The following is a 69,397-nucleotide window of genomic DNA, read 5'->3' as shown; positions in this document are numbered from 1 at the left end:
TTTTAGCGGAGCGTCGTCGTAGGAATGTTATGTCCGTTATTAAGGTGAATGGGGTTAATATAGAGGGTGTGATCCCTATCAGACAGGCCGTGTTTTCACACTTTGAGTCGCACTTCAAGACACCTAATGTGGAGAGGCCTAGGGTTGATGACCTTCAGTTTAAAAGGTTGACCCAGACGGAGAGTGCTGGTTTAACCAAACCTTTCACTGAAGCTGAGGTGAAGTCAGCTGTATGGGATTGCGACAGTTATAAAAGTCCTGGCCCTGACGGGATTAATTTTGGGTTTATTAAAGATTTCTGGGCTGAACTTCGGGGTGACATTATGCGATTTCTTGCTGATTTTCATCGTAATGGCAAGCTGACTAAGGGTGTAAATTCTACTTTCGTTGCTTTGATCCCTAAAATTGATAGTCCCCAAGGGTTAAACGACTTTCGACCTATTTCGCTTGTCGGAAGCTTGTATAAAATTCTGGCGAAGGTTTTAGCGAATAGGTTGCGCATAGTGATAGGTAGTGTCATTTCCGAATCTCAGTCGGCGTTTGTGAAGGATAGACAAATCCTCGATGGTATTCTTATTGCAAATGAGGTGGTGGATGAGGCGCGGAAGTTTAAGAAGGATCTAATGTTGTTTAAGGTAGATTTTGAGAAGGCTTATGATTCCGTGGACTTGGGCTATTTGGATGATGTAATGGGGAGAATGTCTTTTCCAGTCCTGTGGAGGAAGTGGATTCGAGAGTGTGTTTGTACGGCTTCGGCGTCTGTGTTAGTCAATGGTAGCCCGACTGATGAATTCCCTCTTCAGCGTGGGCTTAGGCAAGGTGATCCGCTATCCCCTTTTCTATTTTTACTGGCTGCTGAGGGACTGAATGTGCTTATGGAGGCGATGATAGCGAATAATTTGTTTACGGGATACAGTGTTGGTGAGCAGGGTTCGATGACGGTTTCACACCTTCAGTTTGCAGATGACACTCTTTTGCTGGGGGTTAAAAGTTGGGCTAATGTTAGGGCTTTGCGAGCTGTCCTTGTGCTTTTTGAGACTATGTCGGGCTTGAAAGTTAACTTTCATAAAAGCATGTTGGTTGGGGTTAATATTCCTGATTCCTGGTTAGGCGAAGCTGCGTCTGTTCTGTGTTGTAGAGTGGGAAAGATTCCTTTCCTTTATCTGGGTCTTCAGATTGGGGGTGATCCGAGACGTTTGAGTTTCTGGGAACCGATGTTGTTTCGTATAAAGAATAGATTATCTGGGTGGAAGAGTCGTTTCTTGTCTTTTGGTGGTCGTCTGGTTCTGCTAAAGTCTGTTTTGACCTCTCTACCTGTCTACACTCTTTCCTTCTTCAAAGCTCCCTCAGGTACTATTTCCTCTATTGAATCTATTTTTATTAAATTCTTTTGGGGGGGGTTGTGAGGATTCTAGGAAAATTTCTTGGGTTGATTGGAAATCTATTTGCTTAAGTAAGGAGAGTGGAGGTTTGGGGGTTAGGCGGTTGAGGGAGTTTAACCAGTCTCTTTTAGGGAAATGGTGTTGGAGGATGTTAGTGGACAGAGAGGGGTTGTGGTTTAGAGTGTTGGCAGCTCGTTATGGGATTGAGGGAGGTAGACTTCGAGATGGAGGCAGGAGAGGGTCGTCGTGGTGGAGGGAGATATCGCGTATTAGGGATGGAGGGAGTGAGATAGGGGGCAGGTGGTTTCAGGAGCAGGTTGTGAAGAGGGTGGGGGACGGGTCAGACACTTTTTTCTGGACCGATCCCTGGGTGGATGAGATTCCTTTGTGTCAGCGGTTTGGGCGCCTGTTTGAGTTGGCTGAGACCAAACTGCGTACGGTGGCAGAGATGTTTGCTTTAGGGTGGGGTGAGGGAGGCGAGGCGTGGGTGTGGCGGAGGCAGCTGAGGGCATGGGAGGAGGAGATGCTGAGGGAGTGTCAGTCTTTACTTCTTAACATTTTATTGCAGGCTCATTCTACTGATAGGTGGCAGTGGCGTCCTGATCCGGACACGGGTTACTCTGTTAGAGGAGCATATCAGCTTCTCACCTCACATATTTCGGTTACTATGGATGACGCGGATAACCTCATTTGGCATCCTCAGGTTCCTTTGAAGGTTTCCATCTTAGCTTGGCGTTTATTGCGTGACAGGTTGCCTACGAAAGTAAACCTGGTTACTCGAGGTGTTTTATCTTCTACAGCTCACTCATGCATTTTTGGATGTGGAGAGACCGAGTCAGCCCATCACTTATTCATCTCTTGCAGTACTGTTGGTTCTCTCTGGGATTTAGTGCGTTCGTGGATTGGTATTCCTTTGGTGGGTTTTACTACTTTGCGTGACCATTTTGTTCAGTTTGTATCTTCAGCAGGTGGCTCTCGCGCGCGTCGTTCATTTTTACAGCTCATTTGGCTTGCTTGCGTTTGGGTTGTATGGACGGAGCGAAACCATCGATTGTTCACAGGATAGGATCAGCAGATACACCCCATATTTTGTTGGACAAGATCAAGCTTTTCTCTTTTAGGTGGTTGAAGACGACGAGTGTTACGTTATCTTATAACTACCATAGCTGGTGGTCTAGTCCTATGATTTGTTTGGGCTTTGTATGATTGGTTTATGATTCTGTTTCTATGACTCTTTGTAAACTTTTGTAGTCTATCTTGGCACGTCTTGTGCTGGGAAGGCTGATGTGGTCATATATCTCATTTTAGCTTTTTCAAAAAAAATTTTATAAAGAAATAAAGACATTTTTTTTAAGGAATAAAGAAATAAAGACATGTTTTATCAAAAAATAAATATCTTTCTTGACATTTTGACTAAGATCAAGTATATATGTTCTTATCGGTTTAAATAGTTTTTAAAAAAAGAAGTTTCCAAAAAAAGTAGGCTTAAATGCAGTTTTACCCCTCCTATTTTGAAAAATGCGGAATTTTACCCCCCTATTTTAAAATGCGGAATTTTACCCCCCTCTATTTTATAATTTGTTGGATTTTGCCCCCCACCAAAATTTTGCACAAAATCTGCTTCTGAGCCTCAAGTTCAAAGCTACGCACAGAACTCAATTTGGATCAATAATTCACCAAACTGGTACCTAAACGACCGCAATCGAGTTAGTTTTCCACAGAATCAAACTCCACTAAATTTGGAGTTACAAAGAGAGATTAATTACTGTTTTAGTGAAGGTCTGTTCAAATTAATTATCGTATGAAACTACTACTGGTATTCTCGTCATTCCTCTCACCTTGTAGCTCATTTTTTAATACTATTTACATGTATGGAAATCTAACGAAATTACCCTTGTTGGCATTTCAATTTCGTCGAATTTGGAGTTACGATGTGTTCGGTAGACGATGTTGAATTTGAAGATCACAAGTAGATTTCTGCAGAATTAGTAATTGGACAGACCTTCACGAAAACGGTAATTAATCTCTCTCTGTAACTCCAAATTTATTGGGGTTTGATTCTGTGGAAAGCTAACTCGATTACGGTCATTTCGGTAGCCATTTGGTGAATTATGGATCCAAATTGAGTTGTATGAAAAGCTTTGAAGTTGTGACTCGAAAGCAGATTTTTTGCAGAATTTTGGGGACATACCTTCACTAAAACGGTAATTAATCTCTCTTTGTAACTCCAAATTCAGTGGGGTTTGATTATGTGGAAAGATAACTCGATTACGGTCATTTCGGTATCCTTTTGGTAAATTATTGATCAAAATTGAGTTGTGTGCGAAGCTTTAAAGTTGTGACTGGAAAGCAGAATTTTAGGGGGGGCAAAAACCAACAAATTATAAAACAGGGGGTAAAAGTCCGCGTTTTAAAACAGGGGGGGTAAAATTCCGATTTAATCAAAACAGGGGGGGCAAAACTGCATTTAAGCAAAAAAAAGTAAAATAATTATTAAATATAATCTCGTAATACTATTTTTATTTTATTTTTGCAGATTTAATAATTAATTTTTAAATAACTCAAATATTTATCGGAGTATAATGTTTTTTCTAAAATAGGTAGTGATTAACAATTATGGCATGTTTGTATTTAATTATTTTTGAACTTATGTGAAATAGCTTATGCAGATAAATAAATTTTAATGTAATTTTATAAAGTTTTCAAGGTAATTTATGATAAAAATATCTTATAAAGATACAATTTTTGTCGGCAAAAACTTATGAATTAACACAAAGTTTATTTATTTGCATAAATTATTTTCAAAAGCTCAAAAATAAGTCAAATTCAAATGGACGTTTAGTATTATTAGTTTTTGCTGTTGGTGAAAATTGAACCTCTAGCCTCTTTATCACTTTATTCTTTTATATCATCCACTCCAACTTCCAAGTGATCATAGAATAGTGACCCCCCTCTGGATTCCGTAGAAATTTCATGCAGTTTCACGGGATATTAGATCACATGTACAACCTTCCATTTCAGATCGGACGGTTCTGATCTTACACACAATTTTATGCATAAAAACAATCTCAGCCTTCGATTCAAGATCGTACGGCCCAGATTCATTTACATGAAAACAATGTGTAACTTTACAGCATCAAATCTGATTTTGTGATCCTTATGACTCACAAAATTGAGTATAATGTTTTTCGAGTAATCAGTCATTTAGTTCCTAAACTATCATTCTCTCACCAACTTAGTCCTTGAACTATTAAAATCAACTAAAAGATCCCCAAACTATATTCACAGCCATCAATTTAGTCCCTTAGTTAACTTTTCCATTAAGTGACCGTTAATACTCCCTAAACTATTAAAATACTTCAATTTAGTCCCTAAACTATCTTGAAAAATAACAAAATAGTCCCTAAATTATCATCATAAAAAACTACAAAATCATCCTTAAATGTTTAAAAAACAAACAAAAGCTTATGTAGAAGAAACAGAGCAACAACCGAAGCATGTTGAAAAAACGCAAAACAGCATAAACTTCAAAGGGATAAAACAAAATCATAAACCCTTACAAGTTTATAAAAATGAGAACATAAACCAGATCAGTTTTTAGCGGTGGCTAGAGATTTTCGTTGCGAGAAACACATTTTTGCCGGAGAGAAGAATGGTTGGCAGCGAACACGGTGGTTGGCGGCAATGTTTTAAGAACCGGACCGGAGGTCGAACCGTTGTGACCTCCGGTTCAAGGTTCAACCGGTCGGATCGGTTCAACCGTTATTAAACCGTTTACATTAAACCGTTCATATAATTTTGAAGTTTGAACTTATTTTACCATAAAAAAATAAAAATAAAAAATCTTGTACTTGTTTTATATATGGAAATCTAAAGATTTTTTTCTTAAAAAAAATAAATCACATTGGGCTTTTTTAAAAAACTTCTAACTTTCTATGGCCCAAATTTACTTCTATATATATATATTATAATAACACACTAGTAACACAAACCCTAAAAAACTAAAATAGATGCACAGCACAGCTGCCTCCCCCCTTTTCTCTCTTCATGTGTTTTTTTTTTTCTTTTCAAGGAGAATGGATTACTAGTTTTTGATTTATTCATGTTATGCCATTGTTATTGTTTTGTTGTTTCTTGTGTACCTCTCATTTCTTCTTCTTCTTCTTCTTCTTCTTCTTCTTCTTCTTCTTCTTCTTCTTCTTCTTCTTCTTCTTCTTCTTCTTCTTCTTCTTCATTCCTTGTGTTCCATAAATAAACTTCCCTCTTTGTTCATGAAAAATTTGGAAGAAAATGGAAAAATTAAGGGTACATTTTTTTTACACAGGAAAAGTTAATACTTACTAACGATGAAAAAAATGAAAAAAGTGAGCATTTGTTTGAAACTGAAATTAAAAAAAAAATAGAAAATGTTTCAATTCCATGTTTAGCGTTTCCGGTGAAAAGAAAAATGAAAACTGAAAGGAAAAAAAAATGAAAAATTCGTTTTTTTAAAATTGAGTGAGAACCGGCCGGTTTTCTAGAACCGTGACCGGTTCACCGGTTTGGACGGTTCCCACCGGTTCATAACGGTTTTTTACCGGTTTCACTGACTACCGGTTTTGGCCTTTCTTTCGGACCGGTGTTGTGTCCGGTTCACGGTCGAACCGGTCGAACCGGCCGGTCCGGTCCGGTTCTTAAAACATTGGTTGGCGGTGAGGATTTAGAAGTTTCTGTCGAAGCATGTGGCAGAAGAAAATATAATAATATTTTAGGGTTTTATAGAATAGTTAACAGAAAAGTTAACCGATGACTAAATTGATGGATGAAAAATAGTTTATGGACCTTTTAGTTGGTTTTAATAGTTTAGGGACTAAGTTGGTGAGAGAGTGGTAGTTTAGGGATTAAATTGACTGATTACTCAATGTTTTTTCTTATGACAAAATTGAGTATAATGTTAATACATCATATTCATGTTGTTGAATAATTAATCTTCAAAGTTGTATAGAGAGAATAAACACTTACACTTTCTACCAAAAAAAATAAAAAATAAAAAATAAACACTTACACTATGTTTGTTTCAAGAGAAAGAAGAATAAAAGATTGTGAGGGGAGGGAAAGATGGTGGAATGATTAGCTTTCCATCGTTTGAAACAGCCACAAAAAGCAAAGGAAAGAAAGATGGAGTTGGGTCCCACATAAAAATTGATCCTCACGGATGGAAAGTGGAAGGGACATGTAATCTATTACTAATATATTAAAATCGATTATCACTAAAGTTACTAATTTATTCTTGTTATTTTTAACCACATTGTAAGTTTTATACCGTTCATTGTAATTTTACTAACAAAATATAAAAACAACATAAGATAAATACAAAAAATATAGAAAGAATAAAATAAATACAAAAAAAATATTATATAGGAATGTATAAATAAAAATAGGAAAGAAAAAATATAGAGAGTTTAGTCGATAAAAATAAATTATTGAAAGAATATAGAAAAATAAGTTGAATAGGACAAAATTTAGATATTGTTCTTTAGGTGTTGTTAGAACTGTTCCCAATAAAATTGTGACACCTGGATTACTTAATATAATAGATTATCTTCCGTTAACGCACTCTTCAACATCCGTTAACTTAGAAAAATCTGAAATTTCCGCATGACCACATCCTTCATCATCATCCACCGACGCTTGTCGAATTACAATGAATCAGCCACCGGAATCGCTGCCGCACAAAACCACCGCATTAGAGTCACATATTTGATTGAGTGGAGGATATATCTTCTTTCACATCGCAGTTTAACGTAACCTTGTCATTTATGCGTTTGACCTTGGATTTTCCAATCCTTCCAAATCAAGTGGCAGTAGTCTCATGTTATTTCATCTTACAATGGTCCATTTTCAAAGAGAAACATCAATGACCCAAATCAAGATCTGAAGTTGAAAAGTGAGTCAGAGCATTTTCATCTAAAGGTTAACTCAAAACAAATCTAATTGCAGTTCTAAAATGTTGCAAATCTAATTGCTTATATATATATATATATATATATATATATATATATATATATATATATATATAAGCAATGTTAGTTGTTAGTATTACAATATTGTGTTAGTTTTTTATCCTTTATCAGGACTTGAACCCTGTACCTCATACTCCTTAACTTTTACCTCAACTAACTTAACCAGTTGAGCTACTCATCTCACCCCATAAGGTGGTATATATTGTTTGTTTGCATAATATGTCCATATGACATAACTTGCGACATTCCAATTTGTCGCTTAAGGTGGTGGTTAAAAGTATTATTTGTCGGTGGTTGCTCCTAGGGTTAGTCGTGAAAAAAGTACTAGGTTGAGAATTAACATAGACAAAAGACAATTGTTATATAGAATTCAGCAAGACATGACCTTGTTGTTGCGTCCGTCGGTTGATTGTGGTGAATTTTATACTCATTGACTTAATGAGGTTGTAATTTGTATATTACCTGATACGAATATAAGGTGGACACTTGTATTATATTTAACTACCGAAGAGGACACGAATATCATACTATTTGTATCCGTAGATACTCATTTGTATCCCTAGTTCAAGAAACACTGATACACATCGGATCCAGAATAATATGCTATTCCACTTTCTTTTTTTGACAAATACGCTTGTCCACATTTAAAATGTGTTGTAAGTCTAGCCACATCTAGCTAATAGACAAAAACAAATATAATTTATTTATTGATTGATAAAAAATAAATAATTTTATTGAAACGACAACTCAAACTCAAATGACGTTTAAACAGGAAAATAGTATGAAAATTCTGCACAATATTATGATAACAAAGAAAACATTTAAATTGTAAAACAAAATAATTTAGTTAGCTGTGCTCTCCTACCTTAATTCTCTTTCTCTCCCTCTGCCGCCGGCGCCAACTTTTTTGGTTGATTTTCTTGGTTTATCAATCAGAGAGGGGTGGTTTAGGATCATTTTTGATTCGGAATCACCCCTCTTGATTGTTTTTTATGTCTTTTATTTAAATAAGTGATATTCACATACTTTTTAGGTTTTATTCTAGTTTTCTCTTTTGTGATTTTTTCATCTGGTTTGTTTTAATCCCGCCTTAGTGCGGAGTCTTTGTTTTGTTTATCCCGTCTTAGTACGGTGTTTGTCCCGTCTTGGTACGGTGTTTATTTTTGTTCGGATTTACAGGTTTGTTTCGATCTCAATTCGGTGCGGATTCAATGACTTTAGCATCATCAACGTTGCAGATCCGGATGCATGATTATTCCGAACATTTGAAGTTTGTCATATCAATTGTAGGCTTTGTCTTAGACATTTGGCCGTTTTATGCTATTAATTCGGATGCTGTGAGCATGTTTGCAGATTCATCCTTATTAGTTTTTAGCGAAATTGAATTTGTGATGATTTCGATCGATGTATTTCCTATGAATTTGAATGAATGAATATATTGTTTTTGAGTAAAAAAAATTGTAAAACAAAATAATCTCTATTTAGAAAAAATACAAAGGGTCCGTTTGGATTTGACTTATTTTTGAGTTTATGATAATAGTTTATGCAAATAAATAAACTTTTATGTTAATTCTAAGTTTTCATTAACAAAAATTATATTTTTATAAGTTGTTTTATCATAAACTATCTTGAAAAAGTTATGATCATGCATAAAAATTTATTTATTTGTATGAGTTATTTCACATAAGCTCAAAAATAACTCAATCCAAATAAGACAAAAATAAGTTTTTGAGTATTGTGTTGCAAAACAAATATAAATATGTTAAAAGTAGCTTACGCCCATTTGAAGAAAAGTTTTGCACGTGAAAGGTGTAGTTTTATTTCTGAATCTCAGAAACTTTTTTAGTATTGATCGATCCAAACTTTTCTTTATCCTTAGTTTTTACTACAATTAGTGTCTCAAAGTTATAAAACTCTATTCCTTTCATAGGGTTATCTTTTTAAGTTTCATGTTCTTTGTCTGCTCTATTTGCAGACTCTTCTTTGTAATTGTTTCAACAACTTAGGCATGACTTGTGCCTCAAGTTTTTTTTTTTCAACAGAAATATGCTTAGAGCATTTCATTACTAACAATATACGGCTAATAGTGGTCCACCGTGGACAAGTGATCTACCGAATATGAATTTTACAAAATTTACTATTGGATTGAAAGTTTATATCGTATAAATCATCCATAAATTTTTAAAATTTTTTTGAAAATCATTTGATATGTTATTGAGACCCATCAAGATTTACGTTATTTAATAAACCGTTAATCTTGACGTGTCTCGATAACATATCAAATGATTTTCAATTTTCCTAAATTTTTCTAATGGATGAACTATATGATCTAAACTTTCAATCCAACGGTAAATTTTGTAAAATTCGTATTCGTTATAATGTTATTCGTGACTGGTTCACCATGGACCACTTGATGAAGTGGTCCATATTAAAATTTACCTACAAATACGCCATAAAATCTCTGTTTGATAAGCTCGCATCATTGATACTAGGTGACTCAGATAAATGGACACATATTGTTGTCCTGTCTATAATTTAGCCTTCTACAAGACATACCGTTAATGCTTTTGGTATCATTTTAACGTGTTAACAAATCATCAGCTGAGATATCAATATCATTCACTATTTGCATTTGGAATCAGAATCATTTTGATTTTGATGTTTTATTCTACTTCTAGATATTCAACCCTTGGGTTGGGTCCCTTTAGCAATGTGTCTTAATTACATCCAAAGCAAACAAGGGCCAATGGGCCATGCATGTCTTCAATCATGAGAGATTTTCTTTTCTCATCCTACCGATTTTCTCGCGCGCCATTCAAATTTACCAAAATACCCCAATCCGCTACTTAGGTAGTGGATACCCCCAAAACACCTTACCTTTATAAAGTCCGCTACTTAAGTAACGGAAGGGTAAAATGAAAAAGACATAGAGCGCACGAGAAACTGGTAGGTTGTTAAAAGAAAATCTCCGATCATGATAATTCACCCACACCAATTAACGATGGTCGTCAATGTTGTCAAATAGCGACTATAGTAGTAACATGGTAAAATTTGAAAAAAAATTATTGTTTCGCAACACACTATTTAGTACAAAGCTTCGTCAAATAGCAACTATAGCATTGCAGCATAGCATAATTTGAACAAATAGTTATTTTCCACGATCTGTTATTCACAATCTTAGGGTTAGGTAAGGTTGCATCTACTTTCTAACAGTATATAATTTTTCAATTTCCTTCAAAGCATATTTTTATGTACTATTTGGTTTGGTTTGATGGGGATTTCTTAAGATAACAAATGTTGATTCCTATACTGGTGGGCATGTTTAGACATTGATGATGAATCTTGATTTTGCATTTTACTAAAATATACTTCTCTTTCTTGATCATCATCGGAAACCAACATGTCGCCCTCTTCAGAATCTGATTCACTCATTGACAAGTTCCCGTTTTCAAGGTTATCTTCAGATTCTGATAGCTCCGACTGCGAGGAATCAGCTTCTGTTTCTGAAAGATAATAGCTACTCGAATCATGGTTCTTTTCGCCGTAATTCCTCTTTTCCATGGAGCTTCTACTTGGACCGTCGAGTATAGACAAGGGATTGCGGTTGCTAGGGTCGCCATAAAGTGCAACGTGTCTGTGATATAGCTCCAATTCTTTCTCCGCGATAGCAATGAAACGCCTTACTGACTCGAGTGATTGCTCATACTTGGATTTTTCAAGTGCCTGTAGGAAAAAAAAAGAAGTTATTTGACTAATCTCAATGTTATGCCAACAAATTCACATATCATTGAAAAAACACGCCCTCCAAAAAACCATGTTCTCAATCACAGATCGCAGAAAATAAAGGTTTATTCAAATTACGCTACACAAAATTGCTATATATCTCCGTTACAGTTGCGATTTGACAATATTTTGTATTATGGAACAATAGCGACGATTTGTTCAAATTCTGCTTCACATAATGCTGCTATAGTTGCTATTTAACAACACTGCTAAAAATCGAGTTGTATTTCCAATTTATTTTAAATGATTTGATAAAATAAACTAAACCAATGATAACTTTTAGATTAAAAAAAACACAGAAACACACCTTTTTCTTGGACAATGTATCTACCGGTGACATAACCTCAGGCCGTATATAGTTCTTTCCACGATAAAATATTATAGTGTCATCACCTATGATGTGAATTGGAATACCACCACTCAATCTGGCAAGTTCTTGCGCATACTCGTGTACTTGACCAGGTTTACAAGGCTTGCAAATGCACTTAACAGTCTCATGTTTCTTCCAATGCAAATGCATATTGAGAATAACCCCTCCGAATAATCCTCTTCTTCCAACTTGTAGATAATTAGAACTCTTCTGAGCCATTTTCTTCAGATAAAACCGTTCCTCCCCCGTCAAGCCATCTGGTTTTACTTCGGGACCCTGAGCTTTAGCAACTTCGTATCGTTTGAGCCTTTCAATGAGTAACGCTTCTTTGACTCTCGCCTGGGGTTAAAATCAGAGTGATCAAAATTTGAGTACAATGTCTAGGCAAATAAAGTTCCTCAACAAAGCTTCTACTGCCAAGCTTTATAATAACTGAGCCAATATAGATAATTTTCTCAACAAGCAGTTATGGGGAAGTTTTTTGAAGAAATTTACAATGACCAAGTTATTTAAAATTGAGCTTCTAGTATAAGCTGAAACTAACTTCTGCATCTTAAATTTTCAAAAACACTCATTTAACTTCTCTATAAATATCTGTAAGCTTATAAGGATTTCTATGTAAATGAAGAATCATAAATTTATTTCAACTGAGAAGCTCCTATAAGTCCAAAACAAATTCATGGTGGAATGTCAGTATTGATTTTACCTCTTATCAAACGCGATTTAAAAATATATGAGGATTGATTACTTTGAGTAAAAAAAGTTTTTAACAAACGAAGAAGCGGTATGCTGCAAAAGGTTTGGCACCTATGTAGCACCGACCGACACTCTCCAGATTAAAAGCGGTGTCCGACACGCATCAGTTTCTAATACCACCACATGTGGTTATATTCAATCACTTTCATTTTCCTAAATTATATCTGGTGTCTACGTGTGAGTATCAATGTCGTGTCAGTTGTCTGTGTCAGTGCTCCATAGGTTGCCATGAAATGAAAACAAAACAAAAGAAAATCAAATCAAATGATAGCGCTTACATTATCAATCTTGAACTTAATTCTCTCTTCAGGAGTAGCAAACTTATGCTTCTTTTTCTTCCCTTTAACACCAAGTCGACTAGGATTTCTCCTATCCGCCGCTTTCCTCTTCTCCTTCTCTCTCTTCCTTTGCATCTTCAACTTCTTCTTAGTCTTCCACTTATCTTTCCTTGGAGGCTCAATCTCATGAGCCTCAAACTTAGTCTTCCCATCCCTTATCACAAGATTAACCTTCCCATAACTCAACTCTCTCAAACCCCACCAAAAACCTTGCTTCTCAAAATGCATACAATGCCTCAATGGAGAACATATAGAATATAATTGACCGCTCCCAACTAACCTAAAACACATAAACACATAAAATTTCACATGTCAATTCAATTTCAAAGTCTTCAACTTTCAATAACCCAAAATCACCACCAAGGAAAACAAAGCCAACCCAATTTAGTTAATTGAATATATTATTCATAACAATCATAAAAATTTGATATTTATGTAACCAAAAAAATTAAAAATTTGATTTTTGACTTATAAGTTTCTATACCAAAAAAAACAACAAAACATGTTTCAGTGAGAGAAGTGAGAAAGAACCTGGGAGAGACCGAAAACGAGGATTTGATAATAGATGAAGCTCTATGAATAGTGCGGAACAACGATGTAACTGCCATAGTTAGAGATGAAGAAAAACATGAAACAATGTATGACTGTGTTTGTGTTGTTGTGGTACACCACCCGTATTGGATCGGGTGGGTTATATTTCGGGTACAAATCTTACCGGCTAGGATCCATTTGATGGAACACGTGGCAAGATATTAGTGGGTCGATAAGAATGTTGACTTTTTCAGAGGATGATAACCATTAGGATTTTGACACGTAATAAGACACTTGGGAATTATATGTGCTTTACCTTACCTAAATATCTTCTTTTGTATTCTGGTGTTTCTCTCTGAAGAAGCGCTTATCATAGAATCAGACAATAATCAGAGAGTTTCTAGTTTCAGCTTTCTACAACCATCGATTTTCTGAGTAAGTGTTTTTTTTTGTTGTTGTTTCGTTTGTGTTCTTTTTTATTTTTGTCTGTTGTGGAAAATTCTATTGATGATTTTGATTCAGATGGTATTTTAGGGTTTTTCTTTTCTTGTGATTTTGAATCTTCTTTCTTTTATGTTTCTACAATTAAGTTCAAAGGGTATGAAGAAATTAACTCAAAATTGAAGCTTGATGTTGGTATTGTTGTTACTTTTATTTTATGTTTGTGGTGCTTTTTTTTTTCCTATGATTGAAATATGCATGTCTTGTTTTTCATTTGAGAATAACACACTATACATTATCCAAGTTATATGTTTTGTTTTGTTAGTGAAGAAGGATATATTGGACTTGTTAATATTGTCATGATCTGAGCTTAAGCTTTTCTTGATTGATACATACATTCATTGCACAAACCTTTTAAATGCATACTAGTAGTATCCTTTTGAACTTTTAGAGAAGCTACAAACTGTAGCTTTGACCTTGACGGGTGTCCGACACTGATGCACCGCAAAAACAAACAGACACTTAGTTGATGTTCTACCAAAGATATTTGATTTTGGTGTTGTTTATGATTTGATTGACAACAAGCTACAAGTCATGTAGAAACTTAACATAGAATAAAATTTGGAATGCTTGATTTAGTAGATAAGTAAACATATTGTGTTCCATAATTGTGGAGCTGTTTCGTTTTTCCTTCGTTGTTTAAGGTGAGACAAATTAGTTACGATCGTATTTGGGACAATATAATTCAGAAACAAATGCTTTTGCATTGCAGTGAGGCCATCTAATGCATGCCACAGATTGTCTGCATTTTGGGATTGATTGAGTTAGTACACCGAATGTGGAGTTGTTATTCACTCATTTTACTTGTTTAGGGGGAACGAGGAAGGATTTTTTATTTTTTTTATAAATAGGGAGCATATGGATAAACTGCTTAATTCAATGTTTATACAGTAAGTGTTCTTTGCGCTTGAATATACACATTGAAAAGCATTTTGTGTTCTCAACTTTTGTTTTCATCGTAAAAATAGAATTTGGGATGAATGGAAACTGAAAAGATCAAAAGGGGAAAAGTATAAACTCAGCATAAATGGTTTCCACTTTCCATAAGCTATATTTATAAGCCATTTCACGAGATAAGCCCAGATAAGCTCTAATTAAGTTCTTCCAAATGTGCTCATAGTAGATTGTTTGTTTCTTGTATTATACACTTCCTGAATTCGGGTTATTTTTTATTTAGTGTGGTAATGTATTTTGGTTGTTGGGAGGAATGTATTTGACAAATAATAGGTGATTCCAATGCTTTGTTTTGTTTATTATTGGGAGTGTATTTTATTTTTTGCTGTTGTGTTGTGAATTCTATTGTCATTGTTTTATTTTCGAAACTTTTTTTGTAAATCATGTTGTACACATTATAGTTCCCTCTGGAAGTAAGGTTTTTGCTTATAAAAAAATTGTGATTAGGACTATATTTATTGACATGTTCTCACGTTATTTTGATTTCATTCTATGAAGTCAATAGTGAACCCTGGGCTCTATGCAAAACTCCATTGCATTGCCAGCGGCTGTAGCGTCGCCACCTATTGCGGCCCAACTGGGGTTGTAAGTCCGCCACATTCACGTTATTTTGCCTTCAACGTTTAGCTACGCCATACCATTTTTCAACTTTTTTTTATCATTTCACCCTAAAATTTTGAATGACAACAAAATAGGGCCTACTATCTTCCATCCCCATCTTTTGCAGCTTCTGAGTTCTGAAAGTCATCCTCACCTTGAAGATAGTGATTCCATTAATGGAATCACTTGTATTTATTTTAGATGAGTCATTTTAAACCTTGGAGGCTCTTAAACTTGTGTGATTTTTATTGGTTTTGAAATTGATAGCAATGAACTTTGATTATTAGTTACGAATATCTCTTTAATGTTGCGTATTCTTCTATTTTTTTTAGCATTTAGTGTATGATGAGTTTCATGTATTGTTTCCCTAAACTTGTGAAGCAGCGGCAATACTCCTTTTCGCTATCCCATCATTGACTTCATAGGTTTCGATAAAAAGAGTTATGGAATTGGAAGCTATGATACTCCAAAAATGGAAAAGTATCGGTGTCCAACACACACCCGATACTTCTCAATATATTCCCAAAAAGCATCTAATAATTTGTTTTATTCTTTTTAAAAATATTTCTCCAATGCATCTTCGATATGTCTTATAGCAGATCTTTTGTTGTTGCAGTGGAGTTAGGGATTGATGGCTCTGTTAATTGCGATGCAGTAAGAGATGCTATCGATGCAGTAAGAGATGCTGTCATGGTTGAAGTCGGTAGCATACCTGATGAAAACATAGAAGAAGAAAGTTCTGCTGAACCAACTTACAAACAAGACCAAGATGATAACGTGACTCAAGATTCTTCTGCAGGAGCATTAACAATTCCCTCAGCAGTTCCCACACTACCGGACGGTTCTGCTGATGAGCCCTATGTGGGTCAGGAGTTCGAGTCGGAAGCAGCAGCACATGCCTTTTATAATGCATACGCAGCCGAGGTTGGATTCATCATACGCGTAAGCAAACTCTCACGATCAAGGCGTGACGGAACTGCTATTGGACGCGCTCTTGTTTGCAACAAAGAGGGTTACAGAATGCCTGATAAGCGCGAAAAGATCGTAAGACAAAGGGCAGAGACAAGGGTTGGTTGTAGGGCAATGATTATGATGAGGAAAATTAATTCTGGTAAATGGGTTATTACAAAGTTTGTAAAGGAGCACACACATCCCTTGAATCCCGGAAGTAATAGAAGGGATTGCATGTTTGAACAATATCCGGTCAGTTCTTGTGCTTTTTCACTACTAAAGGATTATATACTAAACTAGTTTATTCATTCTTATATATATTATAATAGTTTATTCTGTTAATTAGATCATGATTCTACTTTTCTGTTAACTATTAGATAATTTCACACCACATTAGAATGAAGTTTTCAGGATAATATTTGTTCTTTTATACATTCATAGCTAAATTTGTCTTTTTCACCTTATATAATAGGTCAAATGCATCCATGAGCCCTTTAAGTTTCGCATTTGTAACAATTAGGTCCTTTAAGTTTTTTAGGCAACAAATAGGTCCTTTAAGTTTTTTAGCTAACAAATCGGTCCTTTAAGTTTCTAACGCGTTGCACCGTTACCTTTCTTTTAGTTATCCTCTCTTCCAATTGGACCTCATGGCTCACATCAGATTGAGTCTCAAATTCATCATGGTTAACATCAAAATTAATGGTCACGTCATTGTTTTTGTAAGTGTGGGATAACTGGAAGGTTGACGGTGCCACAAGTTAGAAACTTAAAGGATCTATTTGTTACCAGAAAAACTTAAAGGACATAACTATTAACATGAAACTTAAAGGATCCCTGAATGCATTTACTTTTCCCCCTTTTTATAAGTACCGCTTACAATTTTCACATATTTTGAGAAAAGTTGTTAATGAATTTAAAGTGTCCATTTTGTGTATAGATGTTCCTACTTCCTAAAATACCCTTTTGTATATGAATGTGTTCAACTTTGAAGTTTCATCTTGCAAGACAAATAGTAGTAATAATTAAGAGTATATTTAAAAAATAATAATTAATGTATATAGTAATTTGAAACGGTGTTCATATTTTGGGACATTTTTTTCTTAAAAGGTGCTTATAATTTAGGTCTGAGGAAGTATACAATTTTGAAGGTTTTTCTCCTCTTTCTTAACTCCTACGTATTGTCTCTTATCTTTCGAAAATAGAGCATTCATCTGTATTGGCCACCTTATCCTTCCCATTAAAGAAATTTCAACTTAGAAATTGCGATTATGACGCTTTCTTCACACATATATGTAAATAACTTGTGTGATGTATAAATATTCTATTTTGCACCCTTTTCAGTTTAAATTTTCCACCATACTTACCTCTTTTGTTTGTTTTTATCAGTCTCAGAACGAACATGATAAAATCCGCGAATTATCTCAGCAGTTGGCAATAGAGAAGAAGCGATCAGTAACTTATAAAAGACAACTTGAAGTGATATTTGATTATATCGAGGAGCATAATGTGACCCTTTCACACAAAATACAGCACATAGTAGACAGTGTGAAGCAGATGGAAACCTAAAGAAGAAGAAGAAGATAATCATTGATAGCTTCAGCTTTCAATTATCTAGTTTTTTTTTTAATCATTACTATTATTCAATCTACTGTCAGTGTCCAAAAATGCCCCAAAATGAGGTGTGCAATAATATCGGAATTGGATTCTGTGCAGTCACACTGCATTCAGTTAGGACATCTGGACCGTCCGATCAATATCAGGCGGTTCAGATTTTAATATCAGATTTTAACTGTTTTATAAGTATAAAATTCAAGCTAAAAATTTGGACTGTCTGATCTTAATCAAAAGGTCCAGATATGACCGAGTGGAATGCAGTCACCTCTCTCCGACTGCATAGAATCCGGATTCTATAATATCCAATAATAACTGCTGTCATAGGTATCTACTTATAGTATTTGGTTAAATAGTTCAGTGTGATGCAATGGTATTCATAGAATTGCTTTTTATTTATGCTGTCAAATTTAGTTTAGTAGAAGAAACTAGTTTCAATCAAATGTATAGGCACTTTGAGTCCATTCATATGAAGTTGCTGCTAACAGCTATGATAACTCATAAAAGGCATTCATATGTACTGATAGAGCTTAATTAATCCGTTGCTGATTTTGTAAAATTTGATCTAAGCTTGTCCCCTTTGTATAGATCGGTCTACATGGACCAGGCGCGTATTGTAACATTGACCCGAAACAATATGTATTTCTCTAACTAATGGTGTTTGAACTTGTAGTTGTGAGTTTCTATTCTTTATAGATTTGGATTTTTTTGCATATAAGAAATAGCGTAGCCGTGGATCTGAACCTTTTGATTAAGATCAGATGGTTCATATTTTGACTTTGTAATTTGAACTCGGCGTGCAACAGTTCGAACTTAGAACGTTTGTTTTTTGTTTGCCAGGTCAAATCATATACAACTTTGTCAAATGTGGGAACCCCTAATGGAAGAGACTTCATATCTCACCGTGTTAGAAGCTTTGCGAAGAACCTATATTTCACATCACTTTGGCTTCATCTTTTTACTTTTGTTTTCGAATGAATTCTACCACAAATTATAATTATCTTTTCGCCTAATTAGTTCGTCAATTTTGTGCGCATCACAGTTTTAATTTTTTGTTTTTCAGCAAGTGGTAGAGTCATTTCATCAAACCAAAAGACAATAAGAACATTTTACATTGTAACAAAAAAAAAGAACATTTTACATTGGCTGTCAAAAATTAAATCCAAAACAAACAATCAACAAAAAAAATTCAAATAAAATACAACAAAACAATTCAAATAAAATACAACAAAATATGGAGACACCAAAGTTGAAATGAAATAATTAACCAAGCCTAACAAAGTGATGAAATTACAAAACAAGAACAAAAACACCCATCTCTCTATCTTGTCCCAAAAGAAGAAAAACAAAAAAGATGGGAATTAGATGAATTGAATTACCATTAAATATTGGTCATGGCATGCAACAATGCATGCATTGGTTACAATACATTACATTACATATAACATAAATACATATATAAATAGCTAGGCTAGGCTAAAATTGTCAATGAATTTTAGAATTAACCAAGAGCACTGAATCCACCTCCTTTCATCATTTGCTTAAACTCTTTATAATTAACCATACCATCACCATCAACATCAACCTTCATAATCATCTTCTTACATTCCTCAACGGTTCGACCTTGTTTAAGACCAAGAGATGACAAAACAACTCTTAGTTCCTCAACGGTTATAAAACCGTCGCCATTTTGATCAAAGACATTGAAAGCTTCCCTCATGTCTTCCTCTTCGTCTTTTTCTTCCATGATGGATTGATACAATTCACCAAACTCGTCTAAATCCACGCAGCCATCTCCATTGACATCAATCTTCTCGATCATTTGTGATAACTCTTTGTCGGGTATGAAGATACCTAAATTCTCCAATGAATCTGTTAGTTCCTTCTTTGTTATTCTACCATCTCCGTTCCTATCGAACATTTGGAATACGCGTTTTAGCTCGTTCGGATCCATGTGATTGGTATTGGATTATTTTGGTTTATTGAATTGAGGAAGAATGTGAAAGAAGAGAGAGTTGTGGTGATTTGGTTGGGTTGAAGGAGAAGGAGGGGGTTTCAGCTTGTTTGGGACAAGACCATACAAGACAAAACAAATGAGAAATGAAAACTACAAGGTTGTAATGTAAACAAAGCAATGAATATTATTGATCCTAAAAATAAAATAGCTGGCATTTGTGGTGTTTATTGCCTTATGTTTTTTCTTGCTATGCCTTGGACTTTGGGGAGAGATTTTTGGGATGAGATCTAAATAAAGGAAATACTACAAAGATAAGATGAGATAAATATATAAGGTAGTAAATCCAAAAGTAGTGCATATAATTGGAACAAAAGGGTAATTAAGGGAGTATTTGGTCCAAACTAAGCAAGCAACTATATCATATGTTAATGTCCAAAATCATAGCTAACATGTTGATTTTTTTTTTTTTTTTTTTTAATCAAAGGTATCCTTCACGTATAACTACATTGATTAATCCTTTCGAGTTAACCGAGATTCATTTAAGGGGCTTCTCCCAACATGTTGACTTTAGAACAATATATCCTACCGAAAATACTTATAGTGGCGCAAGTATTTGATCACTATATTTGCACATACTCACATTTGAGAAAATAAAGGGGTTAATTTGATTTGCAACATATAAATACCGAATAAAATAGTATAGGATATGACAAATTTTGTCTTGTACGATGTTTGGTGAAAAAAAAATGTTATTTTGGTATTTTAAATTTAGATAATTTATGCAAAGGATAAAAAGTTGTCTCGTGATTCGGTGAAAAAAATTTCCAGTTTATGTTCAGTCTCTTGACATCCAATTTGTCCACAATCTAATAAATAAATTTAAAATCAAACACAATCCTGTCCAATTTCCTATTTTTTTTACTCCATCCGTAATATTTTATAAGCAAATTTTATATTTTTAGATTTATTATATAATTAATGTATCCGTAAATCATGTGCCAAAATACTTCCATACTTCTTTCCTTCCGTCTTTTTTTTAATCCAACGGTTGGTCGGTTGTCCTATAAATTATAAAAAAAATTAGAAAGAAAAGGAAAAAATAAATAAATGGTCCAAATTAAAGCATAGTTAGTGGCACGAAAGGACTAAATCTCAATTCTACTTGTGTACGTGAATGTGACTGTTGACGGACGGATATAAAACGGTAAGGTTTGGCATCATTTTCATTTAGATAATGTTTATTTGATTGATTTGATTTTTTTTGACGTAAAGGCACTTAAAACATTTCATTAATAATAATGTTATGAATATAAATAGGTGTATCAGTGAAAACACGGAAACTAGCTAGGGATGGGGCTGTCCGTGCTAAAACATGGGCGACCACATTGGCTTGTCTTCTGATAAACTCGACCTTTGAGTTTTTTGAAAAAAGTGTTGTGCAAACATTGACAGTCTTTGATGACTTCCCCGAATTCAGATACATCATCCTTTTTACTATGAAACTTAGTAACAACAGTTTGCGCATCAAGTTCAAAATCAACATCTTCCAACTGTAAATCTCGAACCCATTTGAAAGCTTGCATAAGCCCTTGGGCTTCACCCATCTCCACGTCACAAACAGGTGAAAACCACTCTGTTTTAGCGACGACAAATCTGTCTTGATCATCTCTGATACACGTTCCTATGCCAACTCTGTTAAGGCCTGAGGAGAAGGAGGCGTCAATATTGCATTTATAGCGACCCAAACTCGGTCTTGCCCATTTTGCTGCGGCTGGTTGTTGTTGCCCGTTGTGCTTTTCTTTGGTGCTATTTGGGCCATTTGCCAATCCGTAAGGACCGTACAAGCTCTGTCAAACACTGCTGAAGTTGTCTCTACTTGACTTCGCCACAGTTTGTTGTTACGAGATTGCCACAAACTCCAAAGCACCGTGGAGAAAAGGGAGCATTGTTCCGCTGTCAGTACCTGTAAAATAGAAAACACTAGTTCTGCAATGTTATTATTAACTGTGAGGTGCTGCTGAATAGTGTTCAAGAAACCGGATTTTTGCCAAACTTGTCGAGCAACTTCACAAGAGAGAATAATGTGTATGCTATCTTCTAGCTCGGTGGCACACAGAACACACTCACCGGGACAATTGACACCTTTCTGAAGAAGACGGGTCCTGGTTGGGATGCAATTTCGACATAAACGCCACATAAAATTCTTAACTTTTGGAGGTGCTTGAATTTGCCAAACCAGATTCCAATTACCTTGAACCTTAAGGTGGGATAAATCAAGAGTATCCTCTATACAATAACGGTATGCACTTTTAACCGAGTATTTTCCATTCTTTTCAAATCTCCAAATAATCTTATCATGAGAAACCGAATCAAAGAGAGGAGTTTGGAGGATTCTTGAGCCTAACTGCGTACCTAGCATACTTGTAACTAAAGTGGGGTTCCATTGCTTTACATTGGGTTCTAGGATATCAGACACCCGCATATCATCTAAATTCACATGCATATTGGTTGGTTTTAGTAAGATGGAACCATCATGGAGTCATCTGCTATCCCAAATAGGGAGCCATCTGCTATCCCATCTACTATCCCAAATAGGAATATTATGGCATATTGATTGATTTGATAATGATATAAAATAAACTAAAATATTGTATAAACATTTTGACAATAGTATTTTCTTTTATTCATTTGGTGAACATTTCGGTGGGTTTCAGAGAATCTTCGAGTGAGCGATCGTATAGGGCACTAAAATTTTAGGTACTGTTTTTGTTTATATACTTAGTGTGTGTATGTGCATGTATGCACTCGCGTGTGCGTGCATGCGTGCGTCCATGTGTTATAATAAATAAACTAAATAATTATTATAATTAAATTTTAAAATAGACTCATTGTTCACATTGAAAAAGTAGGTTTCAAACTAGCTTATTTTATTCAATTTTTCACATTGAAAAATAACTTTTTTTTTATAATTAAGAATTTTAGGGGTACCATTTTTTTATATACTTAGTGTGTGTATGTGCATGCATGCACTCACATGTGCGTGTATGCGTGCGTCCGTGTGTCAAAATAAATAAATTAAATAATAATAAATTTTAAAATAGACTCTTATGAAATTAAAAGTTATCAAAAGGATTCTAAAAAAATTATAACTTGCCCAGGGTACCAAAAATCTGACGGACGACCCTGATAAATAGTATTTAATATAGAAAAATCAATAAATATTATTTGTAAACTCATAAAAATCATCCACTTCGACAAATGTACATGTATTCTTCATATAATATGTGTATCAAAGAATTCACCTCGATATAATATAAAGTTTGGATGCACCTTGTTGTCAAACGGAACAAAATTTGAATCCAAACGTCTATTAATACGTGTTTGGTGGACGGCCTAATTATCAACGACACTATTGTGTTGAGAACACATTGTTCTTGCCATCACGGAAGAGACAATAATCCTTAATATTACAAGATTATAAGCTTATTACATTAAATTAACCATAAATAATATAAAAAAAAAAAGTTACCTTCCATTTTTTTTACATTAATTTTTGAATTTTATTCCAACCATATGTTATCAATGGATGACCGAAACTGATATTTTTCCATCATATTTTTTTCTTATATTTTTTTCTTATTCACTTCATTTAATAATTGTTTTCTTTATAGTATAATAGGTTCATTGGATTCAAATCTCATAACTGATCAAGAAAAATACATTAATAAAATAACGAAATAAAAATCGAACTTATTTTTGTTTTATGGCTGTGTTTAATTTATCAAATACATCGATGTTAATTTTGTAAATAATTAATGTATTTGTTTTGATCAGTTATATGATTTGAATCTAATGGACCTACTACACTATAAAGAAAATAATTATTAAATAAAGTGAATAAGACAAAAAATAAGAAAACAAAATATGACGGAAAATATTGTTTTGATTTTGAAAACTTATATTTTATTTGTATATGTAATTGGATTACCAATTTTGATTTTGAATTTTATTTTTTTTTTACGAAAGATTTTAAAAATATTGTTGTCTTGATTCATGATAAATATATTTGGCTATGTGCTGCAATAATATTTTCATTTTTTTTTTACAATAAATTGAGGATCGAACACAGGATCTATAAAATACTACTCAAATATCTCATACTAGACCAAAATTAGTGGCTTAACAATATTTAAAAATATTATATTTTCAAATTTTATTCCAACCGTATGCCATGTGTGGCTTACTAATGACTGAAATCTCCATTGAACTTAACTTTATGTTTGTTACCTTTTCCATCTACCAATTGCCATGTGTTGTTGAATTCAGTGAAATTTGTATAAAAACTGCCTATCTATTTCCCCGTAATCTTGTATTTTAACTGAAAAAAATTAATAAAATTGAATTAGAAATTTAGAATAACAATATGAACATTCAATTTTTTTATTATGATATGAAATGATAGAAAAAAAAATTGTATTTAGTAATGAACTAAACTTGATACCACATTAGGAACATGAACCGTTTAATATGATGATTAAGTTTTTTTTTATTTTTTTTATTCAATATGATGATTAAGTTAGAATACAAAAATATATAGTGATTAGTGATTTGCTTCTCGAATTGAACGAGACTCGTTTTGTAATTCTCATAAAAAGAATGATATTACCTACATTAACTGTTAAACATGATTTTACGAGCTCAAAATAAAGTGATTAGTTATATTACACATTTTCTATAATCTTTCTCAATCATACAATGATTTGAATCATCAACTACTTGAATACAATTTTTTTTTGTCAAGTAGTATAGTGACTAGAATTCTACTCGAATAATTCGGAGTACCACATGAGTACACATTCCTTTTTGGATTGGGTTTGCTCATTCAATTCACTCACTCACTCACTCAGTGGGTTTTCAAAAAGTTTCAACTCCGAGTGGGAGGGAACTCACTCACTCACTCACTCACTCTTAGCTGCATCTTCTTCTTCTCACCAACATTCTCCATTACTATTATAATCAGGTATCTCTCTCTCTCTCTCTCTCTCTGCATCGCATCTACAGCATTTGCACAACTCTTTCTTAGGTTTTACTTGTAAATCGCCAATTTTGTCCCTAATTAGTAACTGATTATTTAGATGATGCTTCATTTCTCTACATACAAAACCTAGTTCTTATATAAGTGATTATTATTATTGATGTCAAATTATTGTAGAAGGAATATACTGTAAGTGCACAATAACCATAATGACCTAACTCAACACAACACATTTCTAGTTCTAGATATAGAGAAACCCAATGCAGTGCTATTATTAAATTAATTTTAAGTGATTTATTTTTATTTGCAGTATATCATAAAATGAGAGATAAAACAGTGCACAAAAAGAAAGCTAGAGCTGTTGAAACAAATGAACCTTTGGCGGATGATGATTTTGTGAATTCGATAAAAGCAGTTACCGAATTTCCTCGATCCTCTTTTGAGTTCTACGTTTGGTCAGATGAGGGACTTAATCTTCAAATTGATTTAACTTCGTCCCCGTCAGATTGGACTAAGATGTTTAAAAAGGAGGTTCGTGTAAGTGAGAATATGAATGGAAACAAATCTTGGAGTCTTCGGCAAGATCTAAGTGGCTTACGAGAGAAATCTAAGTTATTGTGGAATACAAGTTATTTCGAAGTTGTTGATCGTGATGGACAGGGAAAATCTTCTTCCTCGGGGTTGAAATTGACTAAAGATAGTGATGCAGAGTTAGGTCAACTAAATAATGGTAAAAGACCTGTAAAAGTGGCCGAGAATGAATGCTCCAAGGATTGTCGTCTTCCAAATGGTTCTTGCAATGTGAAGCCTGGTGTGGTGTTAGCTGGAGCTTCATTAAGTAGTTCTGTGGAATTACAAAATTCGGAAGTTGCAAGTTGTCATAAATATGCATCTGTTTCACCTCGTGACAATGAGGGATCTCTGGATTTAAGTGATAGAAAGAACATGTCTGAATTGAAACAAGGCGTCCCACTCAACTCAAGTGAGATTACTTTTGTTACTGATGGGAACAATTTCCCTTCACAGACTGAAGAATGGGTATGGTGCTTTTCTCTAGCCTTTGTCATCTATGTAACAGCATTTCAATTTTTCCCTGTCATTCAGAAGAAATTTCATATTTCCATGAATTTTCCTTCTTTTTCTGAGCATAAAAATGTACATTAGATTTGATGTGGCCACATTATTCCACTTTTAACTTATGATATGGTGCTTGGTGTCATATTGTGTTTTATAGATGGAAACTTTGGTGTTGTAAATTGAAGAAATTTATCTGTCATATGTGGTGGTGCTAATGTAATAAGCTTTGCACGTGAACAACGCTGCTAAAATACATATGCTATCTACTAGTATGGGAAAAGAAGTACTAATGATTCTCATCATCACACGATTGATATTATTACTAAATAATGTTGCATAAATGGTTTTGCTTTCTCAAATAATTCAGATTTCAAAATCTTTCATTTGATTTAGGTTCTTATTAACTGAATTGGTATATTTTTGTAGTTTGATCAGTATTTGTGTGCTATTGTATTATGTTGTTCTTAATTGGTTGTTTACATAAGTAGCTCTTCATACTTAGAGTTGTAGATTGTTTTAACCTACTGTAACACTCCCATGAAAACAATTTGTACTTATCATGTTTGTGATGTGTTGAAGAAGATGGTAAGAGAATATTGATTATTATCTAAATATAAGTTTGGGTGATCCTTTTCAACTTCTTGTGTTGTTGTTCTAATGGACATAATGTATATATGTTTTTTTCTTATGAATCACTTAACTATAATATAAAAGCATTCAATTGTTTTGCAGGGGACAGCCAAGATTGTTTCTGGAAGGAAGCGTTCACGGTAATTACTGTTGTTAGTACCATTTCCAGTGTTTGTCTAGCTTTATGCAACTGATTTGAACATATTTATACTTTACTTTCAGATGCTCCCAATTAGATGACCCACTTAAGAAGTCTATCCTAGATTCTGATGATCAGATTTCCAAAACAGAACTTTGCAAAAAGCGGAAAAATAGTCACTCTGAGAATCAACGTTCAATTTCACCTGCTAGAAGAATTTTAAGAAGCGTGACGAAAACTACTGTTATGATCCTGCCTAGAAGATCCCCAAGGCTAATATCCAAGGTGCTTTTACTTTTTTGATTTTTGGCATTAAAGTGAAATTATGATATTAAACCTGAAAAGCAAACAAATTTTTTCAATTTGATTGCATCATTTGATGTCTTAAATTACACAATGAAAACAGATTAACATCTGCAAATTTGTACCAGATATTTTAATAGGATGTAGATTTGAATTTCCCTTCATTTTACTTTTTATACTTCAAAATGTTAAAACCTTTACTCAATAGCTTTCTAATTGTTGTAATGTTGTTACTACTCAAGATCTTCTAGTGCTCCCAAATGAAGTGGAACAATTGTTGTTTTTTAAGACAAAATTACAATTTTATTGGCATATTGATTAAGACTTCAATTTTCTCTGAAAACCTGCAAAAGCTACTTCATTCACCCGGCTTTTGTGCTGTATGCTTTACTTTAGATGCTATTGTTTTGTTAAAAGATAATAACTTCGATTGATTTTGTGTTTGATTCTTCATTTTTTTTACTGTTTGTTTTGTCCAGTGAGTTCATGAAGTGTTTTGTGCGCCATTTGAAAGCATAGTTCCAGATTTTTCAATGAAAATATCTCCCACTGTTCCAAAATGGAATCATGACATTTAGTAAGTATGAATAACTCTCTCATTCTATTTTCTTTAAACATGTAAGGAATTGTGAGATAGCCAGATAGATCATGAAATTAAAGTTGTAAGTTTATGACAGATAGGATAAATCAAATATATGTTTGCATGACTTGCAATTATTATTATTATTATTATTATTATTATTATTATTATTATTTTTTTTTATATGTATTTATTAATGAAAACATATCAATTGAAGATAAAAACAAAAACCAAACCTCAGGGGTATCTTTTATTTGGGAAAGCATTTCCAGTCCAAAAAATTTCACCTTGTTTTATTTGCTGGTTCCAAATGCGTATAGAAAATGGTGAAAACATAAAAAACTATGTGAGACTAAAGTGACAATTTTTAGCCTGAGAAAACATTTTATTTTCTCTTTTCATTGCTAATTACAAAAATTTCATTTTGTTTTCACTTTTCTCAAATGAAAGAAACTTTAAGATTGCTGCATCTGACTTTATGCTGAGGCCATCTAGCCTCAATAGCGTACATCAGTGATTCTGCCAATCATGTTGATTAGGTTAATATTATGATTCTTGCGAACAGTTAGCGTGTTGTCACTGTTAGTAAAATGATTATGTAATCACTTATGAGAAAAATTGCTTTCATTATTGTTGCTCTGCTTCTAATCATGTTAATTGGTTGCAGGTCGCATTATTCATTTCGAAAAGTTATAACTTACACCCACAGTAATTAAAAAGCAAGGTGATCTTTCAGGTAGATTTCAGTTAAACAGTTAAAAAAATGAGCTATAGTTTTGATATTTAGAAATTATAAAATTATTATTGTTTGTATTTTCATGTAACCTTCGAGACACTTTCTGATTGTATATTTATATGGATCGGCTACATATCATTGAATTTACTTAGCTTGATGTCGGCATATTTGGGACAGAATAGAATTTGAGTATTGAAACAAGCATTAGTTGAATTCAAATACAATATAGCTTGCCATTGTTTTTAAGTATGCTTTGGTTTAGCTGTCAAGTTTCCTGAGTGGTTTATGTAGTTAACTTGTTCTGTAACGAGGCATAGACGATAGAACCATCAAGCATCTTATCCTTTTTTATATCAGGTGTTTAATCTTTGCAGTTTTTGTGTGTGTACTGTGTAGACAATAGAAGCAATGAGTTTTGAACATAGTTCTTCAATTCAAATTGTGAAAAAGAAAATATCTCATGCATACTATTCAAACTTAGGGATATCGATTTGTATCTGTAAATGTGGATGTCTATAGGGACTGTCCCATTTGGAGACATCAGACATGTGGGAATGGAGATGGAAATCATACCCCCCCGTCCCTGAGCATCTTACCAAAATATTCTATATATGGTCATATTATATACGAAATATTTTGTATATTTTGGGTGGCGGGGAGCGGGTGAGTACTCCTCCTCGACATCTGCCCTCTTCACCGCAAGACCAATACAAGTGACATCTAATATTATTTCATGAGTTATTTTGGTTGTTCAAAAAAAATATTATTTCATGAGTTTTTTACTTCTATAATATCCTTATAAAAAAAAAAAAAAAATCTTTAATCTGAAGTTCTTGGGAAAATTGTTATTTTTTGGTAATTAATTGTGTTATAACTTGTGTATAAATTAATAATAATAATAATAATAATAATAATAATAATAATAATAATAATAATAATAATAATGATGAGAAACAATCCATTCATTCATTCATTATCTAATATTCAATATCTAATTCTTGTTGGAAAGAGTTACATCTGTAATTCCTACCAAAAAAAAAAAAAAGAGTTACATCTGTAATTGAAGATATATTATCTAACTGTTTTTCATCTTCTTATTTTGTTTTGACAGAAATTACTATTATGAATCTACCAAAAAAAAAAAAAGAAATTACTATTATGATAATTATTCATTTAAAGCTCTACCAAACTTACATGGTACAATTTTGTTAAAAAAATAACGTACAATATTAATATTAATTTTCCGCAAATATCAACCTGATACGTTTCATCAAGCTCGAAGATTAGTTACTTCAATTCTAAAGATTCCCACCAAATTTGTGAGTTTTCTTTTTCAACTTAAGATTATGAAATGTGTCAAAAAAAATCTTAAGATTATGCAAATGAATTACTAGTATTTTATTTTCTTGCTATTAATGTTTCCACATACATGAGGAGAGGAAGCAAGCACAAGACTAAATTAATCAATAAACTCAAGATGTTTTTTTTTTTTTTGACAAATAAACTCAAGATGTTATAGCAAGTGGCAACACAATGGATTATCTATTCTACATGCTACGTGAAAACTTTATTACTGCCGTTTTATGACAAAATAAACTTCATCACTTATAAAGCAGCAAGGATATTATATAACACTCGATATTAACGATTCAAAAACAATTCAAAAACAGAAATTACATTAAAACTATAGTAAAATGATTTTATTGCATTAACTTTTTCATTTAATGCCTTCACCAACAATTTTTCCATAGTTATACAGAGAAAGTAACAGTTTCTGTATCATTTTAATTTAATGCACCATCTATCTTCCAATCTCATGTTCTTGTCTCCAACCACCCTTCAACACTCTTTCCATGTATCCCTTTGAGTTTGAGAGTTCCTCTTCCAACATCACCACCACCATAGCAAAATGCACTGCAATGTGCATGAATCCTGTGAAATGTGGACACAATATTAATATTATTTATGATTGGTGAATATTCTGTTGTTGAATCCATATGCTATTTTGGTTGTTTTTGTATCATCAAGTTCTCAGCAACAACTGTGGTCTAGCGCAAGTGATTGGTGCATAGTGTGTGTGACTGTCGTAAATCCTAAGGTACCGAGTTCGATTCCTAATTATAATCATAAAATAATGGGGTTCTCAGCAAGACATTTTTCAATCTATGGTTTGAATATTCTATTTGAACTTGTGGTTTTAATATCATATTTTTGTTGTCAAGTTTATAGTCTTGGTTCAATGTCATCCATTGCAGTTTCATATGGTGAAAAAGGTTCAGTTTTTTGTGGTTTGAAATCAGATGGATCTCATACTGTAACATGTTATGGATCTAACTCAGCCATAATCTATGAAACACCAACACATTTCTCATTTCTTGGTTTAACAGCTGGTGATGGATTTGTCTGTGGTCTTCTAATGGATTCAAATCAACCTTACTGTTGGGGTAACAGTGGCTACATTGAAATGGGTGTGCCTCAACCTATGATTAAAAAAGCTCAGTACTTAGAAATTAGTGCTGGTGATTATCATGTATGTGGATTAAGAAAACCTTGGAAAAAAAATGTTTCTTTAGTTGATTGTTGGGGCTATAACATGACAAAAAGTTACATGTTTGATGGAATGATTCAATCGATCTCAGCTGGTTCTGTGTTTCACTGTGGATTGTTTTCTAACAATAGAAGTGTTTTCTGTTGGGGTGATGAGACTAGTAGCAAGGTTATTAGTTTGACGCCTTTGAAAATGAAGTTCAAAATGATTTCTGCTGGTGGATATCATGTTTGTGGAATCTTAGAAGGGGTAAATTCTAGAACTTTTTGTTGGGGGAGAAGTTTGGACATTGAGGAACAAATTTCAGTAACACATGCAGGTCAAGGAAATGTAGATTTAGCTCCAAATGATCCTATGATTTCTATAGTAGGAGGAAGGTTTCATGCTTGTGGCATAAAAAGCTCTGATAACGGAGTTATTTGTTGGGGGTTTATGATCAAATCAAGCACTTCAGCTCCTAGTGAGGTTAAGGTTTATGGGATTGCAGCTGGTGATTATTTTACTTGTGGGGTACTTGCTGGGAAAAAATCCCTTGTGCCTTTTTGTTGGGGTGTTGATTTCCCTACTTCTCTTCCTTTAGCCGTCTTGCCGGGAATATGCAAGCCTTTTCCATGTCCTCATGGTTTCTATGAATTTGATCAAAAGGGTCTTTGCAAGTTTCCAAATTCTGGTGTTTGCATGCCATGCAGTGGTGATTGTCCTATTGAAATGTATCAGAAAAGTGTATGCAATTTGGCTTCTGATAGAGTGTGTGAATATAACTGCTCTGCTTGTTCTTCACATGAATGTTTCTTACACTGCTCCTATTCATATTCTAATGTTGGCAATGAGAAGAAAAATGAGAAGTTTTGGGCTTTGCAGTTACCAGTGGTTATTGCAGAGATTGGTTTTGTACTTTTTATAGTTAGTATTGCATCATTAACCTCGGTTTTGTATGTTCGCCACAGGCTAAGAGATTGTGAGTGTTCAGCAAGATTAAAAAAGGCAAAGAAACTTAACCGAAGTTCTTCCCTTCAAAATGAGAATCAGCGCAAGATCCGTCCAGAAATGGAGGAGTTGCAGCTTAGGAAGGCTCAAAGATTCACCTATGAAGAACTTGAAACTGCAACAAGTGGATTCAAAGAAGAATCAATAGTAGGAAAAGGAAGTTTTTCTTGTGTATTCAAAGGAGTTTTAAAAGATGGAACAGTAGTAGCTGTTAAAAGGGCTATAGTATCTCTTTCTCCTCCCAACAACATGCACAAGAATAACAAAGAATTTCACACTGAACTTGACTTACTCTCAAGATTAAATCATGCTCATTTGCTCAATTTGCTAGGCTATTGCCAAGAAGGTGGCGAAAGACTTCTTGTTTATGAGTTCATGGCTCATGGATCTTTGTATCAACACCTTCATGGACCAAATCAAGTGTTGAAACAGGAATTAAACTGGATAAGAAGGGTAACAATAGCAGTTCAAGCTGCTCGTGGGATCGAATATTTACACGGCTACGCTTGTCCACCGGTGATTCATAGAGACATTAAGTCATCAAACATACTCATTGATGAAGAACACAATGCAAGAGTTTCGGATTTTGGTTTATCATTGTTAGGTCCTTTAGATAGTAATTCTCCACTTGCCGAGCTACCGGCCGGAACTCTCGGTTACCTTGATCCTGAATACTATAGACTCCATTACCTCACAACAAAATCCGATGTCTATAGTTTTGGTGTTCTACTCTTGGAAATTCTAAGTGGTAGAAAAGCCATTGACATGATGCAATATGAAGAAGGAAATAACATAGTTGAATGGGCAGTGCCTTTGATCAAATCAGGTGATATATCTGCAATATTGGATCCAATTCTTAAACCACCTCGTGAAATGGAAGCGTTGAAAAAGATAGCTAATGTAGCTTGTAAATGTGTGAGAATGAGAGGAAAAGAGAGACCTTCAATGGACAAAGTAACAACTTCATTAGAAAGATCTCTTGCTGTGTTAATGGGTAGTCCATGCATTGATCAACCAATTTTACCTACTGAGGTTGTTTTAGGAAGTAATAGAATGCATAGAAAATCATCTCAAATGTCTTCAAATAGATCAGTTTCTGAAATTGAGGATCAAAGATTTGAGCTTAGAGCACCTTCATGGATAACATTTCCTAGTGTTGCATCTTCTCTAAGAAGAAAATCATCAATGTCAGAAGCAGATGTTGATGGAAAAATTGCAGAAATGAAGATTAATATTGGCAATGTTGGAGGGAGTAGTGATATGTTGAGAAGTTTAGAGGAAGAGATTGTACCTGCTTCACCACAAGAGAGGTTGTTTTTGGAACATAACTTTTAACTATGTTGTGATGTTTGATGCAAACTAAGGTTTTTTTTAGTTCTCATATGATTGTAGTGTTTGATGATGAAATTTGATATAAAACAACAAAAAATGTGTCAATTTGTGGATGTAATTCTGAGTTTCTGACTATTAATATTTTATTTTCAATCTTCAAAGAGTTGTGTTTAAGAATATTACTAGAGATCTTATTCTTTCATGCAAAAGTTTTGGTTGCTACACATATATGTCACTTGGTTTGGTCTTAGCCTTCATTTTTTTTATAGATAATAAATTGGGTTGGATTGGAGAAACTCACCATGCCAATTACCATGTACTACAAAAACTTAGGTTTATGGTACTTTTCATATGATGTTCTCAAATACCTATCTTTGTAAAAATTTGTTGTAACCATAACAAACACACTTAAGAAAATACAACTAACTTGATCCTTTGCCAATTGAATCATATTCGATCCATTTAAAACCCTCATCACTACTCTCTAAACCACTTCTTCCAGTTTCAACGTCAAAACTAATTCATCCATTCTCAACAACATGACGGGTATCTCTCCTTTATTATGAAACAAACTAGAGAAGATTAATGATAGCATTCAGAATTATTGGTTTTCTAGTGGTATGAAGCATGTTTTATAAAAGTAAAATAAAAAATGAAGCAATACAATGGCACATAACAAAAATTAGAAAAAATAAACTAAATGCCCTCACGCAGGATCGAACTACGGACCTCCAGTTTACAAGACTGGCGCTCTACCACTGAGCTATAAGGGCAACTTGTTGTCATAATTTGTACACATTAGTATATATAACATCCAAAACAAAATGTTCCGAAGGCTACAATTGGAATAATTTTGTGGTTGAGACACCTGGGGAGTGATGATTATTAAAATGTTTTGAAACAAGTGGTATGTCACATGCTTAATATAGTTTTTTTTTTTTTTTTTTACTAAACAAACTCACAAAATAGCCTAAAACTATACTCCCTCCGTCCCAAAAAGAATGACCCATTTTGAATATATGCACTATTCATATATATTGTTTTGACCATATTTTTCTACTAATAAATAAAAATAAATATTAACATATAAGATGTTGTTAGATTCGTCTCGATGAGTATTTTCAAAATATCAATTTTTTATAATTTTTACTATTATACAATTAAAGATATTAGTCGCCAAAGTTATGCATTGGCATGCGTGTTTCGGTCAACTGGGTCATTCTTTTTGGGACGGAGGGAGTAAATTACACAAACCTATAGTATTTGACCGGCTATGAGGTATAAAGACCCCAACTAAGACTACCCACAATGGTTTCAACACCATTTTATATTCAACACCCACTTTTTCACTCCACATCATTTTCTCTTTCTTCCACCTAATCATTCAACACACATTCAACTTTTACCCTCTCCAATGGTTTTTATATTCAACACCATACCCCACCACTTTCTCTACCCCACCACTTTCTATTTCATATTCTTATTTAAATTTTAATTTTTGTTTTTATGATTAAATAACATTATAATTATCGATTAAAATTAAATTAAAATAATACACTTAACAAAATTTATTTAAATATTTTTTTTTTATTTTCTTAATTTAAAATGCAATACATCACACAAATAACGTAATTAGTACGATACAAATTAACTTAAAATGCAATACAACACACAAGTTACGTAATTAATACGATGCAAACTAACTTAAAATACGAAACAACACACAAATACGAAACAAATCATCTTTAATCCTGAAACATTCCAAATTTGGTCCATATGTGCTTCACTAGATCTGCTTGCAATTCGTGATGAGCTTTTTGATCACGGAACTCAGATCTAGCACGCACATGATTTGCAAAGCGGGTAATACCTCGGTTGAATATGGTCGCGGTGCACTAGATCCACTTTCCTCAGACTGCTCAAAATCGGTCCAACGTTGAGCATATGAATCTCGCTCATCCTCAACAATCATATTATGTAATATGATGCAAAACCTCATGATGATACTCAGATCGGCTATGTCCCACAAGCGAGCTGGTTCACGGATGATTTTAAATCGAGCTTGAAGCACTCCAAATGCACGTTCGATGTCCTTCCGACATCCCTCCTGATATTTTGCAAATAACTTATCGGGTTCACTTTGAGGAAGTCTAATAGATTTGACGAAAGTTGGATAAGAAGGGTAGATACCATCGGCTAGATAGTATGTCATATCATAGGGACGTTGATTCACATAGAAATTCACACTTGGAGTCTTTCCCTGTTCCACGTCATCAAAAACAGGTGAACGGTCTAGAACGTTTATGTCGTTCAACGTTCCCGGACATCCAAAAAAGGCATGCCAGATCCATAGATCATGAGATGCAACTGCTTCAAGAATAACTGTGGTGGTTCCCTTATCCCCCCTAGTAAATTGACCTTCCCATGCTTTAGGACACTTTTTCCACTCCCAGTGCATGCAGTCAATACTCCCAATCATCCCTGGGAACCCCCGTAGTTCACTTACATGTAGTATTTTTTGCAGGTCATCTTGGGTTGGTGCTCTGAGATACTCTTGCTCATACAATCGTATGATTCCTTTACAAAATCTACGTAAGCACTCTAATGCAGTAGTACCTCCTATTTTGATGTACTCATCGACCGCATCTGCTGCCATACCGTATGCTAACATTCGCATTGCTGTGGTACATTTTGCTAAAGGTGATATACCTTCTTTCTTGGCAGCATCAGCTCGCTGGGTGAAGTAGTTATCACTACTTGAAAGGTCCCCAACGATTCGAAGGAAAAGATGTTTTTGCATGCGGTACCGACGACGAAACATTGCATCGTCATATGTAGGCTCATCGGCAAAGTAGTCGTCAATTAGTCTTTGGTTTGCAGCTGGATGATCTCTATTAACATATTTTCTACTACGAGGTGCACCATCTTCCAATATTTTTTTCCGACGCTCTCTAAATCGGTTGAGTACATAAGTGTCTTCAACTTCACGATTTTGCAAGTAGGCTGCGACATCAAAATCATCGCTTGATGGATCCATTGTTTGATGGATCCATTGTTTGGTATAAAAATTAAAAAATTAATTTTCAACGAAATAATTGAGTTCAAAGGATAAAAATCATAAAAATCCACCGGACCAATCACAAGCAGCCACGTGGCCTGCTTTATCCAAAGGAGCTTTCTCTCTCTGCGTCCACTGACGGCCACTCTCCTTTGTCTGCGCGTGTGCCACACGCGCCTGGATTGGCAAATGAAATCGCGCCAGCTGGCCCCCCGCGTCAGTTTCAACTGAGTTGAAAATTTTCAACACCTCTTTCATCCACCTAGGATTCAACATAGAGCTCCAATGGTTTCAACTTGTATATTGCTGTTGAATATACATTCAACACTACCATTGTGGGTAGTCTAAGTCATTGATTATGGTGATAACTTTAATATTTACTTTTTGAACGAAAATAAAATTGTATGCAATTTTTAATTATATTTTTAAAATAAAATTTACTCTTAAAAAAATGTTTAAATTTCAATGACAACACACATGTTGTTTTGAAGTATAAGTTAATGGTCATCCTTATATTTACGATTGAAATAATAATTTAGTTGATCCGGTTTGATTAAAACAAAAAAAAATATAAAAATGTAACTCGTATTTAACTGAAATCAACCATGACATTATTTGGTTGTAAATACTAAAAAATTGTAATATTTTACTTATAAAAAGCATTGTCGACCATCATTAAAATTTCTAATAATTTTAAGCATCTTCATAGTTATCCTTGTATTATCGTTTTTGTTTTTTTTTTATATATTTGTTTATTGCTTGGTTTGGGTCAACAGTTGGCATTGTTTATTTCTCGGTTCTTTTAAAAATGTGATGTTCTTTTGCCACGCTATCTATTTTCTTGCGCGTCCTATGAATTTACAAAAATAATCTCGTCCGCTATGTAGGTAGCAGACACCCCCCAAAAACACCCTACATTTATAACGTCCTCTACTTAAGTAGCGGACAACATTTAAATTTTTTTCTCATTTTTATCACGTTCACTATTAAGTAGCGGAAGAATAAAATGAAAAAGATATAGACTGGTAAAAGAAAAATCTTTAACATGCTTGATGTTGCGATAAGGATTTGATTTTCCTGCAAGTGAGGAATGCATTTTAGATGCAAGTAAATGAATTGATTAATTAACCGTTAAAATATTAATTATATAGTTTGTTTTATATGTGCATGATTTATTAACTGTAACATAACCAACCATCGATTGAAACATCAACTATTATCCTCTAAAGTATACCCCTAATTTTAGATGTAACTGTAGCACACTTGTCCATTTCCTTCTCACTTTATTATACTCTTCAGTCTTCAGTACCATTCTGTCTCATAACAAATGGCAAAGCACAGTTTTACCCCTTGCATTTCATCTAAACAAAGGTTAAAATGTAAATACTCCAATTCGACGCGGAAAAATGAGTGGTAAAAAATCTCATCAACAGCCACTTTATCTGGTTAAATGAATCAAAACAATTCATAAGCTCTATACATATTTACATCAATCATCATCATCATCATCATCACAACTATGTACAACAAAATCCTAAAAAACAGAGAGGGGGTGGGGAATCAAATAAAGCTGCAAAATTGATGTACATAATTCTGTTCTATAATTTGGAATGGAAGCATTTCTGTTCTATCAGAACCTATTGTCCAACTGTTGAACAAACAAAACCAGTCATATTCAATTTGAATCATGACCCAAGAACGACTTAGTCCGTGTATATTTGAAGGAAAACAACTAAAGCTTTAAGGAACATCCAATCAGATCCATATGTAGGGGTTTCTAAATTGTGTTGCCATAGCATCCGATAGAAACTTGACGAGGTTATCTCTCTCAACATTTTTCTCCTTCTTAAGCTCAAGATGCCGAACCTGGAGGCAATTTAAATAAGTTAATGTAAATTGTCTTAGGATCAGATTGAATAAGATTCTGTTAATGTTATTACAAAAAAAGGGACTCTAACGAACACACAAATAAACAACCAATCTTCAAATAGAATTATTAGATCATTTATATGAGCATTGATAAGTTTACCATCTTAGTTAGAAATTCAACAAAAATACCACAACTCTAATAACCAGATTGACATTGATAAAGTTTTGCATGTGAAGCATAATGACAGGAGATAATTCTAGGATTATGAAGAAAAAGTTAAAAGGGGTGATGAAGCCAGTTACATTATGTAGTTAAAAGGGGTTAAAATTATGATAATTTCTCAGGGAAGTTTATCGTCCATAGTAGGTATTTTGCATCAGATTAGAGAACAAATAGCATTAATAATGATTTGCATGAAAAAGTCTTAGCGCGTGTTCGGTATTTATATGATATTGATTACACCCCTTCTCAAACATGATTTTAGTGAAAATACATGTTTGATTAATGTTAGTAGAATTGACTTTGCCTCGAAACCTTCGATTGAGTAAAAGTAACAACAAGTAGTTTTCTCTTTAGGTTGAAAATTTTAACTAGGTTTTATATCGGGCTTGCTTTTAGTGTATAACATTGAAACATAAACAACTTCACTTCAAACTCAATAATATGTCTCAACCAGACAGTGGAACTATAGAGAACATATCTCACCTTAACCGAATCTGCCAGGGAGAAACTTGCATCTGTAATAATAACGAGACATTTGATATCATGTTCATTAGCGTACTCATACTGCTCTGTAAGACTTGGATCAGGGACGGGAACAAATTCGGCCTGATGACAAGAAAGATGAATGAGCACAACCTTCGGTAATAATAATCCACAATCACAAAGATCAAAATTGTTTAGAAATCTCAACCTTAAAGTTCTCCTGCCACAATTCAGCAACTAGTTCCATGCGCTCCACCAACAGACCACCTCCTCCTCTCGAGCACACAAGAATACTGGTGCTGGCTTCATTTCTGAAACAGTTGAGAAAGTCAATTGTGTATGCTTGTTCCCATCAGCCACCAAGCCTACTCTTATTAAGTGTTTGTGTTATTTGTGCACATGTACGCAGGCACAACACGTATAGTGTATAATTGAAAAGACAGTAACCTAAATGCCAAGGAGTTTATAGAATGTAAAAATAACAAAACCAACAAAAAAATGTATGAGTTTAAGGACACTAACCGACTGGGCTTAAAATCTACAGGACAATTCTGAATTATTGTCTCTAGTGCAAGGCTAGTCCCCATACCAGTGGGAGGATTTCCTTTCTGCATAACAGAAAAGACAGGCTATTAGAAACAATATAAAAGAAGCTTTAGGTTGCCCAAGAATGCTACAGGCAGGAAGAAAACACCATGAACAACTGAAGCATATGCAAAATAAACATGCAGACATCATCAGTTAAGATAACTGACACTAATATGTTGAGGGAAAAGGTAACAAAAAGTGTTTAGAGCACGAAGGACAAACCAGCACAACAATCGGTACGTACTTAATCATATCCAGGCCAATGAGTTTAGGAATTATTAGTTGATAACGCAATTAGGGACCAAAGCAAAAAACAATCAAATTATATAATGGTTAAAACTACATAGAAATACGTGATTTTGAACATTCTGAAAGAATGCTCAACTTTCAGAGAATTGGAGAGAGAAAAATTAATATAGAAGATACAAGCCATGTTAATGGCAATCAGAAGAAATTAAATTTGAATGCATAACCTACATAGTCGCTACTCCTCAATTGATGAAGCAAATTGTCATATCGACCACCAACAGCTAACAAGACACCTTCAGAGAGTGATCCAGAACTGTTCTCCTTCCTTAAGTATACCTTCCAAGCAAAGTTCAACTTCATCAGAATCATCAAAATATTCAAAACATACATATTTCTAGCCCTTCTGCTTTCTTGATGCATTATGAATATTCCAAATATTAAAATGTGCCTAGTTCATTATCTATAAAAAATGTACAACAGTTTATTGAATAAGGATAATTCTATTTTAGAAGTATGCACGATTTACCTAGTTATAAAAACAATTTTAAAATGTAGTAAAAGCACATAAAAATAAAAAGATGAATTTCAGAAATTCAGTGCATTTTCTATATCATATATTGCATCATATATTGCATCATACTAGAGGGAATGCAGAGTGTTTCTTACAAAGTGCAAGCATGGAATCCATACCACAAGGATGTAATAATTTTTGAAAATAAATGGCAAATTTATGGTACCTGAAAAAACAAATCTCTATGATAACTTTCGTTTGGTGCCATTAATGCATCTATATATACATTTTTGTCAATCCTCCAAATTCTCAAGAGATTGGCAAGCTCAGACAATTCATCAAGTGCCTTGAAGGTACGCTTATCTGCATTAGTTTACTATTTTCTGATGAATATGAACTTCCTTCTATAATATGTAAATGTACATTTCAATCTTAACCACAGAAAGGTACCAGATGGTAGAGCTCCTCTTAGTCTGGGAAGTGCCTGATCTGCAGATCCACAGAATCTCAGACCTACAGTCTGCAACCTATTTACCATAGCTTCATCTAAACCCAGTTCCTGGAAAAAAATTAAAATTGCAAATAAATTAATTTTGACCAAGAATCGATTTCTTTGAATATGGTAATTACCAAAAGAAAGTATGAAAACTTCAGCAACACCAATAGTTATTGCAGCCAAACATACAAGGTTCCTTAATTCTCACCTGCAAAAGCTGCCGTCTTATCACTACCCATTTTGACTTCCTTTCGGAGGATTGAGGACGCAAAGAACCCATCATTGAAAGAAGCTTCAAAAAATCAAAGATCAGTCATACTATATTCTTACAAAATTAATGATATGGGTTTCTTGATTACACGGTTAACATACCTCAGCTACTTTAACTCTGTGTTCTACCTTGATTCCAGTCCATGACCAAATTGCACCCAGGAGGTCAGCATGGTTTAGATGAATGTCACAAGAGTCTTCATGGAAAAAACAAGTGACTATGTCCTTCGTGACCTGTTATAAAATTGTGAAATATGCTATCTTTAGTATCACCAAATGATCAACATTATTATATGACACAATCTGAAAGATTTCAGAGACACAAAATGAACAAAATACAGGTTTAGTAGTAAATAGAGTTTAATTGTTGTGCACCGTCGGTGTAAAAGTTTTTTACACATGCATCCAATAACACGTTGCCACATCATTTAATGAATGTGACACATCATGTGTTTTTAATTACCATACATGATGTGTCGGTATATTATTGGACGCATGTGTAAAATAACTTTACACCGACGGTGTATATAAATTAAATTCTAGTAAATACTCCATCTGTCACCTGTATTTTATTTTTGAAAAATATAAAATAAAATAAAAATATATAGATTAATTGACCATGCCAATGAAATATATTTATATACTGTTTTTTCCTTTTAATGTCATTAGTTTCACGACTACCATGAAGCATAATACTATTTATAACATGAAGAACTTAATAAAAAAAGAAAAAAATAAAGCGAAAGGAAATTATAAAATCTACAAGGATACAGTAGAAAATATCACCTTGATGACTTCTGCCTCTGCCAATGCTGAAGTACCACCAATTATGTCAAAATCTCCCTGTGGAAAAATATTGCTGTATTAATGGGTTTGATAATCAATAAATTTTGTTTGAAAGTTTCACACAAAGCACCATAAACCATTACAGAATCCCCAAAGTCCAAACGGATTATTCATCACAAACCATATGGGAGATATTTTATATTCTTCTTTCACCAAAAACCAAAAAATGGAGAAATATTGGTTATTTATTTTGTTCCTTCAGATTGAGTCAAAAAAGAGAGCCACAGAAAAATTCGTAAGAAATAATATGTAGAATGGTACCTGAAGGTAGCGGTTTGGTGATGAATGCCCAACTGCTCTTCTGTAAACATATGATATCTCATATCGTTTGAATGAAGATTTCTACATGATTTATATTTTGTCTTAGATTTTTCATGCCTATCTGAAAGCCAGCTAAAATAATAGAGAAGCAATGCAAAAACTGCCAAGGACAATTTCTTTCCTATCAGTTACAGTTCAAAATTAAGATATAAAACACCTCTTTCCTCCTCTACATTTTATAGTTAAGCAGGCTAAAGATCTTATTGTCAAGACTACTGATAAAAGTAAAAAAATATTCTTTCTAGAAAATTTAGGTTTTAATTTCACTCTTTTCTTTAACACTAGTGTAGGCTGTGTTTGTAAAAGTTTATAGGTTAAATCATTAAGAGATATTTTGAGTTAAATCATCTATCTGATTTATGAGCAAGACAATAGGTCGTCGTTTAGCCTAAACCATTAAGTCTTAAATTCTAATACATGAGCAAGACAATATTTCGTTGTAAAATCAAAATATTCAAAAACAGTGCAGAAGATTTGCCAGGTATAACTTAGGTTCTCTTCCGAAGCCACCCTTCAGTGCTGAAGATGCTTTGAACCTCACCAATCGTGTAAAATCAAGGTTGGGGGATCTTGAGAAGGATCTTGACGATAAAAAGGTGACCCTTCTGTTCTCCATTTTGATTTCATATTCACTTTTAGGGCCTTTGATTGGACAGATATTGAGAAATGGCAGATTTTCAAGGATGATTTCTTCCTGTTATTCAAATTTTGGGATTTGGGAATCTTTCTTCATGGTACTTAAATAGGATAGGATTTCTTTGCTGGATGTACAGAGATTGGCATTCTTTGCTCAATTCATGGATCTTTGATTAGGTGAGAGAGAGAGAGAGAGAGAATGAGTTGTTATCTCATGGATTTCTGCTACAAATGATAAGCAGCTTGTATTAGTGTCTTGATCTGTTAGTTAGAGTGTGCCACGTCAGCTCTGGCACTTATAACTTCCAAGCTTGCAGCCAAAATTTGTTAGTGTTCGGTGCAGGTTTAGCCGCAGCCAAGTGTAGGATAAGCACTCTAAATCTTGTAAATCTCTAAAATTCATCATTAGAAAGAATATTCAAAAGAAACTCACGAAATTTCAAATTATTTTGAACCTAAGTTATACCTGGCAAAAACAGTTTGATTTATAACTCGAATCACATTTTTTTTACATTCTAAACACCCTCGTAATAAGAACAATTAATTTGTTTTGTTAACTCTTAAGTCTTAAATGATTTCCATTTAAGTAAGAAATCACTCAGTTTTTGGAGGACCAACCCCAAACACAGTTTTGTCAACAAAAAAAAAAAACCCAAACACAGTTATTGTCACGAGCAAAGGCACATTATATCCGATAGTATTACAATATCCTTCAAGATTTACTATGAGGTTATTTTGCATCATAATATTGTTTGTCGAAAATTCATAGTAGATTAGAGGGCATCACTTGGTCATCCAGAATTATTGAAACTAATTGTGTGTTGTTATCCAAACACAAGATTTGATTTATAAATCAACTGAAGTTAAGTCGCGTGTTTTTACATTCCAAAAACCCTCTTAAGAACAACAAAATTGTTTTGTTAACTCTATATCTTAACTGATTTCCATTTAAGTGAGAAGTCACATAGTCATTATCATTTATCATCAGAGGACCAACACCAACACAGTCATCATCACTATACAAGAACAAAGGCACATTAACCAAGCATGATTTTGTAGGTATTGTGTTTTCTAATAGTCCAACGGACCGAGTAATGCCATATAATCTACTATGAGTAGTTCTGTTAAGAATCCCGCATTAGATGTGATATGGCTTGAAAAAGTGTTTATAAGCGGGAGGCATCCCTCACCATACAAACCGGTTTCGAAAATTGAATTAGACCGAAACCAAATTTTAAGACGGTGTCAGAGTGCTGATTTTGTAGGATTGAGTGAAACCCAAATGCATTAAAAAATGTTCAAAAAACTATTTTAAAATGCAAAATAATTTTATACTGAATCTTGAGGGATGTTGTAAATTGCAATTCAATTTGTTTTCCAAATACATGTTGCTTGGTTTGAAAATCATTATTTATATCCATAAATTGAATATTACAAAGCACACCTTTCTGTTCTCTATTTATTAAAAACAGTATTGTAAAACTCATACAACAAGCCATACTGCTAAAAAGACTTTATAATCACACATCTTACATCGATAGTATATCAATTATTGCAATATATTATATTCCAATTTTAACGTAATGGAATATATTTGAAGAAAAAATGGAAAGAAATTAAATCAAGCTAATATGCCTGGTACCTGGTTAGATATAATCCAGTTCACAAAAGGCAAACGCAGCTCATGGGAAAGTTCAAGCATGTTTCCTCCTTGAGTCAACAGTTTTACTGCATTTCTACTCGATGAAAATCAAAACCAACAATCTTTTATCTAGGTTGTCAAGTCCACCAAGAACTAAATCGCAAACTTGTAAAGAACTTAAATGAAAATTTAAATGAAGATAATACCTATTAAACTGTGGACAATCATCCAATAATCGCAGTGGTGATATTTCTAGGTGTTTAGCACAATGCTGCCTGAAAATTTCCTTGTTGACATCTACAACATAATCTCGGACTTCAGTTACAAAATCTGTGTGCTGAATTGATGAACTGTTATCTCCAACTGACCCCAATCTACCAACCTGATGAATGTGTTTTGTGCTTAACATCTCTTCATCAAAGATAGCATTTAAGACTTTATCATATATGCTAGTATCCTCTGATTTCTGCATTGTTCGTAGGATATCTGAACATAGAGAATTGATACTAACTCAGGGTAATGCAAGAAACTTAAAGAAAAAACAATAAATAATCTAAAAAAAGACTTAAGATGCATATTTCATGATGAAATTTCAGTTTGCATTATTAACTTTACTTATCAAGATCATCTGATCGTTCTTATTTTTATATCCTCCTTAGGAGTGGCCACTCATTAAAAAAGTTTCATATGCATAGAAAGTAAGCATTCAAGAGAGAAAAATATATGCATTATTGATATATTATTTTTATATAAAAAAAAAATATATAGTCAATAGTAACTGTAACAAATTACACAGTTCTTTAGCAGGAAAAGAACAAACTATCAATATCATGAACCAACTATGAAAAACTTAATGTGTTGGAAGTATATGAATGTTTTTATATATATAGTACGTACTCCCACACCCAAGAACCCTTTGGCCTTATCAAATGTTGACCACTTGATCAGAGGCTTTATTATAATGTCATGAACTAACTCGCCTAAAATATTAAGTAGTTGGGTGGAGATTTATGAATGATTTTTATATCTAATATAGCATGGACATAAATTGGGTACAGCTGAACACATGCAACAAAGAATATAGTTAGAAACATATGCAATTCTCACCATATCAGAAACCAAAACCTCGTAAATAAATTAATCATATTCTTTGTATGTGCATAATGATATTAATCATATTCTTTGTATGTGCATAATGATGATTTTATAAATTTCCAGACTACCTTTCAACACAAATTGATGGGAATCATTGAGTCAAAACGTTGCAAAATGGGGGGAAAAACAATTATGATTTGCACAAGACTCGAGAGTCGTGATTAATATATAATTTTCCATTTCTTTTCGTTGATAGTCCAATGCATTGATAATATTTGGCCCATGTAACTAACCCCACTCAATGAGATAACATATTGAATTTTTTTGGTGGATAACAACTTGTATTATGTAGGTTCATTACAATAATAATATGTAGCAGAATAAACAACAAAGGTCATAGTCACTTGCCGTCCAACAATTCAGACTCCATTCGTGGAGGAAATGCATTATTCTGCAGAAGTTCAGTGGCCGATGGTCGATCTGAGGGACCTAGAGACATCAACTGCCGCAGCAAGGATTCCTGTTCTGGAAACATAGCAACCCAAGCAGGTGGAAGTTCCCCTTTTTGTTTCAGATCGGATAAAACAACATGTCTCTCCATTGCTGTCCCAAATGGATGCCAAAGCTCAAAGAAAACCACTCCTAAGCTGTACATGTCAGCCTACATATCAAGTAAACCCAAGAATTACATAATTGTGCTTGAAGCAAAATATAATATAGCTAAAAAAGAATAATGTTGAATGTTTTATACCTTTTCATCAATCTTAGGCCATCCTTGCTCAATTTCAGGAGCTGTATAAAAATATGTCCCAACTTGTCCAGTGCCATCAATGGAAACTCCAGTTGTATCAGCAGGATGGGCTAAATCTTGATCGAGCTGCTCCAACTTCAAGAACTTGGCTGAAAGAAAAGAAGAAGAAAAATTGATAAGTAATTCACAAACAACCACTACTCCCTCTAGTGTAGAAAACTCAAACATTAATATGGCACTGTTTTATATAAGTTTTTAGACCAAATCAAAAACAGGGAAACACTGCACCAAGAGGTACATAATGTTACTGCACACACAAGAAACTGTGTATATGTGCAGGCATTTGTCAATGACCGTGACTTTTATTATAAAGATACATTATATTGAAATGAAAATTGCACATGTAAATCAGAATGTCATTGGAAACCTTGCTAGCCTACAGATTACTAGGCTATCACATATTCTAATAATTTCATGAGCACCATTCACGGATATTGAAGTTGTCCATTGTTGCAATAACCTAGATAGAGAAAATATTGGCAACATGCACGAAGAAAAAGAAAATAAACAACCGATGGATTCAAGATCTTACCAAGACCAAAGTCACCGATTTTAATATCATTACGGGCATCAAAGAATATGTTACTTGGTGTTAAGTCTCGATGAATTATTCCTTGCCCATGTATGTGTGCCAAGCCTTCTACTATTTGGCGAAACAAATGCCATGCCAGTTCTTTGTCAAAATGATTATATGATTCAAACATCTGGCGAAGAGTCCTTTGACCCAACAACAATGATATTTAGTGAATACAACATAATGAACAATAATGAGTGTACTTGTGAAATTTTGTTTACATGAGTCAAGAATAAAAAGAAATAAAATACATTACATGGGACAGTACTCCATTTGTATATAAAGATATGTTGATTCAAGCTGATTCTCACGCCCAACAACATCATTGGAGCTTGCAACATTGTAGCTGAAAGTAGAGCTCGCTGGAGTCCTTGAATCCCCACCACTATCACCATAAGAATCTGTAACTCCAGTTTCAAACCATGCCTGAAAGTTTTACAGCTATTAAAAATTGAAAACCATCATTTGAACACAGAACATTGTGATAAACTAAAACATTTTATTCGCATTTCTATTCATAGACTCTTTCGAAAACTGTTCCCCTCACTCCCTCTTAGAATATAATCAAAGCAGTATCCACTACAAGTTACATATCCAAAAGATCATAAAGGATGGTCAATGCAATAGAGCATACAGCTAATGCAGAAACTTAGGAAATAAGAATCTGAAACAAGAAACTAAAGTTTCCATAATACGAAAATTTGTGCAAATAATAAACCTTCATACCTGATAATACCGAACAACATGTTGATGTTGTAAACGAGAAAGTGTAGCAACCTCCCTGATTTTCTCGCCATAGATAGATGGATAAACAAGTAAGTTATTGACTTTAAAAGATGAGGATACAATTACATGTAAATAGTAAGAAAAGATAAGAAATGGACACAGCTGGAAGTAATCAAATAACGACATTACTCTCTTATAATTCCCAAAACATGAAGAAAAAAAAGACAAACAACATAAAGGAAAATGAATTATATCAAAACATGAAATGAGACAATAAATAAGATATGTCATAATACTTATACCATGAAATCTAATTGACCAAGAAAAAGGGTCATGTATGATGCAAAGAGAAGCTATACTCATACTGATTTAAAAGCCATACTTGCTCTCCCCTTGGTTCTAATTTGAACTCTCCTCTGGTTGTCATTTCAATTTTATGCGACAGAACATTAGCACCAATTAAGTAAATTCGACCATGATATCTTTTCACAACTTTTTTTTTTAAATCTCTTTTAAACCTGAATTCATCTTCCATCACAAATTATATCTTCTAGATTTATGATCTAGTCTACATCAAGATATCAGCTCTAAATTATATCCTGATTCCTTTAATATAATTTAACATACAGCTACAAGGCATACTAGTTGATGCAAGGATTTCAATAAGTTTGAGAGCACCGAGATACAAGATTTTTAAGAAATTTAGTTTAAGCATCAGTAAAACTGAAAGAAGGAAAAACATTGTATCAACAGATGAGATAACTAATGCAACTATTCTCAGTATCTTGGATCTATAAATTAAAGTAACAATGAGATCGAAGAAGATCAACCTCAGAATCTGATACAGGTAGATGAAATGAAAAATTATGTGTAGTTGTCTCATTGAAATCCTACAATAAATTATGGTGACCAAAAAATGGTGGGCGGTAAAGAAATTAATGGATGTAATTGTTGACAAATTGACATGATTAGTAACGGATACATCTTCAAACACCACAACAATTAAGACTTTTATCAGAATAGCAAGTTTTTAAACATGCAATCATACTTCCCTTAGGATCAATAAAACGTAAAATATTAAATAACAAAATCAACCCTTGGATTCTGATGAAGGTTTAGTTTCAACAGCAGTTATGATTACTGCTTAAAAATGTTTCATTATCCCAAAATTAATCATAAATTGCAGCATGCAGGAGTTGGATCAGAAAGTGCCGATGAACAATATTTATGCAACCCATGTTGTAAAACGAAATTGAAGATTTGCAAAAACTGGATCAGGTAAATTTTCCAATATTAATCAATATATGTGACTGTAAATGTAATGCATTGGCTATAACCACTTAATCATGCACTGAATTATGTACATTAGTGAAAAAACTACACATTAAAAAGTAACAGTCAATGTTGCCAACGCTATAGCAAGTTCCTTTCTAGATCATTTAAATTCACCTTAATATTCGGTCAGGCATGCTTTTGTCCTTAAGGCGGATTTTCTTCATTGCATACTGCCTTCCATCGAGTTTATTTTTGCACAGCACAACGTGACCAAAACCACCATGACCTATTACATTGCCAAGGAAAATCTTTCAGTAAATGATTAGACATATAACCTATTACATTGCCAAGCAAAATCTTTCAGTAAATGATTAGACATATAAGAAAATCTACTTACTTAATCAACTTAAATAAAAAATCTCATTGAAATGCTTCATTCAATAGCCAATAAAAATACAGCAAAAGCAGGAGCTAAACTATAATAAATTGAAACTTTCACCTTATACATGGGGGTAAACAAAAATAGTGTATTATTTGCTATAAAAACAAACAGCAAATTGCAACTCAAACTGTCGACTACCCAAAGAAAAAGAAATCTGCAAACATTTGATAAGTGGTGAGATAATACAAAATTGGGCCATTCTCTGAATTAAAAAATTCCTTCAATAAACTTATGGCCAATTTGATGACCAATTTAATTTCTAGCTAAAAAGGTGAATTGAGATGACAATTTAGGATAGACTTGGGATTGAGTTGGGCCTAAGACCAGATTTTAAGGTGGTATCCAAGTCTATCCTAGATTTGTTATTGGACCAGGATCACCCGTATTTGTCAACGCTTCATATGGACCAGGATCACCCATATTTGTCAACGCTTCATATGTCTAGTCTTGGATGTGAGGTTGTGTTAAGCTATCTGTTATCGGGCAAAACTACTTTTGCCCATGCTCCTTTAGATGTGCATCCCTGAGCATGACGGGGTTAGTTGAGATCTCACATCAGCCCAAATTCTAAGATGTTAGGGTCTTGTCTGTTAATGGTTGAAAACCAAATATAGATTTTTCTGAGAGATTTGGAAATGACTTCACCTAACAGAGATTTTTCAAGGGATATAGGATTTGCTAAACCATAACGCAGAATCCAGGAACAACAAGCATAATAAGAATTTAACCTGCTTTGATGCCAACTTGAGAATAAATATCAACTGAGGTAGTTCTGAAATTATCAAATGTTTTGCACTCAACAGCACATTGACATTAATATACATGAAAAATCAATACAGCATATATATTGACAAGAATGATAATAATGGAACTGTTTTCTAAGATCCTAAAGTTCAAATGTTACGTACACTCCTATTATTTCCAAAGCTATAATAACAATAATTCATGTTATCTTTTGCAACAAACACAGAGGCCATGCAATCAAGACCATCGGCAAAAAGAAATTATAGTACTCTACCATCATGATGGTATACATCTAGGAGTAAATGACATCAAAGAATTACATAATATATATAACTCAAAACACAAGTTCATAAAGTTCCTTTACCAAGAGGTCGTAGCTCCTCAAAATCATTTAAATATCGAGAACTATGGTGAACTGTATTAGAGTCTCCAAGATCAGAAGAAGGTGTCCAAAATTGAGATATTCTGGATGATGCCTAGACAAAACAAATAAATAAATGAATAAACAAATAAATATTTAGGGGTAAGAAAGAGAATATATATCCTCGTAGATTTGCCAACCAGCTGTTTCTTGAAGATATGATCAAAGGTTTTGTTGAAAAGGGAAGGCGGTTTTGATGCCATATCACGTGCCGAGTCAGAAAAGATCTGGGAATACAACTCAAAGGATCAAGATCATTGTAGAACTAGAAATTATTTGAAAATGGAAGAAAAAATATTTTAGTTTAGGTAAAATAGCATTCTTTTTCATACCCCTAAGTTGTACAGCTCTGTTGCTAATTGCGGCAAAGAGTCGGCCAAGGTACCTTTAGAGGCGCAAACAAGGCGAAGCATGTGAACCTAATGCAAAAGGAGGAAGAACCAAATTAATGTTGAGCATAACTCTATTGTGACAAGATGATAGCAGTAAATTTGAGTTTTTTACCATCATTAGATCCTTCTCTGTTGTTTGAGATGCTTCTTGGTGATGAGGTGAGGATGCAGAAGAAAGAGACTCTGTAGACTCGCTTCCAGACATGCCTTTGTTATCTTCTGTTGTATACTCGTCTGTTAGAGTATATAGTGTTAGAGTATATAGTTTAGGAAGCTTCTAGCTTATTATTGTAATAGGGCAGTTAGCTTTCTGTTATTCTAAACAGAGTCAGTAACATTGTCAACAATAAAATACTGCTTGTCAAGTGATAGAAAATAAAGGAATTGGCATAAACAGGTGTCTCAATCAGCTGCAAACCAATTAAAATGGTGCCAAAAAAAAGTATGACAGAGTTTCTAAATTTCAATGAAGTGTGAATGATTTCCCATCCATCATAAGAACGGAGGCATGTTGCATCAAACCATATTCTATTTTCATTCTGCTATAACTCATTGATTGTGCAATTATTTCAAATTTCAAACATCAGACGTACAAACCCACACAAAAAAAATAGGTTACTAACTTCGAAATTACATGATCTGCATTGTTCATCTTCATGTGCTTAATTAAAAATCAACAATCTAATGTATTAAACCTTTCAGGAGTCTTAACATTATGCACAAACCACTCAAATTGCTCAACTTTTTTTCCTTAAAAATCAATGAACATTATTTATCATTACCATTTTTTCGTTCAGGTGGAAAACAAGATATCAAAAGTCCAAAAATCATTGAAAGACTCATCAATTTCGACGGTTAGGAACATAATACTGGCCTATTATAAATAAAAAAATTTAACAAGGGTAATTCTTAACATTGGATATATAGGAACAAAAGAAAAAGGAAAAAAAAATGATGCCGGCATTTTCTTATAAGCATAGACTGATGTCAGTGATGTCAAACATAGAGTACACAGACCCTTACAATAAGCAAATCATGTCATTTAAATTACCTCTTTCTCACCTTCATTGCCGTCCCCTATAAAATTATCCATCAGAGATCTACTTGAACTACTTGAACTACTTGAACGAGTCAAAGATAAACAATTGTTACTGTCTTCACTAACTTCTCCAACAGTATCTAATTTGGCAGGAAGTTCTTGCAATATGGACGGGTTTTCCTTGCTATCAGATTTCTTTTCCCAGGCTTCTATTCGTGGCTTGGAGGCATCTAACTTAGAAGAAGGAAGAGAAGAACTTTTTACAGCAGTTTCATCAATTCCAAAACTCCAATTCCAGGACTCCCCATAGCCACTGAAAAGGTCGATGAAACCATAAACAAAAGATCTATTCTTATTTGAAGATGTCATATCCTTGAGACACAATTCTTCAATGCCTTCTGTAGTTGAGTGCAAAAACTTCTACAATCAGAGGATAGAAACATATCACCATCAGTTTAGGTAGCCAACTAAACTAACTTGTTCTTAGAAATAAATGATCCATCAAATATCAATCAATAATTATATAAGAAATTAAAGAACATCATCACTGACTTCTACAATCTTCTTTTTTATTAAAAACAAAATACTAACTAATATTGATTTTATGATAACAAGCTTAAGTAAATAATAATAGTTACAATAGCTTAACAGAAAATTAGTATATAAGTAATAGTAAGCTCACGGATTCAGTTGGTTTGGCAATAGGCTCAATTCTAGACAGAAATTCTTGAGCAGCCTCAACTAAATTGAAGATCATTACTCGTCCTTCCCTAGCGTTTAAACTAGCCTGAAAAATGGAAAGAACAAAATATCACACTACATTTTACACACAACAAAGAACATATCACCCTTGCCACACTCATACAAATAATACATCACCAACTAACAACGAAACAATAGTTAATTTGAAAGAACAGGCAAGCACCTGATCAAGGAGGAGAGACAAAAGTTTATTAGCATCAGTTTCTGATAAACCCATCTCAGGAGTAATCTGCAACTTGGGACACTTGAAGGGATACCCAGGCAAGCACCTAGCCAAAATAATAGAGCCAAAAACAATGATTGACTTTGTAGCAACAAACATCCCCTTCTTCACAAACAAAAATAGAAACGAAACCTATGTACCACCGATACTTTACATCAAAGGTGTGTCCTGGTGTCTAGTCTCAAACACATGTAGTTTATTTTGGATAGGCAAATATTAGTAATTAGTTGTTATATTAGTATTTTTCTCTTTCACCAGTGTTTGAACCAGAACCAGGTCCTCCAACTCCTTTAACCAATTGAATTGCGCCCGACACATGTAGTTATATTCAATCATTTTCATTTTCTTAAACTATTATCGATGTCTACGTGTCAGTGTCAACGTCATTGCTTCATGCAAAAGGACTAAATGAATGAATTAACATACCTAACAACAAGAACAGCAGAAACATCCACGTCCTCATAACCCATGTCATTCGAGTAAGGCCTGCTCAATCAATTTCAAACATAAATAATACATTGATAATAATAACCTATGAAGCACGGAAATAATACATTGATAATAATAACCTATGAAGCACGGACACTCCACGGATTAGGCATGTCCCGGTGTTGGACAAGCACCGACACGACACCGACACTTATAATTACAATGAATTGTGTCATTTTCTCAAATTATTATCGGTGTCGACCTGTCAGTGCCGGTGTCGTGTCCGGTGTCCGTGCTTCACAGATAGTAATAATAACAATAACAATACAGTATATCATTGATTAATCATGATTATGAATAGAAACAAACAAACCTTAGCTTAATAACTACTTGAGGAGGCGAACCAGGAACAAATTCACAATCCTCTTGGAAAATCGCACACCTAATCAAAAGGTTATGAAACAAGTCAAAATGAATTGAATTGAATGCATTGAATGAATGAATGAATGAATGAATGTGTTGAAGATAGTTAGTTACAGTGCAGTAATCTCTTCGGAGAGTTGTTCGTTATGATCATCGTGACTGAATGGAGAAGTGTGGTCTTTGGAAGGTGTTCTTGCTTTGTTTCTTCTTCCTCCACCACCACCTCCACCACGCTTCTTCTTGTGCCCCATTGATTTCGAAACTTCAATCAAAACGATAATTGGAGAATGGAGCTCGCGAGATTTTGACGAGAAATTGGAGAATGAAAAAATGTGTGCGTTAGAGAGAGATAGGAGTGAGTCAGAGAAGGTGGCGCTTACATCCGCATCAGGATGTTACAAAGCAAATGAGAAATTGTGTAACTTCAATCAGGGTTTCACTTTCAGGTTACATTTTTTTTTTTTACCGAGTAAATAAGTAAATATTCTTGAATTTTTTACTTGTCAAACAAATTGGTTTTTTTAATTTTGGGTAAATTTCATTTACCCCTACAAAATAAGCGAATTTTTATTTATTTTAAATGTAAATTTTTTTCTGTTTACTCCGGTAAAAAATAGATTTTTTCGTTTTGCCTCCTAAATATAAAGCAAGACATGTGACTGTGCAAATATGATGACGTGACTTGTACACATGGAAAAAAAATTATATTTATTTTTTAAATTTCAGGTTAGATAATAATAATTTTAAAAAAATAAAAAATCAAGTTTTTTTTTCCTACAAACTTTACTCCTAAAACAAAAAAGCGAATTTTCGTATTTTGCTCCCAAAATAAAGATTTACTCCTACATAAAATTTATTTCCAAAATAAATATTTAATTTCAAATCTTTTTTAATTAAAAAAAACATAATTTTTTTTTAAAAAAAAATAAACTTTTTTTAAAAACATAATCTTTACTCCCAAACTTTTTTTTATTCGACAAACTTTGTTAGTATTAAACATTTGTTATTAATCTTTTTGGATTAGGATCCCAAATTATTTTTTTTAAAAAAAATCCCAATTGTTTTTCTAAAAAAAAAAAGTTTTGTTTTTAGAAAATACTAAAGATTCTTTTTTCACAAAGTTTTTACTATATTTTAATTAGATTTGTTGTATTTTTTTTTTTTTTGACAAAGATTTGTTGTATTTTTATTTTAGCTAGATGTGTTATTTTATTTTACTATCTTTTAAGTAGATTTGTTATATTTTTATTTTAGCTAGATGTACTAGTTTCCTTTACTATTTTTAGGAGATTTGTTATTTTTATTTTTTCATTCTATATAAGTAAACCAAGTTTCATTCAATAAAAATTATAGAGATAGGTGGATTCCAAACCTATATTCTTGGGTTAGCGCTTGTTATTCCTTCCGGCCTCCAATCTCATCGTTTTGCTTCATACTCACGGTAACTATATATACACAATCACATCGATCGTCTCACTTCATCGCTTCGGTTAGGCTACAATGGAACGAAAAACTATTGACCTAGATCAAGGCTGGGCCCATATGCAGAGCGGGATTGCTAAGTTGAAGAGAATTCTCGAAGGATTACAAGAACCTCAGTTCAGTTCCGAGGAGTACATGATGATGTACACAACCATTTATAACTTGTGTACTCAGAAGCCACCATCTGACTATTCACAACAGCTATATGACAAATATAACGATTGTTTTGATGAATACATTAGAACTAAGGTAGGGAAACCTTCACTGTTTATGTTTTATTTTCTCACTTCACTGTTTTAAATTTTGTTTTGTAGTTATGCTTTTCCCGGCATCTGTTTGTTATTAATAATAATATATTTGTCGTTCAAAAAAAAAAAAGAAATTTGTTTGAATTCCTTTTGTCGTATATGATTTGATTTGCTGTGTCTGATACTCTTTACAACATTCTTTTTTAGGTTTTGTCTGCTGTAAGAGATAAGCATGATGAATTCATGCTGAGGGAGCTTGTCCAGAGGTGGTCAAACCACAAGGTTTTTGTTAGGTGGCTTTCACGCTTCTTCCATTATCTGGACCGGTACTATGTTCCACGAGCCTCCGTTCCTTCGCTCAATGCAGTTGGGCTTTCGGCCTTCCGTGATTTGGCTTATACGGAGGTGCGGGCTAATGCTAGGAAAGCTGTGATTGATCTTATCTACAAAGAGCGTGAGGGCGAACAAATTGATAGATCATTGTTGAAAAATGTTCTTGACATATTTGTTGCGATAGGTATGGGTGAAATAGTGCAATATGAAAAGGATTTTGAGGTGCAGATGCTTGAGGATACAACCAATTACTACAAAAGTAAGGCTACAATCTGGATCGAGTCTGACTCCTGCCCAGATTACATGATAAAGGCCGAGGATTGCTTGAAACGAGAGAGAGAAAGAGTGTCTCATTACTTGCATGCTAGCACTGAGCAGAAACTGGTGGAAACGGTGCAACATGAGTTGCTAGTAAACCATGCAAATCAACTACTCGAGAAGGAGCACTCAGGATGTCGTGCCTTGCTTAGAGATGATAAGGTGGATGATCTCTCTAGGATGTATAGACTCTACCATAAAATACCTAAAGGGCTGGATCCTGTTGCCAATTTATTCAAGCAGCATATTACCGATGAGGGTACAGCTTTGGTTCAACTGGCAGAAGAAAGTGCTAGCAATCAGAAGACTACAAGTGGTTCTGGCTCTCAGGATCATGTTCTTGTCAGAAAATTCATAGAGCTCCATGACAAGTATATGACATACGTTAATAACTGCTTTATGAATCACACACTGTTCCACAAGGCATTAAAGGATGCATTTGAGGTATTCTGCAACAAAACTGTTGCTGGTAGTTCAAGTGCAGAACTATTATCTTCATTCTGTGATAATATCCTTAAAAAGGGTGGAAGTGAGAAGATGAGTGATGAAGCCATTGAAGACACACTTGAGAAGGTAGTCAAGCTGCTTGCATATATCAGTGACAAGGATCTCTTTGCAGAATTTTACAGGAAGAAGCTTGGCCGAAGATTACTTTTTGACAGGAGTGGGAATGATGACCATGAGAAGTGTATTTTGACCAGGTTAAAGCAGCAATGTGGTGGCCAGTTCACATCGAAAATGGAGGGAATGGTAGTAGACTTGACATTGGCTAGGGACAATCAATTGAAATTTCAGGAATATCTTAATGAGAACTCATATGTAAATCCTGGAATTGACTTGACAGTCACTGTTCTTACCACTGGATTTTGGCCAAGTTATAAGTCTGGTGATCTCAACCTCCCTTCAGAGATGGTCAAGTGCGTCGAAGTTTTTAAGGGATTTTATGAAACAATGACAAAGCATAGAAAACTCACATGGATTTACTCACTGGGATCTTGCAACATCATTGGCAAGTTTAATCCAAAAACCATTGAGTTAATTGTCTCAACCTATCAGGCTGCTGCCCTGTTACTATTCAACAATGCGGATAAGTTAAGTTATTCAGAGATTATGACTCAGCTGAATTTGAATAATGAGGATCTAGTTAGGTTGCTTCATTCACTTTCCTGCGCAAAATACAAGATCCTTCTTAAGGAGCCTAACACTAAAACAATATCCCCAAAAGACAGCTTTGAGTTCAATTCCAAATTTACTGATAAAATGAGAAGGATAAAGATCCCTCTACCACCCGTTGATGAAAGGAAGAAGGTTATTGAAGATGTTTATCAAGACCGGCGATATGCTATTGATGCAGCTATTGTGCGCATTATGAAGAGTAGGAAAGTTTTGGGTCATCAACAATTAGTTTCGGAGTGCGTTGAGCAGTTGGGACGCATGTTCAAGCCTGATATCAAAGCAATCAAGAAGCGGATTGAAGATCTCATCAGTCGGGACTACTTGGAGAGGGACCAAGATAACCCCAACACCTTCAAGTATCTGGCTTAGGGGAAGGTACTAATGTACAACATGGTGCGGGTTGAGAAAGCTACTAAGATAACTGAATTGATTCTTACGTAAATGGATGTAGTCGGTTGCTTAAACCAGTGATTGGAGAATTAGTACTTCGTGAAATTTTTTGCATAAATGAGGATTAGTTATAGTTACAAATGAAATAAAATAATTGAAACTTGAGAAAGGAGATGTAACTATTTATATTTCTTATCTAACCATTGTTTAGTTTTTAGATCGTCTCATTTGCGAAAGTTTCTCAATTGGTAAAATTTTCAACATGAACTTTAATCTTGCTTGGTGCTTTTGGTTGATATTTGGTATTTGTCATTCATTAATTTGAATATGTTTGGTGCTATTTTAATCCTTATTCTTACTTGTGTATTAGACCCTCACTAGTGTTGATGATTTGCTTATTATTATTTACTTGAATGATTGATTTTTTTTTTAAGTAAAATATCTATTGCATTTCATTCATAATAATATCACGAATATAAAGGGAGAACATCAATGATAATGTGGAAACTAGCTAATTAATGATGTGGTCTCTCTTGCTAATACATGAGTGATCTCACTAGTTTGTCTCCTAATAAACTCATCTTCATACACTTGCAGTAGTGTTTAAGCAATGTTGAAAATTTGATGCCACAGACTACACCTTTGCCAAATTTGAATGCTATTCATGCAATAGAAAAAAAGATGTGTACTATCCTTAACTAATTCATTAGACAACACACACAGATCAGAGCACATCATGTCAAATGAAATTTTTAATTTTAGGAGGGATTCTAGCTTTCCAAAGAAAATTCCAACCGCCAGAAACTTGAAGATGAGTTGTATCAATGATATTTTCAATGCATTGTCGATAAGCGCTCTTAACGAAATATATTCTATGGTACAAAGCTAAACATTAACAATGTTTAAGTTTGCTAAGTTTGATAATCATTGTGTTTTTATTCGTGTATCAGACTTAAACATTAACATAGATATTGGTTTGATTATCATTTGTGGATTTTAGTGTTAAGATGATGGCTGCTGCAGAAAGTAAAAGAACATGCTACTTAGGCTTTTTATGGAACTAATGTTCTAGTGTGGGTAGCCAACCACTACATGCTCTCTATGAGTAACAATATTCACACAGTTATAAATTTCACCCCTTTGTTCTATGAGTAACAATATTCACACAGTTATAAATTTCACCCCTTTGTTCATTGTCATGGTTGTTCTATCCTTGATCAAAATTAGGAGTCAACATCTACATTCACAATGTGGTGCTGCTGTTGATCACATAGCTTTTAATCTTGAGAACAAGATATTTTTTTAGAGGGGTTGGCAATGATATAATGCATGCTGTCTTGTTTCAATGTTTGTTGACAAAGAGGCTTGCCAATGAAATAAATATTGATGGCATCAAAGTTGTTGAAGTGGAACAGCAAGGTAAGGCTAAGCACAAGAAAATCATAAGTAAGTTGTGGTTCTGTTGCAACAAGGGTGATGACAAACTCTTGGTCTTGGAATATATCCCAAATGAGAACTTCGATGATATGTTGAATAGTAAGAAAAGTTTGTTAGATTGGCCTAATAGCTATATACTAATTGTTATTGATTTTGCTGAGTGGCTTGGTTATTTACATCAAAATTGTATTATTGTTCAAAAGCACATGAGGTCTAACAAAGTGCTTAGTGAAGTTGCCAAAATTGATACCTTTGTAAGCAAAGTGGTAGTATTCATGTATATTACTATGGGATCTTATGGCTATATTGCACTAGTGAAGAGGAAGAAAAGGAAAAAGTGGGATACCGGTGGCCATTTGAAGATGAGTACAACAGTTTGGTCCTTCGAGGTCAAGCAATGGGATCCGGGTAAAATTTGTCTATGAGCAATTTTTACAACCTTGAGGTCCAAGTCATGATCAAACCCAAAAATGAAAGAAGTGACGACTCATTCACATTTTAGATTAAGTTTGTTGGCATTTTATTATTATTTTGGTCTTATATAATCTTAAGTTATGTTTTTATGGAATCACTATGAAAAATATGATAAATTAGTCTTTGTTTCATATCTTCTTCTTAGCAGGTTTCTCTACCTCGAAATAGAGTAAATCTATTTTCTCAACCTAACGGTCATACAATAATTGATTCAATTAAGAGCAAAAAAATAAAACATAAAACAACATAATGAAAAAAAAATTAGATTCTCAAAAGTCAAAATTCAACTTTCTTTCATGTGTCGCTCCTTCCACTCTTCCTCCATAATCATATGGTCCCCACACAATGCCACGTTTGCACCCAATATGCAAAGTCTTAGATAGAAAACAACAACACCAGCAATACTACCACACCACACCACTACAACACTATCTATGTACATAAAAGTTGCGGAACTTTTTCCCTTTTTTCTTTTAGGTAAAAAACTCCAATTTTGAAGGTTGTACCTTTTAGAGCAACGTCCTAGATTTGGCTCCTCATTGTTCAAAATCATTGACAAAAACTACATTGACAAAAACTACAAGGTTGTTTTGTTTTGCTTCATACTCAGCTATAACTTGAAGGATGAGTCCCCCTCTTAGGTTGATATTATCCAGCGTGGCACTAATTGTTGCTATGTTAAAATCATTCACAAACACTCTCAAATAAGAATCAAATGGAATTGTAAATTGTAAATTCGAGATCCACTCACATGTTGATAGGGATCGCAATACACTTTTCAGACAGCCTAAATGAGTAATTAGTAAACTTTGAAGTAACATTAAGTGATATGAAAAATGTTAACCCACCCCTAGTGTCTCAGGGTGAGGGTTAAAACTCGTTTCGAAAGCGAATATAGTGTGGAAAGAAAAATGTGTTACAGGTATGTGGTCTATCCCTTCATTTTCACGAACTAATGCGAAAAAACAATCTTAAAAGCCCGAGTTCGAAATATCAATTTAATCCATCTTCAATATTAGACTAAACATATATGTCCAACAAACTCAACACACTTTATCACCCTAATTACACGAGTGTGAAAGTTGAAATGACATGGTTATTATATATTAAATCAAAAGAGTATAACAAATGTACTTGATATTCTTTATATGTGACCAAAACTAAACATAATGAAGAATAATAATAATTTTTTTGTTACCATGATATAATTATTAAATTTCAACCGTCGATAGCAATAATTAATCTTCGTCGAAAATCTTATGGATATACTCCCAACCAAATTTTTTCCATTTTTATTTATATTTTTCTAAATATTTTATACATCCATTTACCCTTGTGATTGGCTTCATTTGACTTGTATATAGTTGAAATATTTAGGCACAATTTAGGAAGGGTATATATCTATGTGGCTTCATTTGACTTGTATTGTATATAGTTGAAATATTTAGGCCCAATTTAGGAAGGGTATATATCTATGTGGCATATTTAATACTCAAAAAAGAAAAAAAAATGACGATTTCATGGGAAAGAAATTAATTGTGTATAGAGAGAGAAAGTGGTGTAGGGGCAGATTGGGTGTGATCCAACCTCACCCTATTTGAGCCAATCACAAACTCCTATTATATTACTTTTGATGAGCCCTTCATTGTCCCTCCCCACATATTCCTTATCTCCTTACTCCTACTAAGCACTTCAGCAACATTACACACAACACTGTCCCAATATCAAAGCCTTGAAACTCTCTTCACATCACATTCATTCATTCATCTTCTACTAAATTTTCCTTCTACACTTTCAATTCTCCTTTTTTTGTGTCCTAAACTGATTATAGAATATTGTACTTCTCTCTAAACTAAATGGCAACTAATTCTCTTCATTCAATTCAACATCATTCTCTCATCAAACGCCACTACTATCCTTCTGAAACTGCTCCTCCATCCACACTTTCATCCTCACTTTTCCTCAAACCAACCACCACCAACATAACCCTCTCTCACTCTTCCACTTCCAATTCCTCTATCACATTCTCTCTCTCCCAAACAACATCCTCCACTCCATCATCAACCTCTCAAAACAGTTCCTTTGAACTCCTTCAGAAGCATCTCTCAGACAAAAACTTCCGACAAGCCGATGAAGAGACAAGGCGTCTTCTCATCGTCTTAGCAGGTGAAGCCGCTCAGAAGCGCGGCTATGTTTTTTTCTCAGAGGTCCAGTTCATCTCAGAAACAGACCTCCAAACAATTGACCAGCTATGGAGGGACCATAGTAACAACAAGTTTGGATACAGTGTCCAAAAGAAACTATTTGGTAAGGCTAAAAAAGACTTTACCAAGTTCTTCATCAAGGTTGGCTGGATGAAGAAGCTTGACACTGAAATGGAGCAATATAACTATAGGTCTTTTCCTACAGAATTTATATGGGAGCTCAATGATGACACCCCAGAGGGTCATTTACCTTTGACAAATGCACTCAGAGGAACACAGTTGCTTAGTAATATTTTCAACCATCCAGCTTTTGATTCAGTCCCAGAAGAAGTTGAAGTTTCATATGCTGAGGGAAATGGAGCACTCAAAGGGTTAAAAGATTCATCAAAGCCATTAGCTCAGAAGATCTTCAAATCAGACTATAGTTTTTGATGAGTTCAAAGAAGTTTACAATAAGCCTGCTGAAAGCATAGAGAATGTAACTTAAATTGTGTTTTAAATTTAAAGTATATACATAGTCATTATTAATTCATCATCAATAGATGAGGGTAGTTGCTTGAATTGTATCTTTTTTACTTAATAAGGAAAAGGATAACTGTGTTTTAGAAACTCTTTAAACTGAAGGTTCATATGTTGACTGTCATAATTTAAAAGGGGGTTAAAGTAGAATAATGTTGTGTGAATCTTTGTGCACATTAAATTACAAAGCCTGTCATCTTTATTTATAACGTCCGTTTCTATAGTGACAACTGTTAATTCAGTTGCAACTTGCAACGGAACTCAAACACAAAGACAAAAATTGAATGTTGCAACTTGTGCATTTTTCTATAAATAAATTGTTTACTAATAATCTAATATAGAGCTCCTGTCCAAAAAAAAAAAAGTCTAATACAGGGTTTCTCACTTTAGTTTTCCATGCCATGGCTCTATTTCTCTTTTTCATTGCCACAATCCCCACCAAAACAACACCTATACTACTTCCTAATCACTTCTAAGTGTTTATAATCAAGAATAATAATAGTGCAAACACTTTTACTGTGCACATAACTTAGATGCTAATGGGAGAAAAATGAACTAAAACCAGCTGTTGCTAGACATTGAAAATTACAAATATAAGGAGATGTATGTGCAAGTCCACAAGTTATGTTACTGTTTTATAATTAATGGAGTATTGTGTTACTATTCTAAAAATCCAAGAAAATGCTTAACAGTACCAGAAATGGGGGGAAAATTACTTTGATAACGCGTGGTTTATTAAAGTGAAGAGAGCACCAAGTATCATCATCCCTTTCACCTTTTGTCCTCACCAAACTAAAGTGCTGAAAAGGAGAAACATTTATTATTTTGTTCCATAAATTTAGTTTCTTTTGAAAAATAAAAAAAATCATAAACAACCTGTGTTAAAATTTAACTTACAACATTCTATCTTTGTATTTTTTCTCTCATTAATCCATTAAAACATGAAAGTGACCCTTTTTCCCCCCATATAGCCTATTCTCTTTATCTTGTATTTCTATCTCATTCTTTCTAAATTTTCCAAATGCAGCCTGAAGTAGTTTTTCCAGACTGTGAATGGAATAGCTGATGAGCTAAATTTTTACAACATAAAGGCGGATGGATGGTACATTAAATTTTTAAAGGTTGATGCTTTGCATGCGTTTCCTCCTTCCATACCAACAAACCAAGAGTTGCCACTTCGATACCAGTCCTTCCAGTGCTACAAAATCTAGTTCGTTAGAATTTTTCAAATTTAAAACAAAAAGAAGCAAAGGTTGTAAAGAAACACATTAATTATATGTTTTTCACCTCAAAAAATTAGTCAAACAACTCAACATTAGAAGAGAAAACGCTATACTTGACTTTCATTTTACAGAATTCTTTTTCTTTTCGATTGCAAACTAATAAAGAAAGCTATTTTAGTTTCTAACACCACAGACAAAATTTAACAATGTTAAAAGGGACCACAGCTTACCAGGCAAACACTAAGCACAGGGACACAGTCTCTTTGTGTGCTGATGTGAGCCATCACAAGAAAGTATAGATTGTGTTTCAGTGTATAAACATGATCCTGGATTCTGAAAATAACCCAAAGCAAATATCAATTTAAATGTCCTGAAATTGTTTTCCTTGGTATAGGTTTCACCAGATCTACAGAAGTTCAAACTGAAAATTTCAGCCATACACATTTTGGCACATAGTATGCTAAATTTGGACACATTGTATAATAAATGTGTAATGCGTAATCACTAATAAGCAATATAAGATACTTAGCATCTACGGGTATGTTTGGAAGGAGGGTTATGGAGGAAAGGGACTTTTGGAGAGGAGGTTTTGGAGAGCTGTGTCTATATTTTGGTATATATTTGAAATTTCAAAAAAAATAAATTAACATGATAGATGATCCTATAACATTTCAATCACGCTTAATTTATTTTTAGAAACATTTTATAGCTTTTCTAATTTAGAAAAGAAAAAATAAGTCCTCCCCTCTAAAATCCTCTATCCAAAATCAAAAAACAACAAGCCACTAGATCCATTCTCAAAGCTTCTTGATAACCAACCTGACACCACCTCCAACACGGAGTTTGGAAACTAAAGGCACTAATTCATAGTGCTTCTGTCAGGGCATGAGACATGCAAATATGTTTTTAAAGAGCTAGGTAAATAATAGGTATGCATTGCATGGTAGTAGATTTAAATGACATTCCAGTTTCGAAGAGCCCATCGAATACTCATTAAATGTCATGAATTCTATGACACCATATACCTTATTTCAATTTATATAGGAAAATATTATCTGTCTCTTAACCTCTTTTGATCAATTTCTGGAATCTAACTTCTTTTTTTCTTAAATCGTAAAATAATTATTACCAGATACTTGGGGGCATCATACACAACTTCAGCAGGTTGATCTGTCCCTACACTTGCCAGGCAACCTCCCTTGCAGCTCATGTATTTCTGTATACTGCCCACATAACGAAACCAATAGATACAATCAGTACATTAAGATAAAAGAAAAGAAGTATCTGCATGCTAGAATGATATTTCTTCCTCGCTCAATATTGTTTTCCGTGCGAATATATTATCCACGACATGCATTCTAGCACCAAGCACTAATAAAATGGATTCTAGATTATGTGTCAAAAGGATAAACAAACAAGAAAAAGAAATGCATAGAGACTTTAAATATGACTTGTATGTAAGATAAAAACCATCCAAGTAAATAAAAGTATACATCTAATGCACAGTGAAGATAAATTACTAAAAGTAGTACCATTGAAATATATCAGCAAAAAAATTTAGAACACAAATTCAAAGCATCACTTACATGTCACAATGATTAAGCACCACGAGTTTATTCGGGACACATGATTGTCCTCTTGATTTGCAAACTGAATTACATGATTCACCTTGCCTGTCAAACACGTGATAAGGAGTTCAACTGCTAAGCCAAAGCAAGAAACTGCAAACATTAACCTCAACTGAAAAGTAATAATTTACCTCCCAACAACAACATTGATGCCATTCAGCCTTGCTTCGGTGAGAGTACTATTTACCCCTGTGCTTTCAATACATGAAAAAGAACAGATTCAATCAAAATAGCTATAAATAGGCCAAAAGCAGAAATATATTTAGCAAAAGACCTAAAACCAAGACCCACCCATAACAAGAACATGATTGCAATATATGTATCAAAATGAATACAAGTACAATGTCATTTGAATGGAATGCCATCTACTTAAAAACTCAATATTATTTCACCGCCACTCTCCTTCAGTCTAGGCAAAAACAGTATGCTGGATTATTACTAATCTATATGTATCACTAACTGGTGAGATTTTAGAATCGGCAACTTGCTAGGTCTAAACTCAAAACAGAATTAGGAGCTTAACATTACAAAGGCAGTCCCTTCTGCAGACTTACCAGAAGAATTTGATGGCAGAGAAAAGCAGTGGTGGAAGTCACTAAGATAAGCATTTTCATGAACCTGAAACATTAAATACCATGATAGAAACATTAGCAACTTCACTTATCATAAACATGGTTTTCAAATTAACTCTCAAGCTAACTCTTAGACTCTAATGAGTTTACTATTCTAGGATGCAAAAACAAGTTATCTCACATGCAAACTCTATCTGTCAAACTTATAGGCGTTTAAGTAAACTCTTGACAAAATCAATAAATTTTTTATTCTACTAACAAGTTAATACTTAGACATAGTTTTGGCTTCAATATGCATGGTTCAGTCGTTTTTTAGGATACTTGAGTTAAGTTGCCTCTGTTGTGAAACATGTATAGGGTTTATGAACCTAATGATATTTTGTTCTATTGTGTCAAACACTGCAAAATAATGTATCAAAGGTGGGTCAAGAATTCTATTGTGTTATGTTATCAGTTCATCTTTTTTATTTGCTTTGTCTGAAGTTGGAATTTTCAATATTAGTTATGAAATTACTATTTAACATATTTAGTTACTGATATTTTTATAAAGCAGTTTTAAAAATATGAAATATGTAAAACTTAAGTTTACACAGGCTCCATTAGGCACCTAAACTCTCGAATTTGACAACCTTGATTGTAAATTTAAATAGTAAGAAAATATAGAGATATTGGACACCAAGATATCTACGATTACAAGTCCACTTATCAGAACTATGTTAGAAGATAAGCAAAAGAACTTATTCAAGGTGGTACATTGTTAATTCATACACCTAAAATATAAAAATCAAGTGAGCTCAAATTACTCTTGCATGTATAGGAGATAATAACTACATATGAATCCATTTTAGCAAGTCAAGGTTAAAAAGTTATGAAGGGTAAACTCGTGCATAACATACTAACAGGGAACAGGTCCATGTAGGTATACCCTGATAAACTGAGATAAAACGAAAGAACAAAAAAATGCTCGAAATAAATTGATCATGAGATAAAAGTTCATAAGATATAGTCAACTAGTTGCACATAAATGTCTAGAACTAGACTACTATGCAAAACTTACTCTGACAAGAAGATAAGTTGCCGTGAAAATAATTTTTTTAACAGAATAAGCAACCTTGTTAATATGGGGCGTGTATGTTATTCAGGGTATTAACCTTATAAGAAAATTCTAAAACAAAGATACAATTTAAAGAACAATAAGATAGCAGGAATACAGGAGTTTACTCACCACACTCTCAGAACTATGACGGCATCTCCCAGCACAGTAGTCAAAAACACTTTCATAAGTCCCTGTCAAAAAAGTTAAATGGCGTTTGTAAGGAAAAGGGGGATATCTTTGTTTACGTTTACGGTTGCATTTGGATTGGCTTATGCATAGCTTATCCGGACTTAACTGCTGGCATAAGCACTTCATAGCGCCACTGGAGCTTATGACATGTCCATAAGTTGTTTTCAGCTAATTTCAATAAGCTCTGCATTCCAAGATAGCTTATTAAAAGTCGAAAACAACTTATAGCTTATACGAAAACAGTTTGACCATATTTTCTATTTGATTACATAAATAGTGTATACATTATATTATAAACGCTTATACTATAAGCTCAGCTCTTAATTAAGTTGCTCATCCAAACTTCCCCTAAATCCTTACTTTCACATACAACAATATTGATTGTTAATATACATATATCTAAGCTAGTAATATAAATTCTCCAAATTCAACAAAATTACATAATACTAAAACATAAACATTACTTGCAGTAGAAGGTTTAGCAATCTTCATCTTCAACACTTGTTCCTTACTTGTCTGTTCAAAAAAAACTAATTAAACAGACATCCCTTCGCCGAATCAAAAAGAAGTATCAAAAAGCAGTTAAAATATTACCAATCCAGGATTAAGACAGCAAGAAACACAATATTCATAAGAATTACAACACTGTGATAGAAGATTACATCCACTGCAAAATTATCAAACAAAATAACCATTATTTATTATTCATTTTCACTTTCAAAAATCAAATTTCAAAGTAATAAAGAACAAGTTAGAAAAAAACTCACTGACAAGAGAATTTCTTCCCAGTTTGTGGACAACAACGAGACTTTGAATCAACCGAAATTGCATTACATACATAACCTACAAAAATAAAAATCATAATGTAAAGTAAAATCAATAAATACAACAATTTTTAATTAATAATATCAAAATTAAGAAAATGAAAAAAAGAAAAATGAAAAAAAAAATGATATATACCGTTGTTATCGGAGAGAAGGTAACGGCCTTGAACGGTGTTTTTACAGAAAGGAATGAATTTGAAACCAATGTCTTTTCTGATAGCGACGGTGAATGAAAAATGAGAGAGGAAGAAGAAGAAGAAGAAGAATGATGTTATGGTGGTTCTAGATATGGAGAGTTCCATCGTACAACCGTGTGCGGTGAGTTTCAGCGACCATCGATCGAGCTTCAGCACCGTTCCCAGATTCACGATTGAATACAGTGTTTGCTTGAAGGGCTATCTACACCCCCATGTTTTAAGGGTACTACCGCTTTCATCAATTTTTCTTATTCTTTTTTTTTTTAATTCTTTATCTACTTATAAAGAAATTTTTTTAATTAGTTTTTGTTATTAATTTTTAAAAAAACTTTCTATAATCTTTTTATTTGTTTAAGAAATTAAAATGAATTATTTATAACAATATATAAAGAGGATAAGGGAGTTTGGGCTGAATTTTTTTTTTGTTCATTTTGCCCTTCACTATAATTTGAAATACGTAACACTTAACAACAATATATAAAGATAATTTGAAATACGTAACACTTAGGGTGTGTTTGTTTCATGGATACAAATATATTCCCAGGATTAGTTTTCCTTGGAATATGACTATGGGAATCTTTTTTCAAGGAAAATGTAAAAAAAAGTGTTTGGATGATACATTAAATTCCTAGGAATAATTTTTCAAATAAATGTGCAAATTCCTAAAATATCCCTATTATTTATTTACTTTAATACTCGATGATTTATATTTTTTATTGAAAAAATTACAAACTTACAAACATCCAAAAGCAAAATAAGGAGGATGATTATATATAGTATTTTTTATTAAATGTTTTGTTTGAATTATTTATGGATTTAGACTACTTTTATTTTAATTCATTGATTTTGACCATAAAATTAAAAATAAAATTCTATGTATATAAGAAAAAATTATTATTTCATAAAAAAATTATTATGTACACAAGTATATTTTTTTTCTTGCAAATAATGCATTAATGTAGAGTTGGTGCAAGAATTCAACTATAGAAATAGATTGAAAAAATAATTGGCAGTTGAAAAAACATTATGGAAGGGGACATAGTGAGATTTTCATGTAGCAAGGTAAATAGCCATTCCCTGGAATAATAGATTCCCACCTCTCTTTCATGGGAATAAAAATGGGGAGATCGTGGGTTAAGGGTGTGTTTGGTAACACAAATAAGCTAGCTTATAGCTTATTATATGAGCTTATAAGCTTGTTTCAAAAAATTAGAGGTGTTTGGTAACAAGCTTTTTAAACTAGCTTATAGCTTTTTTTCAGATGCTATTTCAAGTAGCGTTTGAGCTTATAGCTTATAGCTTTTTACACTTTATTCCATTTTTACCCTTCAATTTAATAACTACCCACTCTAAAAAAAAAACTACCCACTATCAATTATGTAATTTTATATTTAATAACCACTTTAAAAGCTAATTTTACCAAACACTTTAATTTC

At 33.6% G+C, this 69,397-nt stretch overlaps 9 protein-coding genes, 1 non-coding gene and 1 pseudogene across 15 annotated transcripts; 5 read left to right on the top strand and 6 right to left on the bottom strand.

Moving 5' to 3' along the window:
* Window positions 1-10,421: 10,421 nt before the first annotated feature.
* Window positions 10,422-13,278, bottom strand: LOC123914479 (uncharacterized CRM domain-containing protein At3g25440, chloroplastic). The gene is made up of 4 exons (XM_045965667.1): window positions 13,163-13,278; window positions 12,572-12,911; window positions 11,475-11,876; window positions 10,422-11,107 (listed from the first exon to the last, which is right to left on the bottom strand). The coding sequence occupies exons 1-4, from the start codon at window positions 13,237-13,239 to the stop codon at window positions 10,667-10,669; spliced, it is 1,260 nt and encodes a 419-aa protein (XP_045821623.1). The 5' UTR covers window positions 13,240-13,278; the 3' UTR covers window positions 10,422-10,666.
* Window positions 13,279-13,434: 156 nt separating this feature from the next.
* LOC123914480 (protein FAR1-RELATED SEQUENCE 1) lies at window positions 13,435-18,451 on the top strand. Of its 6 annotated transcripts, none has more exons than XM_045965669.1 (3): window positions 13,435-13,597; window positions 15,834-16,420; window positions 17,555-18,451. In XM_045965669.1, coding segments are annotated over exons 1-3 (768 nt in total). In that variant the 5' UTR covers window positions 13,435-13,596; the 3' UTR covers window positions 17,735-18,451. The 6 variants fall into 6 exon arrangements, with proteins under 6 accessions (XP_045821625.1, XP_045821628.1, XP_045821624.1 ...); XM_045965672.1 differs by having other exon boundaries at window positions 13,504-13,597; window positions 15,873-16,420; XM_045965668.1 differs by lacking the exon at window positions 13,435-13,597 and adding an exon at window positions 13,648-13,760.
* A 411-nt stretch (window positions 18,452-18,862) lies between these two features.
* On the bottom strand, window positions 18,863-20,023 carry LOC123914481 (calmodulin-like protein 3). Its single transcript, XM_045965675.1, has one exon. It carries the CDS (start codon window positions 19,731-19,733, stop codon window positions 19,281-19,283), a length of 453 nt encoding a protein of 150 aa, XP_045821631.1. The 5' UTR covers window positions 19,734-20,023; the 3' UTR covers window positions 18,863-19,280.
* A 4,577-nt stretch (window positions 20,024-24,600) lies between these two features.
* On the top strand, window positions 24,601-28,566 carry LOC123918829. The gene is made up of 6 exons (XM_045970984.1): window positions 24,601-24,756; window positions 25,082-25,809; window positions 26,581-26,618; window positions 26,701-26,902; window positions 27,400-27,497; window positions 28,168-28,566. The coding sequence occupies exons 2-5, from the start codon at window positions 25,093-25,095 to the stop codon at window positions 27,400-27,402; spliced, it is 960 nt and encodes a 319-aa protein (XP_045826940.1). The 5' UTR covers window positions 24,601-24,756; window positions 25,082-25,092; the 3' UTR covers window positions 27,403-27,497; window positions 28,168-28,566.
* A 1,454-nt stretch (window positions 28,567-30,020) lies between these two features.
* On the top strand, window positions 30,021-33,282 carry LOC123916556 (serine/threonine-protein kinase-like protein ACR4). The gene has a single exon (XM_045968034.1). The coding sequence runs from the start codon at window positions 30,371-30,373 to the stop codon at window positions 33,104-33,106; it is 2,736 nt and encodes a 911-aa protein (XP_045823990.1). The 5' UTR covers window positions 30,021-30,370; the 3' UTR covers window positions 33,107-33,282.
* Window positions 33,283-33,804: 522 nt separating this feature from the next.
* TRNAT-UGU lies at window positions 33,805-33,876 on the bottom strand. Its single transcript has one exon. It is a non-coding gene; the product is annotated as a tRNA-Thr (tRNA).
* An 880-nt stretch (window positions 33,877-34,756) lies between these two features.
* Window positions 34,757-36,132, bottom strand: LOC123916794 (annotated as a pseudogene).
* Window positions 36,133-37,607: 1,475 nt separating this feature from the next.
* LOC123913000 (eIF-2-alpha kinase GCN2) lies at window positions 37,608-54,095 on the bottom strand. The gene is made up of 29 exons (XM_045963601.1): window positions 53,766-54,095; window positions 53,602-53,670; window positions 53,226-53,285; window positions 52,740-52,845; window positions 52,497-52,601; window positions 51,838-52,234; window positions 50,888-51,009; window positions 50,716-50,802; window positions 50,524-50,610; window positions 50,327-50,438; window positions 48,951-49,062; window positions 47,502-47,556; window positions 47,032-47,201; window positions 46,734-46,918; window positions 46,142-46,290; window positions 45,799-46,051; window positions 44,502-44,781; window positions 44,296-44,389; window positions 41,958-42,038; window positions 41,637-41,693; window positions 40,953-41,084; window positions 40,789-40,872; window positions 40,535-40,643; window positions 40,311-40,447; window positions 39,802-39,909; window positions 39,259-39,344; window positions 38,945-39,047; window positions 38,737-38,859; window positions 37,608-38,027 (listed from the first exon to the last, which is right to left on the bottom strand). The coding sequence occupies exons 1-29, from the start codon at window positions 53,900-53,902 to the stop codon at window positions 37,917-37,919; spliced, it is 3,711 nt and encodes a 1,236-aa protein (XP_045819557.1). The 5' UTR covers window positions 53,903-54,095; the 3' UTR covers window positions 37,608-37,916.
* Window positions 54,096-55,106: 1,011 nt separating this feature from the next.
* Window positions 55,107-57,944, top strand: LOC123916244 (cullin-1-like). Its single transcript, XM_045967657.1, has 2 exons — window positions 55,107-55,382; window positions 55,589-57,944. The coding sequence occupies exons 1-2, from the start codon at window positions 55,152-55,154 to the stop codon at window positions 57,575-57,577; spliced, it is 2,220 nt and encodes a 739-aa protein (XP_045823613.1). The 5' UTR covers window positions 55,107-55,151; the 3' UTR covers window positions 57,578-57,944.
* Window positions 57,945-61,028: 3,084 nt separating this feature from the next.
* On the top strand, window positions 61,029-62,322 carry LOC123915863 (tetrapyrrole-binding protein, chloroplastic). The gene has a single exon (XM_045967132.1). The coding sequence runs from the start codon at window positions 61,366-61,368 to the stop codon at window positions 62,143-62,145; it is 780 nt and encodes a 259-aa protein (XP_045823088.1). The 5' UTR covers window positions 61,029-61,365; the 3' UTR covers window positions 62,146-62,322.
* A 726-nt stretch (window positions 62,323-63,048) lies between these two features.
* Window positions 63,049-68,215, bottom strand: LOC123915862. Its single transcript, XM_045967131.1, has 11 exons — window positions 67,901-68,215; window positions 67,708-67,783; window positions 67,535-67,607; window positions 67,405-67,456; window positions 66,881-66,942; window positions 65,638-65,701; window positions 65,215-65,272; window positions 65,042-65,128; window positions 64,585-64,678; window positions 63,686-63,788; window positions 63,049-63,430 (listed from the first exon to the last, which is right to left on the bottom strand). Exons 1-10 carry the CDS (start codon window positions 68,064-68,066, stop codon window positions 63,696-63,698), a joined length of 825 nt encoding a protein of 274 aa, XP_045823087.1. The 5' UTR covers window positions 68,067-68,215; the 3' UTR covers window positions 63,049-63,430; window positions 63,686-63,695.
* Between the last annotated feature and the right edge of the window lie 1,182 nt (window positions 68,216-69,397).

The sequence above is a fragment of the Trifolium pratense genome, linkage group LG3, assembly GCF_020283565.1.
Source record: "Trifolium pratense cultivar HEN17-A07 linkage group LG3, ARS_RC_1.1, whole genome shotgun sequence".
NCBI classification, from domain to species: Eukaryota; Viridiplantae; Streptophyta; class Magnoliopsida; order Fabales; family Fabaceae; genus Trifolium; species Trifolium pratense.
This window is presented reverse-complemented; position numbering and strand designations above follow the sequence as displayed.

Coding starts and splice junctions, on each gene's coding strand:
- LOC123914479 (XM_045965667.1), bottom strand. CDS start 13,239: ATGGCAGTTACATCGTTGTTCCGCACTATTCATAGAGCTTCATCTATT. Junction 12,912..13,162: donor TCGTTTTCGGTCTCTCCCAG/GTTCTTTCTCAC, acceptor TATGTGTTTTAG/GTTAGTTGGGAGCGGTCAAT. Junction 11,108..11,474: donor ATACATTGTCCAAGAAAAAG/GTGTGTTTCTGT, acceptor TTTTTCCTACAG/GCACTTGAAAAATCCAAGTA.
- LOC123914480 (XM_045965668.1), top strand. CDS start 13,736: ATGTTTCTACAATTAAGTTCAAAGG. Junction 13,761..15,833: donor TCTACAATTAAGTTCAAAGG/GTATGAAGAAAT, acceptor TTGTTGTTGCAG/TGGAGTTAGGGATTGATGGC. Junction 16,421..17,554: donor GCATGTTTGAACAATATCCG/GTCAGTTCTTGT, acceptor TGTTTTTATCAG/TCTCAGAACGAACATGATAA.
- LOC123914481 (XM_045965675.1), bottom strand. CDS start 19,733: ATGGATCCGAACGAGCTAAAACGCGTATTCCAAATGTTCGATAGGAAC.
- LOC123918829 (XM_045970984.1), top strand. CDS start 25,093: ATGAGAGATAAAACAGTGCACAAAAAGAAAGCTAGAGCTGTTGAAACA. Junction 25,810..26,580: donor CTTCACAGACTGAAGAATGG/GTATGGTGCTTT, acceptor ATTGTTTTGCAG/GGGACAGCCAAGATTGTTTC. Junction 26,619..26,700: donor TCTGGAAGGAAGCGTTCACG/GTAATTACTGTT, acceptor CTTTACTTTCAG/ATGCTCCCAATTAGATGACC.
- LOC123916556 (XM_045968034.1), top strand. CDS start 30,371: ATGGGGTTCTCAGCAAGACATTTTTCAATCTATGGTTTGAATATTCTA.
- LOC123913000 (XM_045963601.1), bottom strand. CDS start 53,902: ATGGGGCACAAGAAGAAGCGTGGTGGAGGTGGTGGTGGAGGAAGAAGA. Junction 47,557..48,950: donor ATGCCTGACCGAATATTAAG/GTGAATTTAAAT, acceptor CGAGAAAATCAG/GGAGGTTGCTACACTTTCTC. Junction 47,202..47,501: donor ATGTTGTTCGGTATTATCAG/GTATGAAGGTTT, acceptor TAAAACTTTCAG/GCATGGTTTGAAACTGGAGT.
- LOC123916244 (XM_045967657.1), top strand. CDS start 55,152: ATGGAACGAAAAACTATTGACCTAGATCAAGGCTGGGCCCATATGCAG. Junction 55,383..55,588: donor ATGAATACATTAGAACTAAG/GTAGGGAAACCT, acceptor ATTCTTTTTTAG/GTTTTGTCTGCTGTAAGAGA.
- LOC123915863 (XM_045967132.1), top strand. CDS start 61,366: ATGGCAACTAATTCTCTTCATTCAATTCAACATCATTCTCTCATCAAA.
- LOC123915862 (XM_045967131.1), bottom strand. CDS start 68,066: ATGGAACTCTCCATATCTAGAACCACCATAACATCATTCTTCTTCTTC. Junction 67,457..67,534: donor GCTGTCTTAATCCTGGATTG/GTAATATTTTAA, acceptor TTTTTTGAACAG/ACAAGTAAGGAACAAGTGTT. Junction 66,943..67,404: donor TGCTAAACCTTCTACTGCAA/GTAATGTTTATG, acceptor CTTTTTTGACAG/GGACTTATGAAAGTGTTTTT.